Source organism: Ischnura elegans, chromosome 4 (assembly GCF_921293095.1).
Source record: "Ischnura elegans chromosome 4, ioIscEleg1.1, whole genome shotgun sequence".
NCBI classification, from domain to species: domain Eukaryota; kingdom Metazoa; phylum Arthropoda; class Insecta; order Odonata; family Coenagrionidae; genus Ischnura; species Ischnura elegans.
This window is the reverse complement of record NC_060249.1, coordinates 96,060,869-96,126,617: the sequence shown is the minus strand read 5'-3', so window position 1 is coordinate 96,126,617 and position 65,749 is coordinate 96,060,869. Positions and strand designations below refer to the sequence as shown.

Below are 65,749 nucleotides of genomic sequence, written 5' to 3'. Positions count from 1 at the left end.
TGAATTGTACGATAAAGGAACTGAACGAGGAAGGGATTATCCAGTGGGAAAACATCATATATTGAAATGCCTTATAATAGAACGGCGAAAGGTCGGGGAGAATAAAAGGAGAGGCTGGAAGAGAGAGGCGACTCAACATGAAAAGCGAGAGAAGCTCCGCCGACTCAGCATATGCAACTCATTTTTTTCATCATTTATTATTATTAAAGTATTCTACCGATTAAGGTAGATTTCCAAAAAGAAAAATCTGAGGAAAAGTTATCATCTCTGATTTTAGATCGATAAAAATCAACGGTCATTGAATCAAAAATTGGATCGTTACTCCTTCCAGCACCTACAGCTTAACTATTTAATTCCTACGTGTTCACTTAGTCGACCTATTATTATATTTCTCGAACCAGGGGCGCTGCTAGGAATTTAAACTGTGGGGGAGGGCGGGGGGAGATGTATATGCAACTAATACCGGGTGTATTGGGGTATGGAATACCCACTAGGATAAGTGACAGGTACGAGATTAATAAATTGAGGGATTTTAAGATAAATGGTTAAGAATTGTGATTTTTAAGGCTTTCTGAGAGATATTTTATCAATCCTTACACTATTCTATCAGTAATATCAATCTATTTAAGTAAAATGGATTAGACTTAAAAATTTCTCTGCCCTCTGGGGGGGTTTTATCCTCAAAAACCCTCCCCTCGCTGCGCCACTGACAATGAGTCGAACTATTCCTACTTTTAGGCCCTTATTTTAAGATTCACTCCTGAAAATGTACTCAAAATTTGGAATATTCTCCCTATCTGATTGCCTGACATATAACATGTATATATTATCTTCATCTTTGACTCTCAACATACTTTTCTAATGCCGCATGTCTAAGGCCTTCGTATGTCTTTCGTAACAGTCCACATCTCATTATCAAATAAGCACATTCAAAGAGGGCACGATGTAAAAATAGAGCGTAGAAATAAACGCTCTTCAGCGCTTGGCTCCACATATATGTTAATTTTTATCAGTATTTGTTGATTTCAAAGATCTGGAAATTGATCGCCTACCATTTCACTACACAATTCTTAAATACCACCCTAAATCAGCAATTTATTTTTATTGTTCAATTTTTGCTCTCGATGCGACCTCAATGTTTTTAATATTCATTGAATTTTTGATCGAAACCCTTTCCATAAAATCTAACGAAAAGGAGTGAGTGAAATTACTATTGATTCCCACTCTTTTAAGGCAAACTTCTTCGAAATTTCTCATCTAAATTAAGGAAATAATTATTTAAAAAATATTTTTTCTCACATATTATGATAAATATTCAGGGAAATGTGAGGTCAACTACTTTATCTGCCATTCATAATGACAAGACAAATACCATACAACGACAGACCCGAGAGCATGTTCCCATTTCGTTTGTCAATCGAGTTTTGAGAATCTCCACCCTTCATCAAGGGAAGCCAAAATAAGTCTACTCGGAAAGCTATGAGCTGCCACAAACCGGAAAGAGGAATGTCTCTTCGCCGAAGTCTCATCAGAAAAGTTTTTTCTAATAAAAAAATGTTTTGGCAGGGGTTCAAACAGCTCTCAAACGCCTCAAAACATGGATACCACCAAGTACAGAAGGATTTTGCTCGCTCGCGCGGAAATTTTGAGACGTGAGTCATTAGTAACGCAACTCAGCAACAGAAATATACTCTTCCCAAATTGATTCCACACAAATAAGGAAGAAGCAAGATGAATGTTTCAGGATGTTATTAATGCTTGTACGACGCCAACACCGGCCAAAAAACATCATTCACATTTCACGCCTCAGATTTTCCTTTGTTTTACGTGTTACAATCACCTCATTTGCCTTTCTCTCCAAAAGAAACCTAAATTTCGTCTTCAGCGTCGCTAAATGCGTAGAAAATTCAAATTTCAGAGCGGGATACGCTCCATGAATGAAGCGTTAAAATTGGAATAGGTATCAAAAGAAATCCTGCCCGATTCTTAATCCCTTATACACGTCAGAAGGATATATGAATTGGTTACGGTATTTTCCAGGCATTTCTAGCGGGCTTTAGATTCCACCTCATTGCTCCTAGTATTTGTTGATGCTTACTTAAATCCGTTCCAGAAATAATAAGAGATGTGACTGAGTCTTTTCGAACACAATCTACTACGGATTACACAATTTTACCAACGATACATCAATTTCCACTTCAATTCTGTGGCAGAGTTAAATATTTCATTAGAGTTCACAAAATCTAATAGATTATGTGCGGGTGTATTTTTTATTATTCATGGGATTAGGCCCTAAGTTGTCCTGATTCTACTTCAGAGTTCTAGAGATAGAGACAATCAAAATGAACCAAATAGCATAGTTAAATTAAAGGAAAGTACTTTTGTGAACATCAATTGATTTATTACGCAGAAATTGACGGATAGGTCGCTATTAAGAAGGAGTTTCATTTTCTCTAGGTACGAAAAACGGCTAAAGGCATGATTTCTGCGGAGTAATCTCAGAGATACTATCCACAGACTTCCCCGTCTTTGTTCTATTATTGGAAGTGGCGTACCACACTCAAGACAGAGCTAGGCAAGAATCGCTTAAAGATAAACGCTTGACGCAACCAACACATTTTTTCCACACATAATCCCAGTTTGGACTAGGTTTATTTTCTAAGACATAAAAAAAGAATTCCTTTTCTTCCAGAAAGCTTAAAACCCTGTTACAAAAATTCCTCCTCAGAAAAATTTAATTCATCTTTTACCAGGGATCAAAACATTATGGGTACCTACTGGTCTGATGCTGAGGTTTGCTCTTCCTTGAAACACAGGGTAATAATTATTCTTAAGTATATAGCGCCCTTATGTACTTACTAACCTGATTGAAAATTTAAGCTAGTTTTTGGAATTTTAATTTTTGATTTCCTTACTATGTAATGTTAACAGGAGGCTTCCCATACTACTTCTGGACCAAAAAATATGTATTCTCACCCAAATGACCTAACTAAACCCAGTAGAGGAAAAGGAAGTGAATTGCAAGTGAAAACACAAAACACGTACATAATCTTGTGGAGGCAGTATAATGCATTAAGACAATGTTGCCCAAAAAATCTACGCGTCGTGCATTTATAAATGAAGATGTATCACCTGGCCTGGACGGAAACAGGAGAGAATAACACACTTCGTTAATTCCCCGAGAAAATATAAAATCATCTCATCTTCATTTTCTCAGATAACTCTGCGTTAGACAACCTTCTAAAAATCATTATGTTCACATAACCGTCCTGCAACATCTGTTCGCTTCGTTTTGGCATACAAATAACTTTCAACAGACGTATGTTTCTCCTATATTCCAACTCGTCGTCTAGCTTTGCAACCATAGCACATAATGATTTAAAATCTCTTTCTAAGCCAAAATAATATATATCCCTCTCAGGGAAAAATGCTTTCCGAGCATGACATCACCCTAGCCTATCCCATCGAAGGCTTAAAATAATCCTTGTCGACCGAGAGAAGAGCGGAAACCTTAAAGAAAACAAACGCACGGGATGGATCGCGTGGTTTACGCTTTTATAAATCTGGGCGATGGGGTGGAGGGATGGATTCGGCCCGTTGAGGTTCCTCTCGGAGGAATCACTCTGGATGGGTATAAAAAAATTGCCATGGACAAACCAGGACTCAAATATCTCTCACCGTGCCGATGCGAATAATCACCTCCTTTTTAGAGGTAATTTAACTTTTTGAGAATTCCAGCGTCTAAGGGACATGAATTAACCCATTATAACCCAGTGTTGCTTCGAAGTAACATCAAAAATGTATACATTTTCAGCTCTATTCAGGAAAGATTTAAATTACGTGTTCTTTTTCGCTTTAAATTTTGATGGAAAAACATGCATCAGGCACAATAATTATGATTAGTGACACGTGAAAATCGCATGTGCGATAAATGCGATATTGATGCGATACGGGTGAATGAATGCGACATAGGCGCAATGAAAGGACTTTTATAATATTTAAACCGCAAACTTGCCTTTTCGATGGAAAAATTCGTAAATTTAGTGCCGAGCCCGTCCCTCGCCACGCCACTGGACGTTGGGCCTTGCTGCTTCATACATGGTTACACGTATTTTCATCGGCAGCTACTAGAGTGGTTGAGATAGATACCGGGTAGCTCCTGCGATGTTAATCAAATATTTCTTGCCATCTGCCTAGAAAAAACTGAGTTTGGTAATGATGCACTCCACACAATCTGGACACCAGTTAACATCGTGGATGCAGAGAGGAATTTCAGCCAGCGCAATCTACTTGTGATTGAGAGACGCAACTAGTTAAAGGAAGAAAGCGTTGAAACTTGTTCACTATAGATGTTCAACTAGTGTATATGATATTCAGGCTACTAATATAATTTCTATATATTTACTTTATATCTTATTCCTTAATTTATTATTGTTATACCCTTTATTACTTTACGTATTTTTTCAAATAACAGTGTTTCATCAGACTTTGTCGTCTACTACTAGTGATTCATTATGAAAATAAAGAAAAAAATAGATGCTACAAAACGCTATAAACTGTTATTTAAAGTGCTATAAAATTAAAATTAATGTGCTATTTTCACGTATCTCTTATTTTGATTGAGTAAAAAATTTTCACTTTTTAAATGTGAGAAGCCTTGGCATTTAATTTCTCCCAGAAGCAGCTCTGGGTTAGAAAGGGTCTAGAGCTGGCATTTTCTCTCCTTAGGGATAATCAGTGTTAGTAAAAGTACTGAGATGAAGCAACTGGGCTCAATTACAGTAACTTCGTATAAAGGTAATCAATTACTAGTCCAAGTAACTGATTTTAAAAATTAAATCGCTAAAATTACTGTTACAAATACAATTACTTCTTTTAAGATAGTCAAATTTATGGACCACTTGGCTACCTTCTAATGTTGCAGTAAACATGTGGTATAATTGATTAGTAGAAGTTTCTAAATTTTCAATTTCACTCGCGATACATACAATTAGGTATAACTGCTGTAACAGCACACGGGTTGTCATATTTTGTATCCATCGTAAATTAACTGCAGCAATAGAATGGCTGAACTTTACGCAAGCAAATTATAGCACTCAGGGATTCGAAGTTATCTGTAGGCCTAGATAAAAAAGTGAAATCATTAAAATTATAGTCGATCATGAGCAAGTAACGATTACAACGAAAGTGACGATTCCTCTTTCACTATAAGGAGTACATTACATTTCGGATAAAGTAATTGTTACAAGTACAAATTACTGCATAAGTAATTGTTAAAAGTAATCCGATCACATTTACTAGATCAATTCCCAAATCTGGAGATAATTAATTAGCTCTTTTGAATAAAAACACGAATACAAAAAAATAAAAATATTCTTCAATATATGGACTTTGGAAGTTCTGATACGTTGGCTGATTTCCCTCTTACACATGGCACCCGAGTTACAAACGAAATAGCACAAGATCAGCTGGGCAATCAAAGTGATTGCATTGAAATTTAACCGTTTTTATCCAATAAAAGCGTTCTGAAGAAGTGTTTCTATCAATTTTATTTTTTCTTTCGGGGTAAACTGTAAGACTAGAGAGTGTTTAAACATTTTCGTTATTTTACAGCAAAATATACGTTCTAAAACTACACAAGAGCCATGTTAATTATCTAAATTAATGTTTGCAACTTATTGTGGAAGATGAATGTTGTAGACGTAGTAGTTTTCCCTGGGTTGAGTTACAAAGTTCATTAAGTTGACAAAATAAAGTAAGTCATCGATTCCCCTTTGCTTCAAAAATGTTCCTTAGCCGCAAACATTTTCGCTTTTATTTCTCTAATCTTAATTTAAGGTTGTTCTTAAGTGAAGATGTCTCATTTGATTACAAGCTGCCGAATTTATGAATGAATGAGTAATACCGAATGTATTTGGGCAAGATTCGAATCCGCAGTCTTGACCCCACGGCTTTTTCGGTGATGATACACTTGCCTACTAGTGCGGAACGGCCCCGGTCGTTGAAACAACTTAAAGGAATTCACACACAAATAAATCCATGCAGTAACTAAACTTATTCGAACGGTTGAAACATTACAGTTAAATTTTCATATGATCCATTTTATTTCAATAAAAGGAGCCAAAGACTTTCGAAAAGGATGATCGATTAAATCATTCATGAATTGCAGGTAATTACCTTCTCAATATTCCATTCCTATTTCTCTTTCTCTAGCTTTCACTCTCTGTTCATAATTCCTTAAATACGACAAACAGGAACTTGAAGCTGAGGAGCAATTAAGTGGGGCAGCAAATAAGCCTACAGCAATTATTTTTCTCTGAACTACTGGAGCTGACTACAGAAACCAGCCGATAACGGATGCCATCAGTATCCTAGTGAAACACATTGGTAGGAGTTTCGTCCATGAAATAATCAAGTGGTTCACCTATGGGCGGAGGCAAGGGAAAGCATTATTTATACCCGAGGGTAGGATTGACATATTCGCGACTCTAATTATTTCTCGCGCTGTATACCGCTGTATCGGAAAATCATGTTTACCACAACCAGCTGGTAAACAAAAAATTAATTATTTCGGCATCTGTTTGTGTTGTATGGGCAGTGCGTTGCTTTTTTCAGCAGAAACTTAAATGGTAACATTGGCTAAAATACATTTATGCATATAAAAAGTAAATTTTGCAACATATCAATTATTAGCCCTATTTTTTCCTTCCTAGTAATTTTTATTTTTTTATCTGTTGCAATAAGCAATATTCTTGGTATCATTTTTTTGTTTTTTATTCTCATTTTTTATATTTTGAATTTTTTTAATAACAAATATAATAAAACAATAGAAATTTCTGAAAAAGAAGAGTGATTTGATGAGGCAGTATGTATATAGTTGGAATTTTAGAATTTTCAAGATTTATACCTACCCATTCAACAATTAAGGTGTTACACTTCTCCACACAAAATTATCTCAGCGAATCTTGCAAAGTATTGAATTTACTGGATAGTGGCATGTACAATAGGGGAACTTCTCCCACCCCAAATTCAAGTGAAAAAATCATTTAACGCTTTGAGGCCGAGCTTCATTCATGAATGACTTCGCCGCACTCACTCATACACAGACGCCCTCTTGAAAATAATGAAATTTGTCACTCATAGACTCAAAAACTGCTCATTTGGCGCCTAATTGTAAACCAAAGTCTGACGAGCGCCCTGACATCTAGTGGTGTTTCCATCACCTTGAAAAGCTTTCAGACTCTTCCCGAAAATTTTCGAAAAGAACATAATATAGTTACAATTCAATGAGTGGTATTTTCTTCATTTATCTTCCAGACATACCTGGCCTTAAAATAACCATAAAGTACTCGAGTAAAAAATGGAGAGGGAAAAAATGTACGCACGACAAAGAAAATAATTCCATTCCCCTTTATGTCATAATATTCTCGCTTTCTATGACATACAGAGACGCTCCATACAGGAAATGGAATTGTCAACCGTTGAGGTGCAAATCTATTATTTTCTCTCCAAATTTTTTCCCTTCCTAGTCGAAACAAGTAAGCTTTCGTAAAGAACGTGACTAGCATAGGAAGGAGAAGAATAAATTTAGACACGTTCAAAGAGAAAGCTTACTCCCTCAAAGGTTACGTCTCCTTGTCCAGGAGATTAATGCTAAAAGAAGACAGAAATACGTATACGAAAGCTAGTTCATCGCACTAGTAGACTTGGGTATTCTGCATAATTCATAATAAAATAATTTATAACTTCAGCGGCTTTAGTCAAATATTCTTTCGGCACCTTAACGTGTGCTTGAGGAGGTTCTCGGGTATTGCTGCGTACGCAACATTTTCACTCAACGTTTCACTCTTCCTACTGGGAGCGTTATCAAGAGAATGGAATTCTCTTTCAATTTCCATTCTCTCGATAACGCTCCCAGTAGGAGGAGTGAAACGTTGAGTGAAAATGTTTTCTGCACAGCAATATCCGAGAACCTCCTCAAGCATAGATAAAATAAGCTGCGAAAATCTTCATACGAAAACCTTAACGTGTCTTCTGTTTTGATCAGGCAGCCGTAAAATGACGTAATAGTATTACAAAATAAAAACAGAATTTTTGTATAAAGTTATGTTTCATTAAAAAGAAGAAAATAACGACCTATGGCCACTTACTTTAATAAAATTTTCAAATATTTTTGATGAGAAAGTGACAATAAGTTTTAGAAGAACATTTTAGATATCATAAACGAAAGATGTGGCGCGCATGTAAAATTTATTTGCTTTCCCTAAGAGCCAAGGATGTTACCTACCTACTGACCAGCAGGTATCAATTTTATAATCTTACACGCGCACCACGTTTTTGTTTTATGATATCTCAAATGTTCTTCTAAAGGTTATTGTAACTTTCTCATCAAACAATTTTGAAAGTTTTAGTAGTCTAAGTAGGCTGTTATTTTCTTCTTTTTAATAAAACGTCATTTTTTGTAGAAATATTATTTTAACTTTTTAGTTTTGTCAGAGTGGGTATACAGCTGCATGAGAAAAAAAGGCTTCCCGAGAAACTTGATCCGGACTAACTATTTCAAGAGTCGCCCGCTGCAACAACGGGACTACGGCGAATATTGATGTTACAATGTGCAGAAGAGACTTACGCTCGTAACAATTGCAGTGTCTCCACTGGATTTTGGTGGAAAAATCCCCCGGGCAGGAGAGCCTCATCATGAACCCCAGCCGAGGGTCTCTAATAACCCCAGACCGCCCCTCTTATTAGAACTTCGCTCGCTCGTATTTCTCTTGTTCTGCGGTGCCTTAGTTCCCAGCCAAAGTGGTTGTCTCCTAGGTGTTGCGTTTATAATTTTGTTTCACAGGCAAATAATAAATCACTTTTTATAAATACTGTACTGAGTCATGGCATATGAGATAATTAGGGTTGGAAATGCGGGTAGGGTTGAGGGCAAATTTAGAGTATCTATGTTTTGGTTTTATAGGAAGGTAGTCCCAGAGATTTAATAGTGGATTACAAGTGGAAGCAAATGATTTTTGGAATTTTCGCAGTTCATTTTGAAGTATATTAATATGGGGGTTGATGATAAATCTTTCCGAATATTTCGTTTGCTTATGAGCCATGGTGTGCCAATAATCCGTCTTTTTCCAACACCGTTTATGCACAAGGGAGATGACAGCGCGGCAGCCGACGCGGAAAAGTGTCCATCCTCTTCCCGGTATTACCGACGCCCACGGCGACCCGCAGTCCTTTGCGGAAGCAGTGGAAGGTGAGGCCGAGGTTTCAAGGCTCGGGCGGTCCCGCGCGTGAGGCAAAGGGGAGAAGAAGACCCCAAGGTTACGCCCCGAAACAGTCGCGCAGCTTCTCACGTTGATCTCGGATCGACGAGGAGGAGGGAAGAGAGTGCGGTGAAGGGAAGGAACTCGCTCGCCCTCCACCTTGCTCACCACGTCGGAAGACAGACCTGGAGGAAGGAGGAATGCCGTCTCGAACCGAGGAGAGTTATACAGTTTCCCTCGGAGGAAGCGGTCGAGTGCGGGCGATTGTCGCCGACAATCGAGACGTCCCGGGCGACAAAGCCGCAGCGACTGTGCCGAAGGATTGACCAAGGTTTGGATTATACGCCTAAAAGCTGCTCCAACACATCTCTTTTGAAAGGAGTCCATCGCGACTCTCTGAAGGAAGGAAACTGTGAAACTCCAGTACATTAGAAGTGTCGAGCGATTGTTTCCGACAGTAATCGAGACGATCTCTGCACGCATGTCGCAGTGGAGATTCACCGAGGGCAGATCGACGCTTGGATTACCCGCTTAAAAGATTCTCCCCTCCATTTCTCTCGGGAAACTCAAGTGAAACTCAAGTCCATTTGAAGTGTCGGGCGATTTTTTCCGTCCATCATCGAGACGACTTCAGCGCCGATGTCTCAGCGGCCGTTCTGGAGATTCAAAGGCTGACCGAAAATTTCAGTGTCCGCGTAAAATCCACTCCAACGTACTCCTTTCGGGAAGAGTCCCGTCGCGAGACTGTGAAGGAGACAGTGCCTCGTGAGAACCTCCGCAGAGTTGGGCGGGCGAACTACGCCGATGTCGCAGCGGCCGTGTAGGAAGTTCGCCGAGGGCTGACCAAGGTTTGTTGTGGTCGTACACACGCAACGTAAAAAACGATGGCGCACTTCTGTCGGGAAGTCCCCGTCTCGAGTTAGGAAGGAGAGAAACGGTGCCGCTCGATTCCCTCTAAAGTGTGTCACAAGGAGGAGTGTCTGGTTTCGTTCAAGAGTGAATTTTATTGAAGAGGATTCCTCGCTAGTGTGTGTATGAGTAGTGTTTGCGTATCGAGGAACACCAGTGGTTGTGTCGTGGGAAAAAATAATAATGAATGGTGAGATAAGCGGCCCACGCAGTGAAGCGTCTGGTGGTAGCAACACGAGAGCCGTGTGCGGAGAGAGAAGCCGGTAGTTTGAGGTGAGAATTGTAGGGAAAGCGGAGGAAAATCCTCATTCATTGGTTCGCTGAGTAGGCATAAAAATAATCACAAATTCTCAACAAGGAATGCAGAGTTTTCTCTTGGGGGGGGGCACAGGGGTCTGGCAGGCAAACGGGCATCTAATTTTGAGATTAAAAACAGCGTACAACAATTACTGTGCGATATATTCTCTTTATTTTAGCATGAAAGTTTTTAATATGAACATTTTAAATAGTCACGTATATAATAACAACGTTTTCGAGCCCCTTACCCACTTGGGCGATGCTTTTCTTTGAGCGCTGACATGCGAATGACCAAATAACTCAAATTTGTCCCCTTGACTTTGGCGATCGAGGCTCCGTAATGCACAAAACAAACAGAACGTAATGATAACCGTATTAAAAACATTGACTATTTTTTAAGCGTCTTGGGGGGCACGTATACCCGTGCTCCCACCCCCCTAAATACGCCAACGTAAATACTATTGTACTACAGATAGTTTCATCGACAAATCGCGCGGCTTTTCACAAGGTTAAATAATAATAATATATTTGCCCAAACGGGTGAGGGAAGACCAAGTTTAGGCTTTCTAAAAAAAACTGGCATCTAAGTCACAGCCATAGCATGCTCATGTTTCCTGCAACGGCTTCTACACGAAAGTACAAAGTGACCAACGCGGATTTCCTTTCTCGATAAGAAATGCTCCACCACAAGGGGTCTGATTCCATCAACCGAAATAACAAGTTATTATCATTAGTACAGGTCCTTGTGGGTTATTTTTCTTCTCCTAATTAACGTCGTCAATGCATTTTAATGGTATACTAAATGGCCATCAGTACTCCATTAAATATTTATTCGTCTAATTGACCCTCTCGATTCTCATTCTTCTTTATCTTCTTTCTTCCGTCACTCTTATAGTTGATAATCTTATCCTCCAGTATCCTTACCTGCGAATCGATACCTAATGGATCTACTGAATGAATGCATGCTGCGATCTTATATGGGAAGATATTAACAAAGCAGTATTTTTTAGTAAAATTTAAAAAAAGCGACGGGCGGACTTAAACGATGGGACGCTAAATAACAAGAAATGCGGTGAGTTTTCTATGAGCCTTTCAGGTGATACACAGAATGATAGACGTAAGATAAATTAAAGAGCATAAATGATGCAGAGTCTTCATTAAATTTAATAGTAATCATTCCATACGATGCTAAATTTAACAGACAATTCAAAACTTGTCAATTACACCATATATTTCACGTTATAATACCATTTGATAAATACTGATTAATTACACTCCACAACTTTTAGAAAAGGAAGATTTCATTTCAATCTGTCCAACTCCGGCGATAGTAAGACACGGAATCCATTAATGGAAAAAGTGAACTCATCTCTAATTGGGTGTCGAAGTAGTCATCGTAGCCGTTAATAGACCACTTGAAGTCTCTTTAGACAGCCTTCCAGTCTCTTTAGCACTATCTAACTGTACGCACTTTTATGTAAACGAGTTGCATCGGTCTCAAAGTATTTTGTGATGCCCATAAAGAACTACTGATGCGAATGCCTCAAGTTCAGCCATCAGTGAGAACACGCTTATGTCTCAACAACAGCGGATTTTTTGACTCCCTGGATACCGCACGCGATTAAGACTGGATTGAGAACCCTTCATTACCCCCTCACTCGTTACGTAATCCCATGGGAAAGAAAGTTTCACCGCTAAGAAAACAGACGTGAATTCCACTCAATTTCAACTGACTAGACATTCCTGTAGATCGCTACCGCTAGAGAACGCTGATTTTATGGAATGGTGCTACGGCAACAAAAAGATCTATTCTTTTCCATTTTTACTTCGTTGCCTTATTTTTTCTCAAAGTTCTTTTCCAAGTCGACTAGTTTAATCATTAGCATTCATGTATTCGATAACAATTGTATATCCCTTTTTATTGAGTTTTCTATCACCCAAACATTTTACGAAGTGGGGCAGTCAATACAGCCTCCCTAGGAACGCAGACTTTGGAAAGCTCACCTCTCCATAGCATGAATATTGATGCTTTAACAGCATTTGATAACTTCTGATCAACCAAACTCTACAGCATTTAGAATAGAATATTTTATATTCTATCCAAAACTAGTAGATGAATAAAAGATACACAGATAGAAGAGTGTAGATTATATATTAATTCCAATAGAAGCGATAGTAGGATACAACATCCATGAAAGGAAAAAGTATAATCATCTCATGGTGAGTGTCGAACCAGAATCATCTGGTTCTGACACGCAGTCGTAAGTCGGCCATTGCCTTGCAGTTTTACCAATTATAAATCAATCGCAGAACTAAAAGAATTCTAAATGAACCTCTGATGGAAGGCTCCCAACTTCCAACCAGTAGCATTCCATGAAACTTTATATTCCTCGCCGACAGCCATTAAAAAAACGAGGACAACCCCGCGGAATGAGGATATAGTGGAATGTTCACTACTCGCATTTCTCCTTCAGTTTTCCAACAATGGCTGCCCTTAGACATTCCAAAAATTTTCTTCCAAATACATATATTCCAAGAAGGCACAAATAGCCTTGTTCACTCTTCGATTGAACCACTATAGCTAACGCTGATTCCTAATTTTCCTTCTTTTCCAGAGAGATTATCAATTTCGATCATCCTAACCTTCGAAAATTAAAGGTCATATTGGAAATCATAAAATTCTTCAATCGCAGTGGCATTATAATTATTTAAGTGAGTATTGGGAAACCGGTGATATCATAAATGATTCGTTAAATTTTTCTCGCGCGAATGAAAAGGACGAATAGATTCATCCTTGAAAAGGAATAGAAGGTCAATTTTCGTACTTTCATGGCAACGCAGTCCACAAAAAGTTCTTCAATTCAAGAGAAAGTATGGATATCCACGTAGTTGTGTCTACTACGACCATTTACATTCTTTCAATCCTTGGTGGGGAAATAAATCCACTTTTTTCTCAGAATAAAAAAGACCATTAAATCTTGGAAACTTAGGCTTTAGAAATCTAACTGGATGCAAATGAAAGATAGTTTCATCGCCAAGGAGAGTTGCCAATTGTGGTCTTGGTTTGGCTTCAACGTTGACTTTCTTTCCCATCTTCTGGAAACGTGACAAGTATTCCTATGGGAGTACTTCGCGTTGGGTCGTTTATATTATTCACTCGCATCTATGGTTGAAATCGTCCAGAAATTTTCTTTAAAAAACTTTGCGTGATTTTTTAGCGGCGAAAAGCTATATTTTTAACAAGCCAATGCTTTAAACAAATCTCACTCGCAGTCTCTAATGAGATCGTCTTGAGTGAAGTATAGGTGTAGAGATAATGAGAAGCTGCATAAAAATGGTAATGCTTAAAATATAACGTTGAATAGTTAACTGATTTATTGAAATTCTTGCCAAATCAAAAAATGTAACCCAATTTTATGCCAAATTTTAAACGGATTTGATCACAAAACGACTTATACGGCAGTGAAGTTTTCTCGGGTTTGGCACCGGGTCAGGTCCACCATTTCTCCTTCCAACGTTTCGACCGACAACTCGCCCATCGTCATCAGGTATTCAGGAATCCAATGGATTCAGGATTGGATTCCTGAATCACTGATGACGATGGGCGGACCTGACCCGGGTCGAAACCCGAGAAAACTTCACTGCAATTGTTCGCCGGGAAAAAAATTATATTACGGCAGTTTTTCAGGCACATTTCATTTGCATCCACCCATTTTTTCGACAATTAAGAATTTTAATCCCCTTTTTCTACCGAAAAAGTCTTCTCTAATGGAAATAGTTATCCTGAAGGAATATATATTGTGTTTCTGGCTGTCGCTTCTATCCACTGTGGCTGTTTAACGGCCTGAGACGGATAGGGAACGGAGCGAAATGCCTTCTCCCGTCGCGGTAATTGCCACAAAACGAGAATTACCTTTTCCGGGAAAAGATTGCTGGAAAAAAAGATGCTAACGATGTGAATTTTGGTGTGGAATCTAGACTTTGAATATTTTCATTGTCTCCAATGAGTGACATGCGAACTCTAGTCCAATTAAGCTTACTTAAATGAGCCAATCAAGGTTAATTTCACGTTTTCCACAGGAGAAGTGGAGAAATAATGTTTTAGGACAATAAAATATATAAAATTCTTTTTTTTTAAAACAAGCCTTAGTTAACAGTATGTAAAAGAGATTATAGGGATGTGATGCTGCAAGGAACGGTCTTCTATGCAATAGCAATTTTTTATCCTAAGAAAAGGGTCCAATCAGGCAAAGTAACGTAAGCACATTAAACTCGTTATAAAAAATGTTTTAAATCCATAATTAGTAATTTTAATTCTAAAATCAGATTATATATACTATTACCATTATAGTCATTTGATAGAATATTCGGCCTTATCAGGTCTATCGTTAGGCCAGCATGAAATTACTGAGAAGAAATAATCCAACTTGGCCTTCATGATGACCTAGATCCCTATATTTCGTTCCAACCAGTAAATCTTCTTCATGCATTCATAAAGGCTGGCGGCGTTTATCATTTATAGAGCTAATTATAATGGTAATTAAAACACTTCCATTCTAATAATGTCTAATTGAGCGAGGTTTAAGAGAATTATGCTATCACCTGGCAGAATAAAATCGTGTAGAAATGTCTAGTCTCTCGAATATACTTGGATCTTCACAGTGATTTCAACCGACTCTGGACCGAAGTTTAACAATGATTTCCACCCTCCAAAAAACACCCTTATTCCGCTAAGCCGTTCACTTTTTTCTCAACCGATTCCTCATTTTCGAATCGTACATTTATTCAAATTAAAATGCCGAAATTGGTTTAATAAAGGCTCATAATCATTATGCTCTTCCTTTCTACCCATATTGGTCTTCATATTGATAAAATTACGCCAAATGTATAGCTGGATAATGCGCAGATAAAAATTATTCAGTTTCTGGAGCCAGGGAATGGAGAGAAAAATTATATTAATTCTGTGACCATACTATGCCGATGTCAAGCCATTTTTAGGCCTCAATCGGTAGCACTCGCCATGAAATCCTTGCTCCAAGGCGAGGTAAATACTGACAATGAGTATGGGCGTACACTGACGCAAATAATGTCGCAATCAGCGCCAGCAATCAATCCTATTGGGTATGAAATCGGCCAACAGTTTTGTTTACAAAGAGCGAAAGCAGTTGAAAGCGGTTTTAGGCAGACAGCGCAGATCAGGAGGAGAGGGAATTCCCGGAACAGGTTTCTGAAACGAATTATTTAATGTGGCTCTTGAGGAAGGTGCGAGAGGCAATGAAACTGGTTTAGAGGGGCAAAGCGTATGGGGAAAGCCAGATGACCTCAAGGGAACTCCCCGAAATTACTGTCTCCTACGCTATCAGCAATATTGAACTTGTGATTTATCCATTTAGTACTCGAAAGACGCGATTCTGACCTATCTGGGAAAGAGTGAACGTGTGCGTCAAAGATATTATTTTTGTAAATGTTGGTACATGCCCTTTTTTTCCACTATTTATAAACCAATGTATGAAAGATTATTATATAACCTAAACACAGGCCCGCCTTCGAGGTTACTTAAAGCTCCTTGCATTTTTAATATGTCTTTGTTTGTAATTAATAAAGAGTGACAAACATTATTGTACATTACAACAGAATGCTAGGACTTCGCCCGAAATACTAGAGATGAACGCGACAGGTGGTGGATGAGAGAAGACTAAACTTAAGGCGAAATACACACCAGTTTCGAGTACATACTCTTTCAGACGTTTTTCATAGCATAGTCGTCTAAAAATATCTGCTTCGATGCGCACAGAGATTTCATTGTTTCGTACGGTATGGAATTATAATTTTCCTTGAGATGACAATTTAGAGAACATATTTTTTTATCATGCTCTCAATCAGACATTTATTACTTGCGACTATAATGTTTTTATGGTATGTAAAGCAGCTCATTGATTTCAGTTAAAAGCAGTTCGATTCAGATCTCAGTTTAATCAATTGAATCTTCATCACATGAGATCATTTTCAGGCTGACATAGTTGGAATTAGGAAGACTTTTAGACTTACCATGCGAACCAGAAACCACCTTATTTACTGTCGCCGATAACGTTATGAAATTAATTCAATTTACATTTAATTTTATATAATTTTTGATTAAATGATTTGATCAAAAGGGTCACATTCAATTAGAAATTTAAGTTATTTTTCAACGTTTACGTTATTTTAAAATTTATCATTAGAAACTATAAGTTAGCTTGAATAATTGTCCACGTGGGTTAGCATAGTAACTCACAAGCTACCTAAAGCAGGGGTGTCAGACTCATTCACCTTGGCGGGCCACATTAGCCGACTCATACAGCTTGAGGGCCGCATATGTATTTCAGGACGAATAACAGGAGAATTATATAGATTAGGAGGCCAAGATGATAAAATGTGGACAATTTGTGAAAGAGAACATTTTCGGAGTAGAAGAAATGCATGAGGGTAATATGGATGAAGTGCCAGTAAGTTTTGATCTTACAACTGCAAGAGCTGTAAATCTTAAAGGAAAAGGAGCTTAAATCTTAAAGTGTCGATTGCGATTGTATAAGTCATGGTGCCGCGGGCCGCAGATTGTCTGGAATAGACTCCCTGCATAACTGTTTAAGCCCTACCCTAACAACGTAAGGATTTTCAAAAAGAGGAGTAGAGGATTAATATTGGAAAATTAATATCACTGAATTTTAATACTTTCTAGTTTCATTTTGGTTTCTCATTTGCAATATTTTTCTTTTCTTTTTATTTCGTATAAACTGTTACCACCTGGCAAATAGCCAACTTGTACAATATAATAATAATAATAATATTAATATAAATACTGAAATATCTGACTGCTTCACAAGGGCTTTCAGAAATACATTTTTATGAAATATATGCTCTTGAAATATGTCATAAATATGTGTAAACTATAACTGATACAAAATACAGAGTAAGAGAGCGGGTCACGTGTTTGACACCCCTGACCTAAAGGGTTCTCAGCCGGCTGAGGATATAGAGATCATTCTCTCGGAAAATGAGAAAATCAAACTTCTGATCGCAAACGATGGTTTTAACAGGGGATGAAAATAATTACAACCCGGAATAATCATGTCAACGCAATCTCTTCCAGTGCACCTTTTTCACGTAAAATCAGGCCTTAGAATAATCTTCCTACCAACAATTTTCTGTGTTTCGGTGATTTCAATGGTTTTTCCTCAATCCAAAGACAATTGTAAGGGGAAACATCTTTCATAGTCAATTCAAAGCCATATTTCACTTTCTAACAGTCGTGGACGATGGCATTCTCATGCTGTCACTGGAAGGTAATGTTACCACACGATAATCGTGACATGATTGAAAACGTAATTCATTGCGTTAAAAAGTCACTTTGTGTTGAGTCATATGAATCCTTCCATGGAAATTACAGTATTTACCATAATAATTTAGATTTTTTAAAATTCTTTTGAAACCATCTATTTCGTATGATTTTGATTACGCATTGTATCAACTTTTTGTTCAGCTAATTTTACGTATAGCAACATTGATAACTCAAAACTCACCATAAGTAAGCGAGAAAGCAGACGATAAGTTGAATATGGGGCCATTAAAGAGGCAGTAGGATTCTCGCACAAAGATGAGTAGATCCTAGTTTATGTCCACATTTATTTTACTTCCTCGGACATTCAGAATTTCATGTTTCAATTCTACTGCGACGCGAAATAATCGCACACATTAATGCACAAAAAAGAGATGCCATAGATATGATTTCCCACTTCGATATTAACAACGCTCAATATGGAGCTATTTATGATTCAACGTTTAAGATAATCATAACAAAAATGTGCGTGATTAAAATCACCTTAATCTACATGTGGTCGCCAAAATCGAATTAAGCATATTCTGAAACTAATATAAGCATTTGTCTCGGTAAGTTTCTCTGATAAATTTCAATTCACCGATCTCCATTAATGGACGTAATTCGACGCGTATCAGAGTAAAGAACTAGGGACTGATAATATCACGATAGGCAGTCGACAAAAGAAAGGAAGAATTAGTAGCGTGGAGAAAGGTGAGAGAAAGGTCAACAGTGAAATCACGAAAATGGAAAAAAGTGGGCGTGTCTTCGAGGAAATTCCGCGCACGTCCGACGAGGAATGTAACCAAGAACCAAGGTCAAATTCAAACACGAGATGGGCACCTGACCAATAGGGGGAGGAGGAGTTGGCAGGTCACTTAATGTAATTCGAGTGGACACAACAGCCCCCATATATTTCGTAGGGTTATTTCCCCTTTAAAGAAGCCAGAAGATGATTTTATTGTTTTCAGATGATTTAAAATGTATAAATATTATGTCGCTGTCTCTTCTGCATTCTTATTATCCAATCTAACCCGAAAGAAAGCGACCTCATCGAGAACCGTTAGGAAAACTTCAGCTTGTTCCCTGGGACATTAAAAGCAATACATAATCTTCGCGTTCAATTGCCAAACTCCATTCTCTTTTCAAGCGAACTTTCAATCTTACTGTTACGTTGAAACGCTTCATTTTGCATAGCTACTTTTGGTGTTCTCAATTTATTAAAATTCCGTCTTCTTTTATTTTTCTCTCCTTTTATTACATTGATTCAGTCGATTCAAATACTTCAGATAGGGTATTCGCACACTAATAGCAGAAGAATCATCATTTTAAATCTTCTAATTTCGACCTCAAGTTCGTATGGCGAGGCATTTATATTTTCGAATTTGGTCTTCACCGTTCTCACACATTAGGAAATAATGTCTGGTTGTGGATCAGTAAGCAACAAAAATATTGAGTTTTAGAACATATCGAAGGTGGCACTGAAAGATGACATGCATCTACGAAGTAAATTGTGACTAATTGCAAACTAATTTCAGAGAATCAAAACCATTTGGACGAAATTCGCATGAATCGACCGCAAGCTTTTGACTATACGTGCAATTACTATATCTGCTTTTGTTTCACTTGTTCTGTTATACAAATACTGAGAATTGAATTTATATTAAGAATGAATATGATATGAATAAAGAAACTATGTTTTTACTTCGTATTATGAATTTTAACAAGAATACTGATATGAGTGTTCTAATTATACCAATAATAATGCCAACTAGATTTCCACGTATAAACGTCACAATAAGGTTTACGCTATTAGAGCTCGAATGGACTAGAAAATTGATTTAAACAGGTGTATATTTTTACAGAATATTCCCCAAACATTTATTTTAATGAAACAAACCTCCGAATAGTAGGTATCAAATGATGCCAGTAATTTAATCCACATCTTTGTCGCATGCTAATTCTACATGTAATTTCAATCTCTTGCAGGTCGGCCGCTTCATCTTGACAACCCAATCGCACAGGTCTTCGAGGCCATCCCGGAGTGACATATGGAAAGGAAAAACACACTTAATCACATCAACTACCACAGGTGCTACAACGCTCACGAGTTCAACATGACCAGGAGATTCTCCCGCGTGGTAGGGTCATGCAGGAACATATGGTCGCCCGCGGACATTGCCTCATCATTGAAGGCCCTACCGGGCGGCGAGGGCCTCTGGGACCTCCTAGAGGCTGGAATCGAGCTGGAGCAGAATTGGGAGGAGACGAAGAGGAAACTGGAAGAGGACAAGGTGAACAAGGGGCTTGACGAGGCCGTCCTCAGAGGTCACGGATCGACAGCTCTGCTCGTTTCCGCGTGGTGCGCCTTGCCGCGGCTCATAGAGAGACTATTGGAGAAGGACAGGATACATTCGGGCGGCGTTGACTGCGATGGAAGGTAAAATATTAGCTAGTGAAGATTCGATTACAAAACTCGATTCTTGACTCCACCGATTCTCGGGCACGGAATCGGAATCGAGTGTCGATCGCCTAGAGTCCATTCCGATTCCATCGATTCAAGTCAGATAAATAATTTAAAAAAGAGACTATAAGCTTGGGGCATGAAGGGAAGGCCGCCGCTCACCTGAGCCATTGCACACTGTACATTATTAAGTTAACACTTTATGTTTGAAAATGTTTTTTATTTCATTAAAGCTGATGATAGATTACTATAATACTAATTCGCTATCTTTAATAAATATACTTTTTGGGACACTTAATTGTCTTTGCTTCTTTATTCCATTCAATGCTGAAATTTTGATGACAAAAATGCCACTGACAAATCAATATCCCGCTTGTTAGTATCAATAAGAAGCAATGGAATCGGAACCGAGAATCGGGAATTGATTTGAGATATTTGGAATGGACTCATCCCTAATATTTAATAAGTAAAGAACTCGTATAAGAGGTACGCTTTTTTCCCTATAATCGCGGTCAAAAATGAGGGTGTACCCCTTACACGAATTCCTTTTCTACTTGCTATATTCCCTACGGTAGTTGGATTACCTTGATGCTAACATAAGCGTAATAAAATGCCATGGAAACGGTTACTACCAGGTTTGGAAAGTGAAACGGAACGAACATGTTTCGTTTCGATCCGAAGAGAAACGAAAATAAGAGGCCTAGGTTTAGTTTAACTCCCGCACGAAATTAAAATCACCAAGAAGTTTAGTTTCTACCCGGGACGAAACTTGACTCCTGGAAAAAAACTAAATTAATCCAAACTCCAATGTTCATAGTTTAGTTTCGATCCCAGTAGTTGACTGGAGGGGGATAAGAGGGAGTAGTTTCGACCCATTACGTTTGAAATACGCGTGGAGAGGTTAAAACATCGAGCTAAAAAATCGAATGACCCGTTTGCGTTCTCCTGTTAGTGGTACACATATGAGTTCCCCAATAATCTAATGGCGGTGGACAGAACATCTACTCCATTCAACCATAGTTCGTACTCGAAGTGTGGATCGAAACTAAACTGTTCGTAGGTGAAGCACGTGGTCCCTGCGGTGCGAAACATTATCTACGTTTCGTTTCGTCCCAGAGTTTTAGTTCAGTAGTATCGACCCGAAGTAGTTTTGACTCCGATTTCGTTTCGACCCTGAGTTTAGCTCCTCGGGTTTAAATCCATTTCGTTTCGTTTCTACGTTTCGCTCCTGGTAACGAAACTATTAAAATTTTACTGGTTTTCACTTTCGTATCGTTTAACTTGCCATCCCTGGTTACTACAGGCATCCATGATTATGGTGCGTGTCCCCGTGAATTATGAGACTAAAGTTGAGGGCTTAAAAATGTTGATTAGCGTCTCGAAGTGTTCGTCTTTGCGATGTAAACTTTTTTGGCCAACGTTTCGGTATACTTTTATACCTTTTTCAAGGCTTTTCTTGCAATGAATATGATCGTTCGAATAAGAAAAATTTAGGCCAAGTGAAATAAAAAAACTCAATTAGATTGATTACGAACCGAAAGCAGTGGCGCAGTGAGGGGGGATTTTGGGATGCCCCCCCAGAGCTCAGAGAAATTTTTAAGTTTCATCTATTTTACATAATGGGTTCAATATTACTTATAAGTAGACATGTGCAAGGATACATAAAATATCCCTCAGAAAGCCGTAAAAGTCACCAATTTCTGCAATTTCTCAATTTCTGTGTTTAACAACTTTTCCCAAAGAGTCCTAGTAAATCCCTTCTAAAATAGTAACCCATTTGCGTTTTTATAGCCGGCAATTAAAAAATTAAAAAATGTTTGTTTACTGAATCAAATTATTCTGCCCAAATATACTTCCCATAAAACTTATACAATGATGAATCACACCCTTTAATTTCCCCGCAGAACCGCCCTCCACTTCGCCTGCTGCGCAGGAGACGAGGAAAGCGTCGCCCTTCTGCTGCGCAACGGCGCGCAGCCGAACGCATGGGACCACCTGATGAAGGCGACCCCGCTGCACTGCGCCGCCTGTGCAGGCAGCCTGCCCTGCCTCAAACTTCTGATCGAAGCCGGCGCCGACGTGGACGCCGGCATCACCAAGGGCTACACCGCCCTCCACTACGCCGTGCAGCTCAACTCGATCGATTGCGTCAGGGAACTGCTCAAGGCCGGTGCCAAGCCCAACACGCCCCAGGTCTTCATGGAGACCCCGCTGCACGTCGCGACGGCCTTCGGGTTCACAGAGTGCATCCGGACGCTCCTGGACCACGGCGCGGACGTCCGAGCGCGCTACGACAACTCCAAGGTCACCGCACTGCACCTGGCAGCCCAAGATGGCAACGTGGAGTGCGCCAGGATCCTCGTGGACGCATCGGCCGACGTGAAGGCCACCAACCACAGGCGACAGACGCCGCTACACCTCGCGGCCCTGTCCCAGTCCACGGACACGGTCGAGCTGCTCCTGTCCCGCGGGGCCGATGTCAACGCCCTCGACGTGGACAAAAGATCGCCACTGCACTGCTCGATAGTGAAGGAATCGAGGTCCACAGAGTGCGTCCGGATCCTGCTGCACCACGGCGCGAACGTCAACTGCGCGGATGCCTTTGGCTACACTCCGCTTCACCTGGCCGCCCTGCACGAGTTCTCCACGTGCGTCGGCCTGTTGATCAACGCGGGGGCGGACGTGATGGCCCGGACGAACGGAGGGGTCTCCGCCCTAACGTTCGTGGTCCGGCGGACTCCTGAGACCTTGCCCTGTTTCTTCGAGCGGCTGGATACCTCCGTGTCCCTTCATGATCACGATCTAGGGGACGCCGATTGCGAGCTGCGGCTGGATTTCCGAACCCTCCTGCCTCCGAACCCGCCCCCGACCATGATAGACGACTGCTACTACGAGCGGAGGGTGGAGAGCGCCCTGCTGCTCGGCTTCATCGAAGTGGGCATGAGGCACCTACTCAAGCACCCCTTGTGCGAATCATTCCTCTACCTCAAGTGGCGGAGAATCAGGAAGTACTTCCTGATCAGCCTCGCTTTCCAAATCCTCTTCGTCGCGTTCTACACGGCTTACGTGGTGGGTGTGATGTCGCGACCTATTTCCCTTCACCAGCCGAACTCCACCGCGAAAATGGTGAATAACTTAACGGGACTGGCATCCAATAGTTCAGGTGACTTGAAGACATCTTCAGTTCCAGTTGGTGGTGACGAAATAGCGTTAGGATATATCGTGTCGGGATACATACTTATATTTTTGAACTTTGGATTCATAGCTAAAGAGATGTTTGGCGTGGCTCATGATTGGGAGAAGTACGTGAAACGGTGGGAAAATTGGTTCAAGTGTCTCATTATCATCAGTGTTTTCTGTTTTCATGGTCTGGGTAATCATCGCTATAGTGAGATAAACATGTTGCAGCACCATGCAGCAGCAATTGGAATAGTGTTTACTTGGGCCGACCTTATGATTATAATAGGACGTTTCCCCACATTTGGGGTGTACGTACAAATGTTCACCACTGTCTCCATCAACTTTGCCAAATTTCTTTTCGCCTACTGTTGCTTGCTAGTGGGGTTTGGATTAGGCCTTGGCGTACTCCTCCCCAATGTTTCTTCGTTCATGTCACCGCACCTCGCGCTCTTAAAATCTTTCATCATGATGGCCGGTGAACTGGAGTATGAGGACATTTTCTTCTCCGAAGATTCGAACATTCTGTACAGTGGGACGACTCACGTGATGTTCTTAGCGTTCGTGATTCTTGTCACCGTTATTTTGACGAATCTGTTGGTAGGTCTAGCCGTAAGCGACATCCAAGGATTGCAGAAAACGGCGAGGCTCAACAGACTGGTGCGACAGGCCGAACTGGTTGCACACATCGAGAGCGTCCTCTTCTCTCGCATTTTCCTCAAAATATTTCCCAAGGCTATCTTGAAACCGTACCTGAGCAGGGCCCTCCTCGTTTCGTGGACCCCTTACAATAGGTTCATCCACATACGGCCAAACGATCCCAGGGAGAAAAGGCTTCCCCGCCACCTTCAAGAGGGCTCTTACAACCTAGTCGCCTCCAGATCTGGACGGAAGACCAAAGCTGGCAACGAGACGGGGCCAGGTTCCCGTAGGAACGCCTACAAAAACTGGGCGATGCAGTACAGCTTGAGGAGCTCCGGAATTCACAGCGTCGACGGGGAATCTGACGATGGGTTGGAAGAAATGGTGGAGAGGACGCAAATGATGGAGTTCCTGACCTCCCAGCTTTCGCTCCTGGCGGCTGAGTCAGAAGCTCGAGAGGCCTCAACGTACGAGATACGAAGAAAACTTGAACGAATGGAAGGTTCAATCGCAAAACTGGCCCAGTTCATAAATCCTAATTATGACGAAAGCGACGAAAGAAAAATTCCAGAGAAGAAAGTGCTGAAGATGAGCTCTGCTCCGAACGTTTTGGATCGTAGCAAATAAAGAGAAATATTGCAACTAAGCAAGAGTACTACAAATTGGAAAAATTCTGTAAAAACTCGAGTATTCATCTAGGGGATCAAACTTCATACGCTCCAGCCGCAGAAAAACGTGGCCTCAACCACACTTGTATTTTAACAGAAAGTTATTCTCGGAAAAATTGTCAACACCAAGTTGCACGGAAAATATTTAACTTTTGTTACCTCAATATTTAATCTAAAAATATTATGATTAAACATTTTGCTCGGCAATTATAGATTACATTCCGTTACTATTTTTACATGTAATATAATTTGCAGTACTTAAATGAAAATAAATGTAAGACCTCACCTCAATTTTTCTGGGTAAAAAGTACAAATCGTTATTTATGCTTGTCATTTTTAAAAATAAAACATTAAATGTCTACCCTATACGTATTAATCTTCATAAGTTAAATTCTCTTTGTAATTTAACACTTGCTTAATATTTCAAGGACTCAATATTACCCAAATTCATTGTATCCTAACCATCAAATTAGAAAATAGTATTTACGACGAAGTTGTACTGAATCAATGTGTATTTTCAAATATAAAATTTTTACAGACCACCTCGTTTTCGGCGGAACAAAAATCGAATTGCTTCATACATTTCTATTTTCCCCAAGTATTGCGTAAATTTCTTAGTTTTTTAGGCAAATTGCAAATTTCATGACTGATTATACAGGGAGCATGAAAGGAAACTTGCTCCTTACTCTAACCTCACTTTTTGCATCTCACCAATTAAAAGATCGCATTTGCTTCTTAAGGCCTGTTTGCACGGTGCATTAACTCGTACGGGTTAATGTCTAAATGTATGAAAGCGAGAATTAACGTCAAAATGCACCTTGTAACCACCCAACTTGTGCGAATGCATGCACAGAAAATAGAACCTATTCTAATTTGGTTCATGCATTCGTACATGTTCCGTTCCGGTCCACCAAATTCATTCATGCAAACAGACATGAACTTGTACGAGTTAATGTATCGTGTAAACAGGCCTTTGGAAACAAATTGAATAAGTCGTTCGTGAAACCGAAGAAAAAAAAATTTAATACTACGTGTATGCTCTCATACAAGTAGCTCGCGTTGTTCTCTCACAAGGTTTTACCGAACAATAAAACTGGGATATTCCCATCTCAGTTACGCCAATACTCAACATCTAATTTGTTATGGCCACCAAGCTTAACGCCTTAAGGTAAATTTTCTCACACGACGAAGGATCGTCAGCACTCCCATTATGTGCATGAGAAATGCAAGAATTCAATCATTAAGGGTGTTCTATCCTAATTCAAAAATCCAAATTCAACCGTCGCCGGATTTTAGTTGCGAAGTCGGCCGCTACGGCCAGTGGAATGGGAAGCCTCCTTGGGTGGAATGGGAGGAGTCGCTGATTGAAGGAAAAAAAAGGAAAGGAGGAGGGGTCGAGCTTCGCTCCGACCGAAAAAAACACCCGACGCTGTATCAAGTTTCACTGCGGAGGGGCGATATTGAGAATAGTCAGGATTCGGAGGTTGATTTTTGCTCTCTGGCGGCATTAGTCCCACTTCAGCCACTCGGTTGCCGTTTCTTGGAAGAATCCAAATACGCACGCTCTCGACGAGGCTGGGAAGTGCGGCCGGCTTCTATGAAGAAAGGCGATTACTTGCATTGCTCTCTCCTTATTCGACTCTCCTGGAAGGGGAGAGCTGGTCAACGTTCATATCACAAAATTGTTAAGTGCTATTCAAAAAATCGTAAAAGTCAATTACGCTAACCGAAATGCGCGTACTTCGTGAAACTTTTTTTTAAGTACAACTTTACATTTTTACGTTATTCCTCAGTATGAATGAAATAGTAATCACCCACGTCCATTTGAAAACGTGTATTCAATACAGTTACTTTCCGAAACATGATTATTCAGTAATCATAGCGCTGCAGGGAGAACACTAATGAGACAAATGACAAATAATGAATGAACGAAAATTGATTTTCTATCATCTTTCATATTTATTGATTTATATGGTAGGAACATCATAAATTGCATATTGCATCAGACATCACATACATCTTTAATAAGGCCAATAACCCTGAATAGATCGCATCGGGTCATATTGACTTTTTCTTCGATGTTTTTTTAATAAAATGATGCCGTTCGAACTGGAGTTTTTCTGGTCTCTAATTTCTTGTAATTCTAACTCTAAGTAACGTTTAATATTCAAAGTGTTCCCTAGTTTTGCTGCAACCGAAGTTTTGACCCGATGCGACCGAAAGTGTTACAATTTATTCTCGCTTCCGATCCATCGTGAAGACGATTAAAATTCATTCGCTCGCATTTGGCTTGATGAAATCGCCGATGACTCATCTTCCTGGAATACACCCATGTGCAAAAAGTGTGTGTGATGAATCATCAGCATTTCGCCTCTTTTTGCGCAGAATTATTAGTTATAATTGTGAAAATCACAAATCTCTACTTTAATTCTGTTTCTGGAAATTATGCAAGAGATCGTGATACTAGGCAGTTGAGTGAAGATGATTAACTAGCTCTTATTAGTCCCCTTTTTCTCTCAGGTGCGTATAAAATTTCCCGTGTTGATATTAGGGAGATTTGGAGCAAAGAAGTCTATCAAATTTTTTCCCGTACACTGGGCTATCGGATTTTTTTTCTACGGTGCATTAGATTTTATAACCTTAGCACTAGACTACAAAGTAAGAAAATTGACTAGTAAGCCGCAGTTACTGAGTTCATTAATAAAATATCCAAAAAAAATTGAATTTACAAATACACCATCAGAGTACATCACGATCCTTGACCAACTTATACCATTTCGAGGCCGATGTCCTGTAACGCAGTATCTATCCAAAAGCAAAAGATATATGGTATTGAAGTCATTGCTGTGGTGGATGCTAGGAAAATTTACCTAAAAATTGAAATTTATATGGGCACGTAGCCAGATGCCCTTTCAAAGAATCCAATTCACCTCATGAAATTGCCAAACGCTTAGCAGAGCACATTGAATGCAGAGGAAGAAATATTACCAGTAACAATTGGTGTACCAGCATGCCTTTAACAGTAGAACTTTATCAAAAAAAGATTGGCTACAGTAAGGACGATGAGTAAGAACAAAGCTGACGTTCCTCCTGAATTTCCCCCAAGAAAAAATAGAACCTTACATCATAGGCGAGGGGCAGGGGGGGCAGCTGCCCCCCCTCCAGAGGCAAAAATCGCAAAAGTCTTTCATCAAAATCAGTACTGATTTGAAACGAAAGTATTCAACAAATTTTCTTTAAACCCACGAAAAATGATATGCATTAGTAGGTATAAGATATGTAAGTAAAATAAAAATATTTTTTCTAGGAAATGATATCATAATCTAATAATGTGCTGTTATAATTTTCTTAAAATATTTGTTTCATTCACCTTTTCCATGCTAAAATGTCACAACTTGGCTTGCGCCCCCTTCTAGACTATGGCTTGCCCCCCCTAGTTATGACCCTGGGTATGCCCTTGTCTTACATCCTTCCCTTTTTGGCTTTACTCCCGATATTTCCGCATTGTAATACCTACGTTTCAATAAAATCCGTATAGTACTTACTTCTGCCATTATCCATGACGCAAGTATTACTGCCTCAAGTGGTAACAAAATGCTTCCTGACATTATATCATTTTACAAAACTATGAAGGGGGTGTGGATTCAAATGATCAGCTTTGCTCAAATTATAATTCTTTCGAATTCACATGTAAAATGACCTCCTAAATCCGAATATGAACTCTGTTTTTCTCCATCACCCACCATTTTTGGGGGAACTCCCCCCCTCCAATTTTTACCACTTTTCGGTCATTTGGAGAAATTAAAAGGATTATTTTAGCATTTAAATTTTTCCTAGGGGTTTTGAGGGGTGCAAAATTCTGAAAAAATAATATTAATGGTAAAGATGTAGATTTGAGGGAAATTAGTCTCCGTAAATTGTGTAATAACGCATTCAAATGACCAATTTTGCTATTTTTCGTAAATTTTCACGTATTTTAAAACATTTCCAGCTTCTATTTCACATCATCCTCCCCGAAATATAATAATACATTACAGCAAGAAACAGCAGTATTAATAAAAATATTTTGCTGTATAGCATAGCAACAATAATTAAAATATGTAGCAATAGCTCGGAAGATTCACTTTACTACTCTGGCCCTCGCAGTGCCTCTCCCGCTAAGGATTGGACGGCAATTCTCTTGATTTCGCAGCTAAAAAAAAAGAAATGTAATACTTTCTAGTTCCATGCAGAATATAAAACTGAGATTTTATATTTTCATTGGATTAAAAAAGATGATTTTTAAAGTGTTTTTTTTAGTCATTAACGGAAACTAATCCCCCTAAATGTACATCCTTACCATTAATTATCATGTTTTAGAACTTTTATACTCTCAAAAGCCAAATAAGAAATATAAATTCTAAAATAATCCTTTTCATTCCTCCAAATTATTGCAAAATTGATGAAAATTATAGGGGGACCTTCCCCCAAAAAATGGTGGGTGATGGAGGAAAACGGATGTCATATTCGGATTCAGGTGGTCATTTTATATAAGAATCAGCAGGAATGGTACCAGGGCTCGAGAAAAAATTATTTTTTCCGTCCAGTGTTACAGTATCGGCCGAAGAACGAAAATGTGTCCCTTTCCATGGGATATTGTCTCCCTTTTCCGACGCAAAGCGACTGATACCCTTCCCGTATTATGTTTAATTTCTTTGCGATTTCCCTCCACCTGTTGCAGTAGTTGCACAATAAATGATTTATGCACTCTACTACGGTATCAACTGCCCAGTACTGGGCAGTTGATACCGTAGGGTGGTACTTCAATCAATTTCTTCGTAACGCTGCTGTCGCCATCACCTACGAATGAAATGATAGTATTATAGTATCTTCCGGAACAATAACACTGAATTATTCCGTGCCTTATATTATCGTAACAATTATCCAATGATATTTTAATTCGCGCATCTTTATACCTGTTTCGAACCCTTCGACTAATATGTCAGCTTCCATTGCTGTCGAGGATTTGCTCCAATTTTTGTAGCATTGCTCTTTCACCTCCGATTTTGTATCGCTACTTCTCGCACAAATACAGCAGTATCTGTTCCTCACTTCAATAAACAAGACCTTCTGAGTTCGAAAGCCGACAATACGGGCCTGTGAAATGAGAGAGAATTTTAATTTTAATGCTATCAAAATGTAGTTTAAAATAAAAAAAATTACATCCAATATTGTCCTACAGAAGAATCTCTCTCTTATTCCAATAGTAGATATTAATGCCAATGTGTTGTGTTGACTGCTACATTTGGGCAATAGTAAAAGTTGTTGGACTAGTGTGCTTCTTAATATTTCTGCTCTTCTAGGTACCGAGGGATTATAGGTTTGAGATCATAATTATTAGTCAACAATCCTAAGATTGATTTGACGCAGGTCTCCATTCGTCTCTCCTACCCGCTAGCCTCTTTATAGCGACATATGTCTTCCCTTTTGCATCCTTTATAACCTGTCCAATGTAACTCATTCGGGAGCGTCCCTTGCCATTCTTCCCTTTCACTTGTCCTTCTATGAATGTTTTCATCAGGCTATCAGGTCTCATAATGTGGACAAGTAAGTTGTCCCGTCTTCTGCTTAAGGTTTTTAGAAGTCTTATTTTTTATCCCACTTTTTTTGCACTCATTCATTATTTACACGTTCGATCAATTTTATATTCATCATTCTTCGGTAGCAACACATTTCGAATGCTTCCACTCTTTGACTTCTCTGCTGCTATCAACGTCTAAGCCTCACTTCCTTAGAGAATCATACTCCATATGTAGCATATGATGAATTGTTTCCTTACTTCTATGCTTGTATTCTCAGATGTAAGAAGATTCATCTTTTTGTAGTAAGCCCTCTTCGCCAGCGCTATTCTACTATTTCTTTCTTGCTTCTTCCATCGTTGGTAATTCGGCTTCCCTGGTAAGAAAACGCTTTCACCTCTTCTAACTTTTGATCTCTTAGCTTAATGTTTGTCCTAGCCTCCTCTCTTTTGCTCCATACTAATATCTTAGTCTTCCTTTTGTTGATTTTCAACTGATATCTGGCCATATTCCTTTATATATTTGTCAAAGTCTTCTTAAAATTCTTCTCTGTCTCGGCTATGACTGCTATGTCGTCAGCGAATCGTAGCATACTATTTTCTCTCCGTTAATATTGACACCCAAAGCCTTCTCCTTACAATCACCTAAAATTATAAGGTTTTCTTCACCTCTTACCTGTTTGATTACTGCTGTGATATCTTCATAGACGTCTTTAACTTCTTCATCCTAGTAGTCCGTCGTAGGTATGTTAACATTTACCACTACGGTATCTACCGGCTTAGTCTCAAGCTTTACCATAATTATCCTTTTATTTAGCGCGGAACCTTTTTCCATGAATATCGATCGTATGATCCTTATCTTTTACATAATTAACGGAAGGAGGAATATTTCTCGCAGTTTTTCAAAGTAAATTAGTAAAGGCATTAGAAATAATTTATCCCCTACGAAATTAAAGCGGGCCAAATGTTGGCAAAGTCGAATCCATTAGTTCGTAATCAGACATAGCTTAGTCTCAAGAAGATACATTGAATGAATTACACACAATTTGTACGTTGAAGATGTTGTTATAACATTGAAATCTAGGTCACATTAACTTTTCTTATAATCGTGGAAAATTGCAAGTGTTTCTTTCAATATGGAAAAATTCCGCTCCATCACGTTTGAATCTTCGGATTTTATTTGTAAGTTGAATTAAGTATATGTTTTTATGTAGAGCGTTTTGAAAATCATTAATCATTCTACCAAATAAAGTTGTTAAGCATGGAACGGCAACTAAAAATTATCTACCGTGTAGTGGTTAGAGTTATTCGTAAAAGAGGATATTCTAGCGTCACATGCAAAAGTTTTTTGCTCTCACTCATACAAAGTACTACATTGAACAAGCAAATTTGTACGCAGTCACGCGCACGAGTGCATAGTTAAATACACTAGTGCATGGTTAAATAAGTATGATAATCGACACGAAAAAATCATTTGACTAACCTGGGATTCGAACCCGGATATCCCCGATGGCCGGTTAAATATGCTACCACTTATACCACGAAGCAAACTTTTTCCTTGAATATGAAATTCACTGACTCTTCAATGACTCTTTTCACTTGTGTCTAAGATTCGCCTAGAAAAAATTACTTGGTAATGTAACGGACCGGCAATCTGCGTTTGAATCGCGGCTAACATAAGCGAAATGTTTTTTTCGTGGCAAATAACAGTCTTGGTATACATGTATTCTCATTCATATTAAAAAATAGTGTAGTATAAGACCTAAAATTCCCTTCGAAATTAAAAAAATGGGAGACATGTTAAGTACAAGACCTAACTTCAATCCAGGGTTCCATCCCGGAAGGGTCATACAGTGTACTCGAGGGGTAGAGAAAAATTGATCGGGTAATACTCCTGAGAAATTTTAGTTTCTTCCCAATGACTACAACCGCTCTGCGGTGATGTTAGTATCATTCTAAACTGAAGAACTTTTAATGAAATTACATTTAGTTGTCATAAACTTCTAGACGTCTTATTATGCCTAATAATTTCAACAGTTAAATATAATGAGTCTACCTGATCCTGCGCACTAGTATTTTACATGAAGTGTTGCATATTTATATCGCAATGTGGTCGTTTACTCTGGCACGAAATCTTAATTTTAGTTAATAACTCGGTCGATGGATGGGTAAAAATAACTAACTACCTCGTTCAGTCATTCTCACAAAAATTAGCATTGAAAAATCGCGGAAGTTGCCGCCCACTTCTGAGAAAAGTTGCATTCATCATCAGAGTTTCGGTTCATTACGACCTGTAGTGAGAACAATTCATTGAGAGAATCAATCGCTCAGAAGAGTGTAAGCAGCACGTGAAACAGGTTGTTGGTGAGAGATATAACGCGAAGTTAGTTTGCATAACTTCACTCGAGCGAAATAAATATCCCACATTCGAGTTTTATCCGTGTGTAATGTTTGTTTTCTCGTCACTCCTGCTACACAAGTAAAATTCTTGTCTTATACTTGTAAAACTGGTTTGCAGGTTCATTGGATCTCGCGTATCTAATTTTTGCATACAACAAGCATATTTACGCAAATAGTTAGATAGATAGTTAAAGATTAAATTCGGTCATCTAGACGTCGTCGCTGTATTACATCGACCAAACATCAACCCCTGCTTAGTGATACGGTGGTTCAAGTTCAAATTCTTTCTTTTGGGTGACTCATGTAATGATTAATAATAGTAATTTTAATAAATAAGAATATTTTTATAAGAAAATAACTTTTCGAAGTTTTCTCCCTCGATTGCAAGTTATCGAGAAACATATATGTCGGAAATACGAGACAAATAAACCAACGTGATACTTTTCATATCGTGTTTTGATGACATAACGGTTACTTTTGAAAATATTTAGACACGAAATGAAGATATGCACGTTATATTACCTACTCGGTGAAATATTTATTCTTGGCTAGCGTCAGCAAGAACTTAAAAGGCAATGGTGCAACCTAGAATCTAATTGATAATGTGCAGTATATTCTCTGTATTCATCTTATTTTCAATGCTTGGTTACAAAAAATTAATATATTATAGTCACAGCCAATAAATTATCGAGAGGTAGGTACTTACTTTAAAGCAGTTTCTCCTTCTGTAGTGTAAAGAACATCTATTATTGCAGGTTTGTAATGACTAAAATGGTTAAAATAATTTGATAGTCTATTTCTTAGCTGCATCACGTTTTTACAGATTTTACGTGGATGAAAATACGTGTCTAAAGATATACTAACTGTTAATAATGTAGCACACTTAAAAAGGATTTATACATTCACCATTATTCCTAGTACTTCTTTTCCACCTTCCCACAAAAGATATGCTTCCTCTTTGATTTCCTTTCACTTTCCATGCATAAGAACAGAAAACTTGAAAACTCGCGCTAGCCCCGTTTCAAACATGCCGCTCGCAACACAAGAACACAGGGCTTCGGATAATAACGAAAAAAACTGTTGGCCTGCTGGGGCCCGACCACGGGTCAGACGGGCTTCTTAGGTCGAGGAAAGCATAGAGGAAAAAAAACAGATGTAGGGGACACAAGACACGATGGAGGGGAGGTAGTGAGAGAGACTGCTGTGGGGTGAGAAGCTCTTTCACCGAGAGTGGGGGATCATACAGCAGCGCCATGGAAGAAAAGATCGTAAGCGCTTGACGTTGAGAAAACACGCTCGGGAAATTGAGCTATAGTGTCGTTATTACAAATATTACATTGATGAAACGTATCTTATTTCCAAGAAGAAGGATGAATGTTCTCATTTCCCGAAAAAAAAATTCAAATCGCATTTTCTACGTGGTAGAATTACATCGAGAAAACAGGCGTTTTATTGTGTTTTTCAGCGCAAATAACTAATTAATAAATGCTTTTCAAATAATTTTTTTTCACTTGCCAATAACAATAATCTTAGCTTAAACCATATCCAAAACAAGTTCTCTCCAGAGTGTATAATAAGCGAGCAAATGGCGAGCAACCTGAAGTCTGCAGAGCCGTTTTTCGCGGAGGTATAGAACACCCTTAAGCCCTGGTTTATTTACCTAAGCTGTCCAACTTGTAACAACAAATTCAGAAATATCTCATATTAATAATCTAATATATTATCTCGGCCCATTTCTGCCCTTAGAGGCTTAACCCCGATTGATGCAATTACTTTACCCCTACATTCCCACCCCCGTTAGTACGACCATAGAGTAAGTATATACTTACTCTATGGTACGACGTATTTCCAGTCATGTTGAGTGTACAGAGTACACAGTGTAGCTTCTTAACACAACGCGGTCTAGACAAATGAATACTCAAACTAATGCCTTCTTTCCTTTTACAGCCGATCTCAGCAAATGGCACTTTAGTGATTCTTTGCTTGGACACCGTGACACATTGAAAATCATACAGTTATAATATCCGAAGACCATATCGTATCTAACACAAAACAACAGAAAATTTTTATACATTTTAAATTTTTGCAGCTTCCTAAGTTAATTTAAGATGGCTTTTTCAAGAGTGGTGCAATTGCATTCATTGGCATATCAACTTCTCGCTCATCTTATTTTGAGCATTCTCCGCATCATACGTTCGCCAACAAATGATAAAATCCTTTACGCTTTGGTACTCAATTTTTGGACCTGTTTGAATCCTGGACTTAAAATCATCCCTGCAACGGAATGGCGGTGAGTCATGCAACGGGCAGCGAAAAATGTTCATACCTTAAATTACTAACAGGAGTGAAACGTTGAGTTAAAAAAAAGAACGTTGTACCATCCAACAAGATGAATATTTAATATTTGGGATGGAAATTATGGTTAAAATTTGATTTTGAACACTTTGTCATGAGAACTAAGTGCTTGGAGTCATAAAAATTACAAAATTATACGATACCTACGCTCATTCTGCCTGAGACATTTTAATATGAATTTCATAGAGGATATTTATCCTTAGATTTGTTCCCAAATTTTTCGAAGCAGAAGGCAAGAAAAAAGATTTCCACGTTGAAGATCGCGACCAATGTAATCATATTTCCCCCTCTGGTGTCGTCCGATCCATTCCGTCGCTCTTTGCTTTTAGAGGCATCTAACGGCAGCTGCTTCCACTACTTACGCCTAAGCGTAGCCTCTCGAGTGGCTTCTATTCGAGATAGGAGGGAGGCAATGGGAGGGAGGGATCACGGAGGGACAACCTTTTTGGCATACCTGACACCAGTGCCACTGTTCCATCGACAACTTATAAAATAGAGACAACTCCGTGATAATCACAAATGAGGGGGAATTTCAAGAAAACTCTGAATACTAAAGACTGATGGTAAGACAAAATCAGCGGCGTAGCCAGGACTTTAGTTCTGGGAGAGTCCATAACCGTGGGGGAAAACTTTTGAAAAACAGGGTACTAAATTATGGGTTTTAAACTAATTTTAACACTTTCCATAATCGAAAAAAATTCATGTGTTGAAGAAATATGTTGTAAATTCGTGATCCTTCAATATTTTGTTTTCTTTCATGGAGAAAAATAATTTCGTTTTTATATTTTTATTGCGTATTTCGGGGGGGCGGTCCGTACCCCCCGGACCCTCCCCCCATGGCTACGCCACTGGGCACAATGCGAAACAACTATCATGGAGGTGCATAATAGTTATCACAGGTGCCGATTTAAATGAATGCTTCGAGGAAAATATGAACAGGAAATGAAATGTCACTATGCACCGCATACATTTCACTCTCAATGTTTCCCCTTCAAATTTAATTTTCGATTAACAGGCAAGTTCGCACTGCTAGTTTTGAGTAATTTACGCTTCAGCATGTAACATTGTTTTTATAATGAACCCGACCATTATCTGCTTCTGTTTCCACTACCAAAAATAAATGCGTCGTTGAATGAACTGTTCTGACACTTCTGACGCACGTCTATTTTTTTTAAAGAACTTTAGAGTGGTCGAAGAGATTTGTCAATGGGAAAACGCATCATACAGAATTAAAGATCACCTGCAATCTCTGATGTTCCCATTAATATTTCATATCAGAGATATTCGTGAGAGATATCGTTGAAGTTGTCCAGGCGAATGCACAGATTTTATCTTTAAGAGCACTAATCGAACAATATGCAACACATGTGAAGCCTTTTCGCCCTTGCTTGATCTCTGCCGGTCCGTGGACTGCCTGAAAACAGGTTATGTCGCTCAGGATACCAAGGACATACACTCTCCTAAATTTTCTGCGCAGGGAATATAATCGAAATCACAAATGTGGCTTAAACTTTAAGTCATTATTACCATTATTGATTGGAAAGATTGAACCAAGGAAAGATTCGTTTGAATAGATAACTTGGGTTCCAATTACCTCTTATTCAACTACTTCAACTCGCTCGCTCGGCGGCTTACTAGTGATCATCATTCCAGAGCGATTCCATCGATTGCATTTATACCTACAACGTGATTGCTATCACAAACATTTCCTCAATGAGCGAATATTATCTCGAATCTTAGCGTTTTCTGTCTCTTTTTCATTCCATCTTTTTATTGAGATGCCTTCTAATGCGACTCATTGGATAAAGTGAAAATTAAGTTTCCTTAGATTAACACAAAAAATTTCAGCCAATATTTTCCCTTCAAGTCAGGAGTTCAAGAAAGATATTAGAGTGATTCAGGAAAATTTAAATGAAACAGTAACTTCTTTGCAACGCAATGATGTCACACCAATCATATTAATTAATGCAACAACAAGAATGACTGCATAAAATATTTTTAAGCGGAATTCACGGTCAAATATACGTCGTTGAAATTACCAACTCCAGAAGATTTATATGATGACAGAAGACTTTACATTTCTTCTGTTAATCCACTTCCTTGTATGAAAACTGTAGGTAATCTCTTCACAGCTTTGCTCTCCCATCTTAATTATAAAAGTTAGACCCCCAAACGCACCTACACGTGTGAGTGTCAGGGTCATCAGCAAGCGTCATCGAAAACGAAGTTCTCCTGAAATTATTTATTGACAGCATCGTGTAAATGGCTCTCGACCATGATCTGATATCATTTCTTGGGAAATCGCTATTCCCCAATTCGTATTTCGCATGGCGAGATACATCTCCCAACAATCCTTGCTTAGTACAATATGACGGAGGGACCCAAAAGACCTCGATGGCCTAATAGACCACATGATAAATATCAATAACCGCTCTTTCACACTCAGTCCATTCTTTGACAAACACTGCGGAGAATCAACCTCCATCGGATAGGCGTACCAAGAATCAAAACCAAGATACTAGCTGTGGTCGTTCAAGTTGTAACTTTTTTGCACAGAAAAGGTTAATGAAACCAAAATTTTAAGGAAATTATGACAGCAATTTATTAGTTTTTATAATTATTTGCTTGAAAAAAATAATGATTTTTATTTTAGTTCCATGTCTTCTGCTAATATCTTTTTTCTTCAAAAGGAAAATTTTTTCATAGCTTTTGCTTTGAACAACATTTATTATTGCTTCAAAGGGGGGGAGGCAGTTGCCCCCACCTCCCCCCCCCCCCCGCTGGGTACGTCCACACTCCAAGGTGCACGGAATATGATATCCATTCATTGTCGATGATTAAATGAATGTGGTAATTATGAGGGGCTACATCTTGATCTAAATGCTACCCGGCAAGCCAACGCAAAAGGCGCGTGGCGGGTGTAGTTTGGACGTTTACAAGACAAATTGCACCATGGAGTGATTTGACCAGGGCCGGAAGTAGGAGTATGGTCAGGGAGGGTAAAGATCAGTTTGCCGCCCTCACTCCTCTGATCCCCCATCGCTTCCTCCCTCCCCCTTCCCCACCACTAAAATAAAATACATCCGTAAGCAATTTTTTTAGATTCGGTACCCAGTTGAAATTACACACAGTACGTTTGATTTTAAGACGTCTTATTGATACTATTGTTTAATTATCTGTTAAGTTAAAAGTAATTATTATATAATTTAATTAGAAAATTTAAATAACTTTTATAAATAAAATTTCGCCCCCTAAAATCTGCTGCCTGGGGCACGTGTCCCCTCTACCACGCCTTAATTCCGGTCCTAGGTTCGACCTCTTAGGTCCGCCGAGTACTTATTAAGATCCTTAATTTTTCGGAGGTAAAACGAAATTCCTATACCTAGCCGTTCGGCAAAATATCTCTCTTATTTTATTGTTTCCTTGGGGCCTGAAAAATATGATTAGGTTAAAAAATGATGTCCTCCGAATCACATTGAAAGATATCTGCTCTTAATTGCTCAAGCAATCGAATTGTAGTACGTAGACTGCGAGTTTAAAGTGGTTACCTGGTCAATTCATGTAAAACCTCTGTATTCTCCTCTCGTAATAATCTTTTATGAATCGTAAAATTGTGCTCTGTATTGAGCCCGTTTTACACGGGACACGTCATTGCACGATCTGACGTGTGTACCAGTGGCGCCGACTCCATGGGGCCTGAGGGGGCCCGAGCCCCCCCAAAAATTCGTTACAGATGTGAGGAAAAAATGTGTAAGGCTTGCCGATTTCCCCCGGAGTGTCCAGATATCGAGATTCGAGAGATCAGGGTTCTAATGTTGATCATATGACTCTTCTAAAATGCTTAAAAACTTAAAATTCACTACTTGTAAAATTTACCGGGGCAAGGTCCCCGGTTTGGCCCCCCCGCTATTTTTTGTAAGTCGGCACCCTTGGTGTATACGAAGACGCAGTCAAAATTGTGTCGTGTGAAACGGTGAATTGCTAAGATGCATGTGAGAATGCATGTTTGCGAGGAGGTGAAATAGCCCCGGCTCTAATTCTGAGCTCGCGTTCTCGCAGCTTCAACAAATGCTTTCAGTGCTAACCTGCGCAATGACGTGCCCCGTGTAAAACGGCCTTCATAATTTAGTTAATGGGCTAAATCTTCCTCCGCTGGGGCTGATATGATTGCCGCGATTTGAGATGCGGCCTGACAAGAGTCACGTATTATCTCTCTTTCTATGTAATATCCGATAACTTTCCTGTGACATGCTTGGCGAATCCTAGCATCCTTACGAATCTGCCATAAATATTTCATATGCGTGTTATATAAATGACAGACATATAAAAGTCAAGATATGGAATTGAAACACTCTTTTAGGGCTTGAAAGTTCAAGTTTAAAAAAATTCCATTTAATAACGCCGCAGTTTTCAAAAGGAGAACTGATATGACGGTTTTCAAATGTTAAACAATTTATACATTTTCCTGCCAAATGCAAAAATTATTCAAATAAAGTAAGCATTAAATAATATAAATGAGTATTGAGTAACTAACTGTAAAAATATGTACATAATTTATTTTTATCGGCAATAGATGTGGTTAGTGATGGAATTTTAAGATATTGAACCAGATTTTACTGGAAACCGGAAAATTACACTGGAAACATGGCACTCACATAATGTCCAAGAAAAATAACAAATATTAACGAAGGCTAATCTGCTAACAAATATAAACAAAGGCTAATCAAGTAGCAAAAATATAGAATTTAAATTAAACAACGGCTGCACAAGCTGCTTAATAACATCCCTTATGAAAACATGAAAAAAATTTGGTCGTTCTGCATAGGCGTACACCTCACAAAATGTACATAGCGTGCTCACGAGATGCATGAACTCGCGTACTCAGATGGGAGCCTCATAAAGAAAAGTTAACCACATTCGATAATCGTCAAACTTACAATTCCTAAAAAGATTGAGGGATTTATTTAAAAGTGGCCGCCTTAAAGTAGAAATTCACAAATAACTCCTTAACTCTCCGGTTTTGAAAAATCAAAAATAATGGGATTGTAGATTCAGACCTGAAATTGCAATTCGTTGAAAGAATTCGGCAAATGGGATTGAGAGATAAGTTACATCGAATAAAATGTTTCGCATTCGGCCATTTTCTTATGATTTCTACCCGGGATTAAAATTTCGTGACACAATTTTTCCACCCTGTATATATTGTGTTTCTAAACCCATTTTGTGCCCTCTTCTTTATATAATAAAATGATATTTTTGATATGTGTTTCTATTTATGTGATTTCTCGTAATGATGTGCTAGTATATTACATTTGTTTTCAGTATTATCTACGACAAAGAGCAATCAGGGAACTATCCGCCAAGTTTACCGGCTGGATCTTTCCGCATTCGGCGGACTGTTTACATGTATGAATTCACACATGTAAACAGATACATTAATGTATCTTTTCAATTTGAGAATAAAAAGAACCATCAAGCCATCATCGAACCATGCCAAGCCGAGGAGTAGCTGAGAAGGTGCGACCAGCTCGAGAGGAGAACGTGAGGTCTTAAAACCCACCCATTTAAAGTAATTTTTCGGGCCACCCGAACATCCTCGGTCCTAGCGTACTGTGCATACAATACTTACATCGACGTTTGAATTTTTTCACCGCTTGGCTAACAAGGGGAATACACGACCTTCGCGTCGCCGATCGAGCTCAAATTTTGCGAATCGGTAGTTTATGGGTACAAATGTAATATGCCGAAGCGAGACGACGCACCTCTCCTAAAATTCCGAGAAAAAAGCAATTAAAATCGTAGAAAATGAAGCTACGCTATATAAGCAGTTTTGAACGCCAATGTTTTTTTAAGTCCAGAGGATACGGCATCCGACTGTTAATGTGAAGGTAGCGAGTTCGATGCTAGCTCACGGATGTTTTTATGTGTTAATTTTTAAGATTTTTACTGTCTAAATTTTTAAAGTTCGTTTTCTTATCTTCGTTACTACTATGGAATATATTTTTAAAAGAGTTTATTTTTAATATTTAAATCGAATGGAACAGCTTGGGATTAGGGACTTAGGATGAAGGGTGTATAAAAACCCGGCGTCGGCATTAGCCTGCTCTTAACGAAAGGCGCCAAGGGGACCACGGCTTAACGTCCCATCCGCAGGACGGTGTACTGCACAACTAGTGTAATCCACATTACACGCAGGGATTGAATTTAGGAATGCCCCTTAATTCTTTACCGAGATTTGGATGTGGAAGGCCAGTACACTGCCTCACCACTCCAGTTAATCCTTTATTTGCAATTTTCAGGATGGAACTCATCATAAAGACATGCAAAGCAAAGTGATTTGCGGCACCACGAACAAGCAGAAAAGGAGGTTTTTCCACAACCGCAACGACTGCCCATAATTTTTTAAGGAAAACATACGTCATTCACATTTACGAAAAATTGTCTCGTGCCAGCGAGCTTTGAAGCAAACCATGCATATTTTAACATCCACTGGGCTGTCGCCCACTTGATAAACCTTGGCGTTCAAAACTGGTTATATAGCGTAGCTTCATTTTCTACGATTTTTAATTGCTTTTTTCTCGGAATTTTAGGAGAGGTGCGTCGTCTCGCTTCGGCATATTACATTTATACCCATAAACTACCGATTCGGAAAATTTGAGCTCGATCGGCGACCCGAAGGTCGTGTATTCCCCTTGTAAGTGAAATGTAATTATTGCAACTAGTTTATTCCGTCCTATCAAATAGATTGCATGCCTTGTAGTGTAGCCTACTAACCTATGTAAAAATTAATGCATGTTTCTTAATTCAATTATTATTTCTAACAGCATATAGTAGTATAGTTTGTTAGTATACGGGACGTTTTTTGGACGGTGTGGTTTGCATGTGGGAGTCCAAATGCATGCTGCATGCTGGTGATTGATCACCCCCTGCCAAACACCCTAGAGGTGGCTCGCAGGGTATTATGTAGATGTAGATGACAACATCATAAGAAGCGTGATTCACAGAAATCGCTTATGTTATTTTTAGCATCTAATTAACCAGAAATATGTAGACGTGTCCCTGGACTGAGGAGGATAATGTAGATGGCCTTTATTCACAAAGGAAGGCATTCCCAATGGACTAGATGGGTTTCGGCAAGCATCAGAGCCATACTGAGAGAGCTTCCAGAATTTCTACCTGTTTTTGCGGTCGTCCCTGCTCCCCCATACAAACCACTCCCCTCCATGTGGCTTTCCACGTCCTGCTGAAAGTAGCATATCCGCTCACGCTAAGCATTCTCACTCGATACACCGCGAATGCTACAAGCATTGCATCTCCGTACGAAAAACTGTGTTATGCACTCATCCAAAAGTGATCTCTTTGAAATTTCAAGCACTCTATACAAGTGAAAGGAAGGCCACTATGTTCGCCAACGTCTGAAACGGTTGTCTATCGATCAAAGTGAAATTTTTATTTGACCGAATGAGCGCTATTCGTAAGTTTTGCAGTTGCAGTTCAAATTTCAATTCATCTTGTATCAACTTGATTGAAATTACAATGTCTTTTCAATTATTTAAGGTGCAAGGCTAGGGTAAATCGAACATTCTACACCACTGGATACCAAAAATGTTGACAGTCATCAGGTATCGTCCACAATAAGCGGGACCATCACCATGAAGCAGGTAACTACTTTTATAAGAAGGCAATTCAATTACCTACGGTTAATACCTACAGTAGTAAATTAAACGATAAGAATCCATCGTTCTACACTACTATTCGTTATTTTGAATCTGTCCATCAATTGGTATTCCAATATAAATTAATAGGTAATTCACTTTAGAGTTACTGATAAAGACTACATTATCAAGAAAAGCCTGCAATGTCGTTCTGTTAGTCTTCAGATGTTTATACGAGAATCATTGAATTATTGCGCCCCAACTATATTTCCAAAATAAACTTGAATCTTTGTGACCTCACAGAGCAGACCAGTCGAGATAAATTTTAACGGAGCGGAATTTATCTCAAAAGTCAAAATACTATCTCCCAATTGCAATGATTCTTCGGGAAAAAACCGAGTAAATTAATAATACCAGCCTTTTTTACACACATACTGCCTCCTACAACGGGCAAACCTTTGATAATGTCAAAGTTACCTCTTCGCGAACCAACCTCAGTTGGAGTGGTAATCGCATGTATCTTTTGCTTAAAGAATTCAAATCCTAAATAGGTAGATTCTTTCAATTTTTATTCATTAGTTTTTTCCTAAAAATAAGATGCACTAAGAAACCACATACATTTTCTGGATAGTTTACAAAAAAATTTCCAATGCTGTGCGGATGCTTCCCTTTCGAATCAAATAAACTAGAATCAGATTTTCCATTAGTTTCAATTCAATATTCAACTGTTCGATTATCTGGATTTTGATTTGAATTTCCATTGAACTGTAATGTCCCGAGTCTGAAAGATTCTATTTATTTCATTTATACGCATATTTCCTCGTCCAATAACATTCAATCTGACATTTAAGTATGGCGTCCATCAGTGGCGGATCTATGGGGGCAAACCCCCCCTCCCCCTTGGGTATCCAATTAACACTAGATAAAATTGTAATTTTTTTTCGGACCCCCACTACTGCTGGTATATTAATTCCCACTTAGCCCCCCCCTTGTCCCTACTCTGGATCCGACACTGGCGTTCATTAATGATGTGCTCTTCGGTTGGATAAATCTACTCTCGGAGCGACTTTATAACAACGCAATGAATAAGTCTTTTGATTCAATTCGAAAGACTAAAATTATATTTTAGATTATATTCGATTCGAAATATTTATCGATTTTTCGCACCACTTCATTCGGTTTCAAATCGAAATGAAATAAAACCATTCGTAAAAATACAGTTGAAAAGTACATTATTTTAGATATTCTGGGTGAACTGAACGCAAATTCGTGCGTCGCGCTGAGTGATGTCTTATAATAACACCGACGATTCGAAAAACTACTTTTTCATATTCTGGGAGTGTTCTCAACACTGAATAAAGATTGAAACTGATTCAAACTAACCAAATCTGGACTACGTAACACACAAAATTAAGTAAAATATATGGACACTGGTATGCATTAGATATATAAGAAGACACTAAAAACTAATCTAACAGCCAGCTAGACATGCAGCCAATCATAATACTCCCGGCACACATTCTTGGGAATTAAAAACGGCTATTTTTAATCTGAGTAAATCCCAACACTGCGGCGAGAAAACACCCTGAAGTAGACATACAAGTCAATTTTGGAAACGTCGACGTTGTAAGAACATCACCCGACACAAAGCCCGAGAAACGTTTTTAATATGATGGGGAGACTTGAATAAGAAACCGTTTCTTTTTCAAGTCTTCCCATCAAAACCGCCAGCAATTTCGGCCAGTTCGACTATCCAGGATAGGTGCATTTGAATCTGAATGAACGACACCTGACACCACGGTGAGAAAACGATAAACAAGTCGGTTTTCGAACCTTCGGCATTGTTAAAAAAAATAAAATCACTCGATGCGAAGCTTGAGAACGTTCTTAAGTAAGTGCAGTTTCTTTTTCATGTCTCCCCACCAAAAATAGCCAAAATCGCGAGCAATTTCTGGCGGTTCGACCTAGCAGGATAGGAGCATATTGCTGGGGCGGAAGAGGGAAGCCATTGATCGGAAGTGTGTTTTCCTTACTTGATGCTGACCAGGAGGGCTGATGACGGCCGGGGGCGTGCCTTGATCTTTCCTTTCCTCGGATCCTCTCAAGCCGAGGATTTGCTGGGAGCAGTCGAGCCAGGCCTAGCGGTGGGACGCCATGCTCTCGGGAGCCGCGGAGCGGAGGAAGACGTTTTCCTACCGCAGCAGGTCCCACGGAGGAAGGCCAAGGGACTGGAGGTCATTCGGGGAGGAGGGAAGCTCGCAACTCGACGTGAGTGCCAAACACCCGCCGTTCCACCTACAAAGTTTACAAAAACTGTTGAGCTGGAAGCTTGATTCCTCTGAGCGAATCGAAATATCCGATAAAACTTGTCGGTATGCGTTATATTTTAATGCCTGCCGCGTGAACGGCGATGAAATGTATACATGAATTGCCATGAGAAAAAATCCTCCTGGACCGGGAATCGAACCACGGACCTTTGCCTTTCCGGGCCACTGCGCAGACCGCTACGCTATCCAGATTCCTGATCTCCCACGGCTAGTTTACCGAGGCTGGTAGTATAAGATGTTAGGAAATTTCTTTAGAGATTTTTTTCTCATGGCTATTCATGCATATTTCCAAGGCTCGTACCAATATTATCGCTGAAAATTGTATTTATCCATTAAAAATTCTAGCAAAATTTCCCGTGTAGTTTCGAAATAAGGACAAAACAGAAAATTGTCATCCAATGGTTTCAGCCGGAGTCATAAAAGTTTTAAGAATAAGGAATTCTTATGTAAGGAATATCGGCTTCAAAGCCCCCAAAGAAAAACCTTTAATGACCAGGGAATTCCCCTTAGCACGGGAGAGAACAACGATTAAAATGTGCCTCCTTATTTGTCCCAGTTGAAGTAATAGAAATACTGTGGAAGTCTACAAAGTATGTACTTAGTAAGTACATGTTTTTGTGTAGTTACGAGCATGTTTTGTATAATATTGTGCTCAAAATTTAAGATCATTCGGGGATGAGGGCAGCTCTCCACTCGACGTAAGTGCCAGTCAGCCGCCGTTCCGTCTATAAATTTTACTAACAAGGGGTTTGTATTTGTAAGTAGGATTGAGCGGGGAGCCTGATTCCTCTGTGCGAATTGAAACATACGAAAAACTTGCCAGCTCGTATCAATATTATTACGTCAAATTGTATTTACCAATTAAAACATTCTATCACAACTCAACCACATAGCTCCGAAATCAGGACCGAACAGAAAATTTTCGTTCAATTTTTTTTCAGTCAGATTGACAACATTTTAAAGTAAGGAATTCACATAAGGAATATTGGCTTCAAAACCTTTAAAAAACGTTTAATGGCCACGAACTACCCCTTTGAACGGGAGAGAAAATCCATTAAAATATATCTCCTTATTTTTTCCAGCAGAAGTAATATAAAGACTGTGGAAGATTTCAAATTATATTCTGAGTACAAGTTTTTAGATAGTTACGAGCATTTTTTGCGTAAAGGCCGTTTTACACGGTACACGGAATTGCGCAGGTTAGAGCTGCATTAATTTCTAAAATGGCGTGAAATTGCGCGAATGCATGATAGAAATTAGAACAGGGGCTATTTTGCCGTCTCGCATCCACGCATTCTCGCATGTGTTCTAGCAATTCACCGCTTTACACGACGCAATTTTGATTGCGCCTCCACACGTACGTCAGACTGCGCAATTCCGTGTACCGAGTAAAACGGCCTTAATATTGTGCACAAAATTTTAGGTCATTCGGGGAGGACAGTAGCACGCAACTCGATGTAAGTGCCCTTCCTCCTACAAATTTTACACAAAAAGTGTTGAGCGGGAAGCTTTGTTACTCTGTGCGAATTGAAATATCCGGTAAAACTTGCCATATCGTGCCAATAATTGCTACAAATTGTATTTCTCAATTTAAACATTAGGTTATGATGCTTTTTCTGGGGCCATGCCGCAGGTAGTCCCGAGTATACCCTGCGAAGGGTCCTATACCCAGTGCTGTAGTTGGGAAAAAAGTTTAGGCGGGACTCGCCAAAAATTGCCATCAGCTGAACATGTATTATGCATCCGGCCGCGATTGAAATGCCAAACTCCAACTCTTACATTAGTTCCGAGTTGTGCCACGAGATAACTCTAAAAGAGTAAATAATCATTTCCGATTTTTCTTTCAGAAATCCCTTGGACAATTTACAGAAGGGCTATTTTTTACAGATTTAATAAGGTAGTTAACGGGTACGCTTATGACGAGTTTGGTTTTTAGGGGGTATCCGCACCGGCCCAACTAAAGCACTGCCTATACTCTAAATAGATGTATATGTAGACGAAAGGGCTCCGCACTAGCGGCCATATTTAGATGTAGATGTATTATAATCGCTTTGATACGTTAGGTTGTCATAGTAATACCACGCAGTTAGATCATTTGGTAGTTAAGAGTCAGCCAATCGGTAAGACCTTAGATTGTATAAAGTGGACTGCAGTGCCGGAGGGACCCCTTACAAAACAAATATGACAGATTTTGTTTACATCAGATGATTGGGTAAAAATCGATGATTTTTCATTGATCTATTGAGAATACACGGATATCTCGCCAATATTTTGTTGATAAATTCATTTAATCCCAGAGGGAATCAATTTTACATACTTCTGCTACCTTTACATGAACGCCTTTAAATTCCGATTGACATCTACCGCAGACACCGGTCTTTCGAATGGGATTCTTATTCCCTTTTACGATTGTGGTACGTAATTCTTTCTCTTTATCTACTATAGCCGCTCATTTATTAAAATTCATATTCATAGTGTTAGCGTGAATATCCCTTGCATACGGATTTCCATCTTCTTTTAATCGTCGTAAGTATTAATGCACTCACTTTCGATAGAATGGGTATCATGATCTCACGGTTTAATATTGCATATTCAATGCCAACGTTTTTGTCAACATCTTACCATTTGGAATGCACAAAACCCATATTTTTCTACCCACTTAGCATTATTGTGCAACCAGTACAAAAAAGCAAACGAAATGTATTTAAAGAAACAGCGCTTCGTATTTCCGTAGGTATAAAACATGAGCTACGTAGCCAATGGATTCATCACCTATAAAATTTCAGTTAACTAGTAATTTCCAGTAAATTACATTTTATAAAGCATGAGCAACAATACATTATCTTAAAAGCGAACATCTCTTTGAAGCTATCCATCCAACTCCACCTCAACCGAAGGGGCTCATGAACCAATGCTTTCCATCGGTCATAACCGAGATAATCTAATTTGACAGACGTACTATGAGCAGATGATAAAGAGAAATGAAGAGAACAGGGTTTATGGATAGCTATAAGGGATTTGATGCATATGTCAAGCTAATGATTGACATTGGGTCGTAGCACAGGGCGTGCACACGAGAATGCCTGCAAATATCGGCGTAGCGGCTGCCGTTTCATCCCTAATCACTTCACATATTTTCTACGATCGAAATCGAAAGATTTGTTACCATAAATTAGCGACTTTAAGGCCTCCTGAGTACGCGTCGGCTGGAGTACTTGGCACCCACACCATTTGCGTCAGCATAATCCACACAAAAAATCAAGTTGCTAAACCTTGGAGAGCGGGATTAGTGCAAATAAAAACTGATAACGGATAAGAAACATTCAAAACTTATCGTAATTGCTCACTCTGTCGCCGTCGGTCAGACATATGCGTCATTGGTGGGTGCACCGAAATAGTGCTGCGACAAAAGGACGAAAATAGGGATGAAGCTGTCAGGAAATGTGGAAGTAGACAAGGACGGATCCAGGATTTTTCTGTGGGAGGCATAAGTGTCTGACAGGCAAATGGTATTCTCAGAAATATTTTAGATTAAAAGCAACGTATTACTCTAACTGTACGAAATATTCTCTTTGTATTAATAAAAAGTTATTCATGTGATATTAACTTATTGAGACTCCGTAATACACAAAAAAATGAACGTAATGATAACCGCATTGAACATCTTGTCTAATTTTTAATCTTCTGGGGGGTGCACGCGACCCCAGCCCTCATACGCTTAAATTTACATAAATTAGCGACTTTAGGCCTCATGAGTGCATTTTGCGCCTCTCTGCAGTCATAGGTGGATTTGGGGGGAATAAAAACATTAATTAAAACATTCAATGCAGAGTGCTTCAGGAAAACATTTCGGATGCATTCCCATTAAGCATTGGACGACGGATACCAATTTACGTTGATATAACTCAGGTGTAGCACGTATATTGTTTCTTTAAGTTTTTTGCTAATAATATCACCCATGAAAGAATGCATGACTACATCACTTGCATGCAAACTGCATTTCATTTTATGCTAGATACGATTTCTGAGAATTTTTCCTTTCTTCATCGCGGTACAGACAAAGCGCTCCATTCATTTGCGGGCATTCGTATGCGTGTATCAACCGATATACCACTATATAGTGTGAAACGAAACTGGACGGCATGAAGCATGATGAAGGTAAAATGTACCGACCGCGTGAGTAACGAGGGAATACTATGAAGAGTGAAAGAAAAGAGAAGTCTTCTAAAAACAATAAGCAGAAGACGGGACAACTGATTTGGCCACATCATGAGCCATGATGGTCTGATGAAAACAAATGTAGCAGGACAGGTGGAAAGTAAGAGGGTCAAGAGACAGTCCCGAATGAGTTACATAGGGTAGGTAATAAAGGATGAAAAAGAGAAGAATTGCGTCGCTGTGAAGAGGCTAGCGGATAGGAGAGAGGAATGGAGAGCTGCGTCAAACCAATCTTAGGATTGTTGACTAATGATGATGATAATGTATGGAGCATTATGTAAGTGCGTTCCATCCCTTTCAAGGGAAACTAATAACTTTTCCTCGATCGAAGAGAATTACGCAGAGTAAATACAATAATTCCTTTTTCCGACCGAGCTATGGCAGTAGCGCAGCCAGGATTTTGAAATGGGGGTTGGGATTTACCGGAGGTATCGGGGCCCTTCCGCGGTGTATGGAAAACACTCGGGTGTAGGGTAAATTTGGGTCGTGGATTTTGAGGATTTTTGATGTCGAAAACATGATTTTTAGGACTCAAAAACAGTAATTTTGTACTAGTATTTATTAAAACAAAGTATTCTTTATTTATTGAGGCTATCTCACGCATTTGGCGCCTCTTTTAACGGCTCAAAGGGAGGTTATAACCCGGAAAACCCCCACCTTTGCGCCCCCCGTGCTTATGCCACTGAGCTATAAGGGTAAGGGTCAGTATAAAGATCATTGCAGCGTACTGAATATGTTGCATCACCAATGAGGATTTTCGAGTTGGTGATGAATGGCATTTCCAGGCAATATCGCACAAAAAGGGTCAGAGTAACGGATTAGGAGGTACGCTCCTTACGGAACACAAAGAAATGTTGACTTGAAAAATTCAAATCTCGTGTCAAAACACAAACAACTCTTGCACAAAATTCCGGAGATGCATGTTTGGTCCCCCTCACGTATGCAAACTTTCTTGATGGTTTGAGGCGTGACTTGGTGAAATTTCTTCATTTTAATTAAAAAACTTCGTTAATTTCCCATGTGACTTTACTAACGACCAGTTTGGTCGCTGTGTGGCATCATCAGGTTCAAATTCAGATTTCGCACAGCGATGAAACTGGTCGTTAGTAAAGTCACATGTGAAATTTACGAAGTTTTTTATTCAAACTTTCTTGAAGCATTACAGTAATGAAGTGCTTACAGTTTAACGTAGATGGTTAAAATGCAAGAGGTAGTGATTAATGAGTGTAAAATGTCCAGAAAGAAAATCGCTTAATAAAGGAAACCAAGTTTCCATTGTGTTGAATGCTCGGTTGTTTTTTACCAGGGGCTGATAAATTTATGCTTGAGGGTGATCGGCGGCTATGAGGCTCAAAGCAGGTAAAGATATTTCTCGATGATGAATGGTATGTAATGATAATGAGATCTCAGGATAAAATGAGAAAAACTCGTAGGGGGAAGTCTCGTCATCCAAAATCGATTTGAAATTTTGAATTTGCAATATCGTTTAGTGTTTTTTTAACTCATGTAAAATTACACTTTAATTATCTTTCTCAATTCAAGACATTTAGCATTAAGTCATTTCATATATTTTTCTCTTTCTAATTTATGGAGATAAGGCGTCCAATGCGAATAGCCGGACGCTGCAGCGGCAAGAGGCCAGCGTAACGCCTTTACTGAAAATGTTTTTATTTCTCGAGTGATATCTATATTACCCCAACCAATTTTTTTGTATGCAATGGAGAGTTTTATCTAAAGCACATAAACGATAAGAAAAATCTGCGGAATAGCTACCTGGCCTATAATCGATTTGAAATTTGTAATTTGATGATGAATCATTAATCAATTTAACCTAAGTTAAATAGTTCTGTTTTTAAATGCAAAACAAAGGCAGAAAAATTACATAAGAATATTTTATGAAATATGAGCTACTATTAGGAGTCGTGTCATTAATTTGAATAACTTTTTCGAACACTTTTCTACGTCAATTACTTTTACCTACAAGGAAAATCACAGATGCCACAATAAGTCGGATGCATTTGCTGACAGTAGTATGGAAATTACTATAGCAAAATTAATAAATAAAGAAATCGCTACGTCTAATATATAAATATATATTTTTCGGTCGCCACAGCTATATTACAACCACAAAGCTTCGACCGACTTGGATCAAAATATGAACGACGCTTGAAAAACTCAAGAGCACAAGATGTGCAATGGATGAGTTATGTAAGATTTCAATAGGATTTAGTAATTCGGACAAAAATAAATTCATTTTTAACAGGCATAGCACTTAATTTTCTACACCAAATAACTTAATTTTGAAATAAATAAATCCTTATCCCGGCTAAGGCTTCGAATTAATGTTTTAGAGTGAGAGTGGCGAAAAGGGTACATTAAAATTATTTTTAATGCATCCAGCTTGGTATTTTTCGTTGTCACTCGCGTCGAGTCTAGAACCGAAATTTTTAACACGTGATCGATCACGCAGAGAAAACCTAAGCACCAAAATTTCAGCGGTGTAATACATCGAAACTTTTTTATAACAAATAAAATAATTTCGAATAACCATAATTTTTATATCGGATGAACCCTCAGGGGACCCAAAACAAAAATCAGCGAAAGGCGAGGTGGTTCAGGAAAAAGAAGAAGTCCCCTTACCTTGAACGTTGAAATTCCTACGTATTAAGCTTAAACTGGAGTGAGCCCTACCTTCACCAATGAAATAAACTTTCGGGTTGCATTATTCGGTTATAAATTCTTATCGCAAAATATACTCATATTTAATATGTTTCAGTTTGAAAGTAGAAAAATGAAAAGATAAAAATTAATTATTTGCTAAATTATACGGACTTATATATAAAAAGGACAACTTTTATGCATCAAATAATAAAATCGAATTCGGTTAATTTTCATTTCGGGGATAACCATTGGGCAATCCAAACAAAAATCGTCGTAAGACAAGGTGGCCAGGGAAAAGAAACTGGCTCTCCTACATCGAATGTGTAAAATCTTCACCCTTTTGGCTTAGTTTGGGCTGATCTCTACCCTCGCCAATTATAACCAGCCATTAGGTCGAACTACTTTGTGAATGATCAATTCTAATCATGTGCTCCTGATTTTTTATTTTTTAGTGTGAAAGTGGCGAAAATCTCCGAGCCGCGAGCATTTCCAGCGAAAATGAACGGGAAGAGTTTTTGGACAGCACGACTTCAGACAGTGTTCAATACCTGCAGCCGTCGTCGCCTACTTCCAGGTCATCCCTTTACGAGAGAAGGAACTCATGTTTCCCGCAGAAAACCCGCTACATATGGTCACCGCAAAATGTCACAACAAGCTTGCGGACGTTGCCCGGCGCTGAGACTTTGTGGACATCGTTTGAGGCCATGGCGACGTCGTCGGGGGACGAAAGTAAGGTTGATGATCAGGTTACGAGGCAAGAGACTCTGGAAAAAGCAATCGATGAAGCAGTCTCCAAAGGGCACGGAGATTCTGTTCTACTGTTGGTTGCATGGCATGGGCAACCCGATCTACTACGGAGACTTCTAGAGGATGGCCTCAGTCCTGATGTAACTGACGGTTGTGGCAGGTTAGTAGACCCTCAATGGTAATTTTAGTGGAATAGAATGAAAAATTTGCCCTTAACGTTTGAATTACAGAAAAATTGTGATGATTTAACGGTCAGTAACACTTATAGTAAGGAAAATGAATTAATAAAATTTGTAACGTACACTGATATATTTTTATACCCGGGTTTCATAAGATTGTAAAATCTTAGCACCATGATATGGTTTCATCTTCAGGTTAATATATAACCATTACATCATAAGGTAAATATCTTAATACCATAACATAGTTACGTCTTCAGGTGAACATGTAACCATCACATCTTCAGGTAAAGATGAAACTATGTCATGAAACCCGGATCGTGTTTTTTAATATATTAGTGAACCATACAACGTTTAGTCTTTGATTTTCCATAATGGAAAGGTTTCACAAAGTTAAGCCTGAAACCATCAGTTCCACTACAGTGAGATTACATGGACGGAGAGTCAATGGCGGCGTTCTTATATCAAATTAGTGCTATACCAGGTAAAATTTATGAAAAAAATTACCTAACGGTTTGGTCGATTTGGAGTAGACAAGAAGTTTTTTTAGAAATCAGTGCCGTATTCATTTTTTTTCAAATGATTTTCATGCGTGATTTGGTAACTCAAGCTGTGACTCACGGAAAAAAGGTATGTGGGGATGAAAAACAACGTGCTCATAAAAAATTAGCTCGGCAAAAAGCATCATGACAGCTGAGGAACAAGTCAACTAAATTTTTAATACAACTTCTTCGTCGTTTTGCTTCTGGTTGTCACAAGATTAAAGGAGTTGAAAATGCTTCATTTGTCGATAAATATTACAATTTTCATAGTATGTTCTGTAAACCCATCAAGTAATGTCAAGGAGTCGACAATTCAAACGCTATGTTATTTGACTCAGATGTGTATCTAGTCCTCGCGGGACAGACGCTGAATTACCTTCCCTGCCAGTCGGGGTATCCCACTCACTTGAATCTTGCCATGAAAATCTTCAAAATTACAACCGCGAGATCCGCGGGCGTAGCCATGATGAAGATAAAATAAGGAAGTATTTCTTTATGAAAAACGCCAGAAATTCAATTCAATGGGTATCTCAAATTAAATTGAATCAGTTTTTGTATTGAAAATTACAATGAGTCATCAGTTTCTTATTTATCGACGAAAATTAGAAAACTGAAGAGATAGTATATAAAACTTGTTGAAGTATCAAAGGAGGAAATTTTCTACGATTTCATTCTGTGGTGCTTTTATCTATTTTTCAATGACCACAAGTCGAAGCTTTCCAATTTCTTATAAGTATAACAGTTACACGGCAAGCTCACAAATAACTATTGAGGCCGAGATAAAATTTGGTTACATCATACATGACAAATTGGAAGAAACAGTGATGAGTTCTTCAGTGTTTTCCCGCTCCTAGAACTTGATTAACGTGTGCCTATATTTCTGTTCTGCACAGGACACCTCTTCACCTCGTCTGCTACTTAGGAGACAACGAGAGTGCGGCCGTCCTTGTCGCTAAGGGAGCTCGCGCAGACGTCTGGGACCACGAGGGCAAAGCCACCCCGGTCCACTGCGCCGCCAGCTCCGGTTGCCAGAAGTGCGTGAAGATCCTCGTGGACTCCGGAGCGGACGTCAACTCGAGTCTGAACGAGGCTCCCACTCCCATCTACTACGCCGTTCAAGTTGACTCGCCAGAGTGCGTTTCGGCTCTTTTAGAAGCGGGCGCCAATACCTGCCCGCCAAGGGAAGGCGCCGCGGCACCGCTGCACGTTGCGGCTTCATTTGGGTAAGTATCTTTGATCACATACGTAGACATATACAACTATTCGACTCCATCAACGCAGAGACGTCTGCCATTCCAATCCGATGCTTGGCGTTCATTTAGTTTAAATGGAATAAGCAACTTTCGCTACCAATAAGTGCTGTTTTATATTATATGGCGGCTAATGTTAGCTGTAGCTAAACTAAAGTGCCAAAAGGACCGGATTAAACTCCTCGCAATGTCTTCACTTCCATCATCATCACAAGTCAACAATTCAGGGATTGGTTTGAGTCAGCTCAACACTCGCTTCGCCTATCAACTACCTCATTCACGCCTGTATGGTCCTCATGCTTCACATCTTTCTTTTCTGTTCCATATTTCTCAGTCGAAGACCTTATTTTACTGTTAATAATTTATTTCCGTCCGCAGGTATTCCAAATGCCTTCAGATTCTGCTGGAGAGCGGAGCAGACATGAGGTGCAGAGCAGGGCGCTGGGGGAACACGGCCATACACCTCGCGGCTAAAGACGGCAGCGCCGAATGCACCAGGATCCTCTTAGACTTCGAGGCGGATCCGAACACTACCAACTCGCGCCAGCAGACGCCGCTTCACCTCGCAGCCCTGTCCCAGTCGTCCGAGGTGGTGGAACTGCTCCTAAGCCGCGGCTCGGACCGCGACGCCGTGGACGTGGACCTTCGGACTCCGCTTCATTGCGCAATCGTCAAGGAGTCCAGGTGCACGGAGTGCATCAATCTGCTGCTCTCCAAGGGATGCAACGTCAACTGCCCAGACGTCTTCGGCTATACTCCCCTGCACCTAGCGACCCTGAATGAGTTCTCCGGATGCGTGAGCCTCCTGGTTAAGGCAGGCGCCGACGTCATGGCCAGGACGAAAGGGGGCGTTTCCGCGCTGACGTTCATGGTCAGGAGGACCCCTGACACGGTCCCATTATTCCTAGAGAGGCTGAATTCGTCCGTCATCCTTTACGAGAGGGACCTTGGAGATGCAGATTGCGAGCTCCGCCTGGACTTCCGTCCTCTGCTACCCCTCATTCCGCCAACTGCCTCGTTCGAAGACAGCCGATGCATCGGAGGGAACGAAAGCTCCCTACTACTGGGGCTGATCGAGGTCGGAATGAGGTCAGCCCTCGAGCATCCACTCTGCGAGACGTTCCTCTTTCTCAAGTGGCGCAGGATAAGAAAGTTTTTCCTCATCGGCCTCTGCTATCACTTAATCTTCATCACGTTTTACACCACCTACATCATCGGCGTGTTCTCCCGAGACCCAGGGGTTTACGGCTACAACGAGACTAGCAACGGGACAAGAAAGTGCATCTCGGAGATGGACGGTGATCCGTTCAGCAAAACGATTGATCCTCGCATGGTCATCGTAGGCTACATGGTGATGATGATGAACATTGCCTCGATGGTGAAAGAATGTTTCCAGATAGCCCACGGATGGGTAAAATACTTTCACAACTGGGAGAACTGGTTGCAGTGGGTCATCATTGTGAGCGTGTTCTTGAGTCATGTCTTTCGTAGTAACGTTGGGCCGATCTGCGACCTTTATACCTTCCAGCATCATGTTGCAGCATTGGCCACTGTCTTTATATGGGCAGATTTAATGATACAGATTGGTCGCTATCCGACTTTTGGGGTGTATGTGCAGATGTTCACGACTGTATCAGTGAACTTCTCGAAATTGTTGCTTGCTTATTCCTGCTTGCTAATAGGCTTTGGCCTTGGTCTGGCAGTGTTGCTGCCGAATTTCCCTGCTTTTGAAAAGCCTTACCTTGCGCTGCTAACATCGGTCATAATGATGTCCGGAGAGCTGGAGTATGAAAGTATATTTTTCGACGAAGATAAGAAGATATTATTTCAGGGTACCTCGCATGTTATGTTTCTAGCCTTTGTCCTCTTAATGACCGTAATTTTGACCAATCTCCTTGTCGGGCTGGCAGTGAGTGACATTCAGGGACTGCGCAAAACGGCGAAACTGAACAGATTGGTGCGAGAAGTGGAAAACATTGGTCATTTGGAGAGTATCCTGTTCTCGCGATCTCTATCCAAAATTATACCGTCTGCCATCCTAAAGCCATGCCTCAAAAGTGCCCTTCTGGTACCCTCCGCACCCTACAATATGTCTATTCACCTGAGACCAAACGATCCGAGAGAGAAAAGGGTTCCTCGGCACCTTCTGGATGCCGCTTACAATCTCGTAGCAAGTAGGACGTGCTATGGTAAAAAAGGTCAGAAATCTAATTCAGGGAAAGAGGATTTTGGCGCAAGGAACTCTAGGCGAGTGGTGTCATGGGGGAGCGTCCGTAGACTCGGGAGGATAGATTCTCACAATGAAACTGATGGTTTCGATGAAATGGACGAAAGGCTTCAGCAAGAAAGGATGTTAAACCACATATCCTCAAAACTTTCAATTATGATGGAAGAGTCTCAAGCAAAAGACAGAGCCGTATCTGATATAAATAGACGACTTGCTGCCATGGAAAGATCCGTTAAACGCTTAATTCCTTGATACCGCCCACTCATTCATCCTCCACCCACGAGCTAAAATCCCTTACATTTTAAGGGTGTATTGGCGTCATGGATATATAATTTAAAAGCAGTCATAAATCAAACAGCATGCTTAGCAAGTGATACCGGAAAAAAGTTTCATGCCTCTCAATTAATAGTTTACAAGTATAATTTCTGCTACTTGGTTTAAAAATCTCTTGAAAATTTTAAGAACAAAAATTTGAAGGCCAAGAATACCATGGTTGAAGCAGACAATCGTGAAAATTTGATTACCCATGCCTACTTATACTTCCCGCTCTTTTAGATGGAGTTGCATTTAGCAAGGTTTGTCACCTAACTTTTGGCCACTAAACTGGTTATTTTAAAAGGTTTCATATCAGCACATGAATTCAGTAACACTACAAGATGAAAATACCTACTACCTGTTGATACTCCGAATAATATTTTATACTCAGAATACTCATATTCATTTGCTTTACTAATAACTCATTATCGTCCCTCAAGAAGGGTCATCAGGAAAAAAATCTCAGAAAACAATGCGAAAATAAATTTGAGAAATTCTAAGACGAATACGAATGTAAACATCATCAACGACTGATGTATCTTATGCAATCATCAGTTACTGCTGTCGAGGCTGTATTCATAGTTTAGTGCTGTAAATCTGGGTAGTTAGGATACGTAATGGACTTCGGATATAGCATAAAAAATAGGTTAAATCGCATGTGGGCGATGCTACTCACATACAATGCTATAAATTTTCACTGCGAGCCCAAGTTTACTTATAAATCTAGGTAACTCAGATTTCCTAAAGTCAATCGGCGTATTTTACCCGATGAAAACGTAAAATGAGAGACCAGATTTGAATGCATAAACGACTGTCAAATATGCGTTGATACGTTTCTTTATTTATTTTCTAGTTTTATTTGATATACACTCATAAATTTATATGTAACGCTGAGAAAAACATGAACATCACAATGAAGGGGTGACTCAAAATCCAGAAGACAATGGGAGTGAATATTGAGATGCGACACATGAGTCAATATCAGCCGAGCAATCGTACCAAGGTGAGATCAAATGACGATAAAAAATCTTAAGTTTAATGAGAAGTTAATGAGTAATGAGAAGATAAGGATTTCATTACAGTTATCAGTCAGATCTCTCGGTGATGCACCAAATGAATGGATACTATGGAAACAAGATGAACCACCTGAAAATCACGAAGGAATGAGTCGATTATTCGTACTCTAAGGTGTTTAATACAAATTTCAATTGTTGAGTACGTTGTCGGGCTACAGGAAATTCAAAAATAGCAACGTTCCATGTGTAAGTAAAAGTCTTCACTTGAGGATTATGATAAAAATTGTATTCTGCCCATAGACGAAATTTATCCTCATTCATAGTTTAATTCGCATTTTCTGTACGACATTGTGAAGCCAAATAAAGTTAAATAAACATAGGGAGCAAAGTGCAAGGTGGAAGATTGTGAATGATTTACAGAGAAATGATGGAGATTGCGGCATCATTGAGACACAAGACAGCCGTCCAAAAAGTGATGATTAAGTATGAGTTTTCCAAATAAAAAATGTTAAATTTCACATTAATAAGGGAGAAATGTTTTTACTTTTTTGCTCACACACTCATGGTCCTCCTAAACATCATGATATCACCACCAGCACCCGTACATCGCTATGGGGACGGAGCTATTTCATGGAGTCGCCGGTTAAAGTTCCGCATGAGAGGGTTTTTCTCCTCTCAAGGCATGTCTGTACAGCAATCAGTGCTGGTTCAGGCTAAGATTCTGTAAAACCTGACATTACGCTAAGGCATAGGCGGTTCCAGAGAGGGGCTATGGGGAGCTATAACTAATTCAATTTACACTAGATACAATGGTAATTTAGTTCGTACACCCATTACTGCTGGGAGGTAACCACCCAGGTCCTCCACCTACTGAAAAAAGTAGCAGTCAGAAGTAGTAGCCTGGAAGCCTCCCCATTACCCATATCCTGGATCCGCTACTGCGCTCAGGGTACGCCCAATCGAATACTATGGTCATACGGACAAATACAATCGTCCAGGAAGAAAGATAAAGGCAAAAAGCAAAGGCAAGGAAAGGCAAGGCAACGTGTGCGTGAGTGATTTTTGTGGACCGGAACGGAACGTGTACGAATGCATGAACCAAATTAAGGCCTGTTTACACGATACATTAACAAATACGAGTTAATGTACGTTTGCGTGAATGATTTTTGTGGACCGGAACGGAACATGTACGAATGCATGAACCAAAGTAGAACAGGTTCTATTTTCTGTGCATGCATTTGCACAAGTTGGGTGGTTACACGGTGCATTTTGGCGTTCATTCTCGCGTTCATACATTTAGACATTAACCCGTACGTGTTAATGTACCGTGTAAACAGGCCTTTAGAACAGGTTCTATTTTCTGTGCATGCATTCGCACAAGTTGGGTGGTTACACGGTTCATTTTGGCGTTCATTCTGGCGTTCATTCTGGCGTTCATACATTTAGACATTAACCCGTACCTTTTCCCTAAACATCGTGAAGCCACGAATCGAATTCTACGGTGGAATCAAGAAGATCCCAAAAACATATCGATTATATTCTAGGCAGGGTAACCGTGAAAATGCTTCAAGTTTCCTGAGGATAATTTTCCATAAAACTATAATTTTTAATGCAATAGAATTATTTTTGTTAGATATTAAATACGAATGTTCAAGTGAAACGTAGTGTAGTGGAAATTTTCCATACTGAAATACAAACAACCTTTTATCCACTAACAATAAATATATTTAGATCCCGATCACGTTTTAATTGCAACAATATTATCTAAGATACCCATATAAGAAGCCGGAAAGCTCAGGCAATTTCTGCCAACCATTGAATACTTCATAACATTGCCTTCAGCTATACTGATAGTTTTTCTGGAGATAAACCACAACCAAACGCATGAATCATAGCACCTCATACGGTCAATGAAAAAAGTCGCAATTATGCTAAATGAATTCATCCTATCGAATCCAGAAAATTTTTAACTTTTCCAGGGCACAAAATAACGCAGCCTGAACGCTTCAGTAAACTTGCATTCAATAAAAATTAGCGATTAAAAGAAAACATTTTTCCAGCAAGTTAAAAATGAAATTATTTTGAAATCATGGGTTTTTCTCGTAGATGTAACCAATAATCAATAATATGCTAGTCTCAACAAAGAAAAATGACTTGAGCGACAGATTCCCTTCAAATATCTAAATTAATTAGGGCCTGACGGAAATTTTTAAGCTTTTGCATCATAACATCTTGTCCTTCAAGTACCTACTAAAGGGAATTCCTTCATGAAACACATGGATCAGTCGCCTTTAATGACGCAAATGTGGACAGTGGATTTCAAGAGAACGGTTATCCCAGAGATATTATCGGATACTGATTTGATTCTCGCTGTATCACAATCTTTCTATGCATTTGAGAGCCAATCCATCCAAATCTACAGCTATTTTCACAGTCACTACCGATTATATCGAAATATATGCAATTTAATCGGCGGTAAAAATTCCATCATTCAAAATTTCAGAAAGCTATGATTAAATGGGCCATACGGAGAATCCATGTAAACGAATTCACCCTAGGGACCCAGTAAGTAGAAATAACAAGTACAATTAATAATAGTTGCTGTAGGAAATATCTTTTTTTATCGATTCCCTCTTCAATTGCATAACTACACGTAGAAATAGATATTGTAACATCATCATCATCCAAAATGTACGTTCACAACGCATAAATAGCGATTGCTATCATTTAGAGCACTATGTGTGTGGTTAGTGAAATCTAAATATGCAGCCATTTTTTCATTTTATCACATAAACTTCACTCTGCCAGCATAAATTTGATTTGTGAATTGGGATCAATTGAATGGCAGTGAATCACTACATCACTGATACAGTCAAGAAGAGATTAATTTAATTGGAATCGATATAAATCACTTGATACACTAAGCTTTCTTCTTTCTTTTTAAAAATAATGTCCCAAGACAGGTGTAATCCTCTGGAAGTGCCTTCATCAATCATAATCTGCTCAAAGCATCCTCCTTCCTTAAAGCCCGATATTATTTTATTCATTTTCCTTTCCATTCATTCTTTACAATTACTTTTCCGTCCTGAAATCTTGTTTGTTAGTTAACTTTTACTAATGCCGCCACATTTTTACATAAAACGACCCGGTTTTTTTAGGAGTAATCATCATCTCCAAGCGTAAATTATAACGAGTCGATTGGGTGCTTGAATTCTTCAAGCGGGTAATTAGGAGGGTGGGAACATTGTCGTGTCACGTGTTGTCGAGTATTGTGTCCATAAGTGTTTAAAATATTCAAAAATTTCCCTGCCGGTTTTTGAAAGGGCAAGGAACTTAATTGTTTACTTTTAAAATTATTTGTTATTTTCATTATGATTTTATTTGACGGATAGTTCATTATTTGAATAGGGTAAGTTTAGCACTGAGACATAATTGTAATAAGGTTTTTAAAATTTCAAGACAGTGATGATTTTGTGGATATTTTTCAACTCTTAAAGTTCATAAGCGTTGTGATAAGCGAAACTTGAAAATGAAACGCAGATTCCTTTGATAAATATATAAAGATGTACCACTCGCAAAACATATGTCCATAATGCAGTGTGTAAAATACTAAATTGTAACGATTCCCCAGATTTCTTTGGTACTAAAAAATAGTTAATCTCAAGATATTCCAATTTGAAAAAAATAGTTTTGGTATATTTTCTATCATTATCGTATCGAATTATCAAGTACACTGACACGTGAATTGAAAATACGCAATCCTCTTCCAGTCTTCGATCATCAACCCTAAAATTCCTGGTCAACTATGTACGTGGATAGAAAATCCTGTATGTAATAACGATTCGATATATTTTAAGAAAAAGCATATTCAATATATATAGATCGTGAGACTACACGCAAAGCATATTTCCATTGGGCATTTGGGCATTTCCAAAGCAGATTCGATATGTATCGAATGTGAGACTACATGCAAAACATATTTCCATTGTGCAATGTGAGGAATACCAAGATGTACCCATTCACCAATTTTCATTGGTCCAACGTATATACTAATCCAGTTATGCCAATTTGCGTATTTGCTACAATAATCGATTCGATCTTTCGATTATACTGACAGCTGTAATGTAAAATCCGCAATGACATTTTTTTATATCAAGTCTATGGTCATCTACTATATAATTCCTGGTCAAGAATGCCCATGGGTGTTAAATTCTAAATGTCATAGCTATTCGATATAATTTGTGAAAAAGCAGATTCGATATGTATCGAATATGAGACTACATGCAAAACATATTTCCATTGGGCAATGTGAGGAATACCAAGATGTACCCATTCACCAATTTTCATTGGTCCAACGTATATACTAATCCAGTTATGCCAATTTGCGTATTTGCTACAATAATAGATTCGATATTTCGATTATACTGACATCTGTAATGTAAAATCCGCAATTACATTTTTTAAATATCCAGTCTATGGTCATCTACTATATAATTCCTGGTCAAGAATGCCCATGGGTGTAAAATCCTATATGTTATAGCTATTCGATATAAATTGTGAAAAAGCAGATTCGATATATATCGAATGTGAGACTACATGCAAAACATATTTTCATTGGACATTATGAGGAATAAAAAGATGTACCCATTCACCATATTTAATTGGTCAAACGGAAACACTATTGAAGTTATGCCAATTAACGTATTTGCTAGAATAATCGAATCGATTCTTCGATCATACTGACATCTGTACTTTAAAATCCGCATTGCTTTTGGTTTAACATACAGTCTATGGGTATCTACTATATAATTCCATGTCAAATATGTCCTTGGATGTAAAATCCTATGTGTTATAGCAATTCGATATATTTTAATAAAAATTATATTCGATATATATCGAGCGTGAGACCACATACAAAACAAATTTCCATTAGGAATTGTGAGGAATACAAAGATGTACCCATTCACCAAATTTCATTGGTCCAACGGAAACACAATTGAAGTTATGCCAATTAACGTATTTGCTATAATAATCGAATCGACTTTTCGATCATACTGACATCTGTACTTTGAAATTCGCAATGTTTTTGGTTTAATTTCTGGGATATGGGTATCTACTATGTATTTCCTTGTCTACTATGTCCTTAGATGTAAAATCCTATATGCTATAGCAATTCGATATATTTTAAGAAAAAGTAGATTCGATATATATCGAGCGTGTGACTATATACAAAACATGTTTCCATTGCGCATTGTGAGGAATACCATGATGTACCAATTCACTAAATTTCATTGGTCCAACGTATACACTTATCATTTTATGCCAATTTCCGTATTTGCTATAAAAATCGAATCGTACATTCGACTATACTGCCACCTGTATTGAAAAATTCGCATCCTATTGATAACCCCTCCATTCGATGGCCATACCCTTATCCCTCTCTTCTCTACTATCCCCGCTTTCAAAATTTCGCCTATGTTCTTATATTGGTGACGTATATAGGGCGATGCGTGTATTTCTTACGGGGACCTAATACAAAAAGATATTAATTCAAATTGATATATCTTCGTTAGGAAACAATACTCATCCAAAAACTTAATGTGTACGCATAATTCATTTCTTCCCTTACATATTTTTATAATTTTTATCCCCGTAACTATGTAAATAGGTCTGAAAAATGGCTCAATCGAATGCAACCTTTTATCGATCATAACTTCGACTGTAATTGCTCGATCCGCTTGATTTAACTTTTGTCGGAGAAAAGACATTAACAGTAGTATTACATATGACTTTAATATTTATAACTTGATTTAAAAAAAAGTTATTAGCGTTTAAAGCGTAACCAAGGAGATTGGTATCGATATAACTCGCACATGAATCGATCGAGCGAAATGGTCATCATTGCAAAAGTTGACCATTGTGATAAAAGTATTACTCTGAAAATTTCATTTCTCTAGCTTAAACGGTTGCTAAGATATTCAAGATTGCATGCTCCACAAAAAAATGGCGACAATGATTTTTCGCGTGCAGGACATTTTTCGGAATTTAATTATGAATAACCCAAGAGGGATACGGAGAAAGTGAGCTCAAACGTGAGGGTTCGGAGAACCCTCTAACGGTTTTTCCTAAAGAGTCCAAATTTTCATATGGCACATGTCTCAAGGCTGAAATCCGAGTTTGAAAATTCGCCCATCACGACAATGTTAAATCGAAATCGTTTATTCCTCGGAATTGTATCGACGTACGAAAATTTTAAGATAGCCAAAAAATTAACCAAAGAATTATCTAACTTTTTGGCAAAGGAATTTGTCGTACGATTATTGGAAGTTGGTCAAAAAAATTCCCAAAGTTTTCCCATATGAAAAGCATGGAGAGCATTCAAACAGTAATAAAAAATACTAAATATCAATTCGTCGCTATGGCAACCACACCAAAAAATCGATCAAAAAATCTAGTCCATGTCCATTGAATATCATGTTCCTCGGGCGTTTAAAAGTACAAAATAAATGCGAAAAAGTCGTAGTCCCATAAGGCTCCCATGTTAATTCAAGTCGATATATCTCGAAAACTAATCGACTTTTTCAACTTTTCAGATTTTTCCTCCCGATGAATTTTTTTTTACTTTTACGTCCAATATTCCATATACCCACACCTATCACAGTTTGGGCTACTAATTTGTGTCAATCACCCAATCAATGAATTACTTTCCAGCTTTAAATATGTAATTAATAGGGACGTTAACGAGTCGATTGGGTGCTTGAATTCTTCAAGCGGGTAATTAGGAGGGTGGGAACATTGTTGTGTCACGTGTTGTCGAGTATTGTGTCCATAAGTGTTTAAAATATTCAAAAATTTCCCTGCCGGTTTTTGAAAGGGTAAGGAACTTAATTGTTTACTTTTAAAATTATTTGTTATTTTCAATATGATTTCATTTGACGGATAGTTCATTATTTGAATAGGCTAAGTTTAGCATTGAGACATAATTGGAATAAGGTTTTTAAAATTTCAAGACAGTAATGATTTTGTGGTTATTTTTCAACTCTTAAAGTCCAAAAGCGTTGTGATAAGCGAAACTTGAAAATGAAACGCAGATACGTTAGATAAATATATAAAGATGTACCACTCGCAAAACATATGTCCATAATGCAGTGTGTAAAATACTAAATTGTAACGATTCCCCAAATTTCTTTGGTACTAAAAAATAGTTATTCTCAAGATATTCCAATTTGAAAAAAATAGCTTTGGCATATTTGCTATCATTATCGTATCGAATTATCAAGTATACTGTTTTGAAAATTCGCAATCCTGTTCCAGTCCTCGATCATCAATCCTAAATTTCCTGGTCAACTTTGTACGTGGATAGAAAATCCTGTATGTAATAACGATTCGATATATTTTAAGAAAAAAGCATATTCAATATATATAGATCGTGAGACTACACGCAAAGCATATTTCCATTGGGCATTGTGAGGAAGACCAAGATGTACCCATTTACCAAATTTCATTGGTCAAACGGATACAATAATCAA

The 65,749-nt window shown here is 38.9% G+C and overlaps 1 protein-coding gene across 1 annotated transcript; it reads left to right on the top strand.

The window, feature by feature from the left end:
* The first annotated feature begins 9,290 nt into the window (after positions 1–9,290).
* On the top strand, positions 9,291–57,647 carry LOC124158196. Its single transcript, XM_046533384.1, has 7 exons — positions 9,291–10,442; positions 19,810–20,260; positions 22,189–24,727; positions 44,881–45,006; positions 52,397–52,851; positions 54,306–54,635; positions 55,041–57,647. Exons 2-7 carry the CDS (start codon positions 19,872–19,874, stop codon positions 57,139–57,141), a joined length of 5,940 nt encoding a protein of 1,979 aa, XP_046389340.1. The 5' UTR covers positions 9,291–10,442; positions 19,810–19,871; the 3' UTR covers positions 57,142–57,647.
* The last annotated feature ends 8,102 nt before the right edge of the window (positions 57,648–65,749 follow it).

Coding starts and splice junctions, on each gene's coding strand:
- LOC124158196 (XM_046533384.1), top strand. CDS start 19,872: ATGGAAAGGAAAAACACACTTAATCACATCAACTACCACAGGTGCTAC. Junction 20,261..22,188: donor GGCGTTGACTGCGATGGAAG/GTAAAATATTAG, acceptor ATTTCCCCGCAG/AACCGCCCTCCACTTCGCCT. Junction 54,636..55,040: donor CACGTTGCGGCTTCATTTGG/GTAAGTATCTTT, acceptor TTCCGTCCGCAG/GTATTCCAAATGCCTTCAGA.